This window comes from Triticum aestivum, chromosome 4B (assembly GCF_018294505.1).
Source record: "Triticum aestivum cultivar Chinese Spring chromosome 4B, IWGSC CS RefSeq v2.1, whole genome shotgun sequence".
Classification (NCBI taxonomy): domain Eukaryota; kingdom Viridiplantae; phylum Streptophyta; class Magnoliopsida; order Poales; family Poaceae; genus Triticum; species Triticum aestivum.
In genome coordinates, this window is record NC_057804.1 from 511,236,351 (window position 1) to 511,308,439 (window position 72,089).

The 72,089-nt window shown below is 44.5% G+C and overlaps 2 protein-coding genes across 3 annotated transcripts; both read right to left on the reverse strand.

Moving 5' to 3' along the window:
* Positions 1–39,755: 39,755 nt before the first annotated feature.
* On the reverse strand, positions 39,756–44,222 carry LOC123092978 (probable inactive purple acid phosphatase 1). Its single transcript, XM_044514851.1, has 12 exons — positions 43,857–44,222; positions 43,496–43,587; positions 43,272–43,338; positions 43,060–43,182; positions 42,722–42,814; positions 42,189–42,318; positions 41,900–41,981; positions 41,656–41,788; positions 40,993–41,198; positions 40,763–40,888; positions 40,324–40,633; positions 39,756–40,239 (listed from the first exon to the last, which is right to left on the reverse strand). Exons 1-12 carry the CDS (start codon positions 44,040–44,042, stop codon positions 39,934–39,936), a joined length of 1,854 nt encoding a protein of 617 aa, XP_044370786.1. The 5' UTR covers positions 44,043–44,222; the 3' UTR covers positions 39,756–39,933.
* Positions 44,223–44,475: 253 nt separating this feature from the next.
* Positions 44,476–51,437, reverse strand: LOC123092979 (protein RIK). Of its 2 annotated transcripts, XM_044514852.1 has the most exons (12): positions 51,204–51,437; positions 50,781–50,997; positions 50,583–50,681; positions 50,450–50,484; positions 50,294–50,369; positions 49,236–49,364; positions 48,116–48,199; positions 47,818–47,911; positions 47,627–47,744; positions 46,882–47,341; positions 44,918–45,320; positions 44,476–44,828 (listed from the first exon to the last, which is right to left on the reverse strand). In XM_044514852.1, exons 1-12 carry the CDS (start codon positions 51,260–51,262, stop codon positions 44,773–44,775), a joined length of 1,830 nt encoding a protein of 609 aa, XP_044370787.1. In that variant the 5' UTR covers positions 51,263–51,437; the 3' UTR covers positions 44,476–44,772. The 2 variants fall into 2 exon arrangements, with proteins under 2 accessions (XP_044370787.1, XP_044370788.1); XM_044514853.1 differs by lacking the exon at positions 44,476–44,828 and having other exon boundaries at positions 45,055–46,091.
* Positions 51,438–72,089: the final 20,652 nt, after the last annotated feature.

The window sequence follows — 72,089 nt, forward strand, 5'->3', positions numbered from 1 at the left end:
AAGAAACACCTTCCCTACCAATGTGAGTTTAGTGATAATGGAATCGTATCTTCGTATGCTAAGGGTGTTTATAATTACTATGATGTTCAACAAATTGAAGAATTTGTTGCTTTTAAGGGTGCTTATGAAATTGCTTCTTTGATTGAAAAGTATGATGCTACTCTCTACAAATCTGAAAAATTTGCCATATTTAAATATTGTTATGATAATTATGCTTCTAATGCCTATGTTAAACTATATATTGAGGACTCCTCCGCTGTCCAAGAAGAGACTAATATTTTGCAGGAGTCTATGGAAGAAGAAATTGATGAAACTGTGAGCTCATTGGATGAAAAAGATGATGAGGAGAGCGAAGAACAAAAGGAGGAAGAGCGGATTAGCTACCCGTGCCCACCTTCGAATGAGAGTAACTCTTCAACTCATACATTGTTTAAATTCTCTCCGTGCTTACCGAAGGATGATTGCTATGATGATTGTTATGATCCCGTTGATTCTCTTGAAATATCCCTTTTTGATGATGCTTGCTATGCTTGTGGCCATGATGCCAATATGAATGATGCTTATGGAGATGAACTTGCTATAGTTCCTTATGTTAAACATGAAATTGTTGCTATTGCACCCACGCATGATAGTCCTATTATCTTTTTGAATTCTCCAAACTACACTATATCGGGGAAGTTTGTGCTTATTAAGGATTATATTGATGGGTTGAGTTTTACTACTACACATGATGATTTTTATACATATAATATGCATGTGCTTGCTGCTCCTACTTGCAATTATTATGAGAGAGGAACTACATCTCCACCTCTCTATGTTTCCAATGTGATAAAATTGCAAGAAGCTGCTTATACTATGCATTCGCCTTTACTTGGTGTGCATGAATTGTTCTTTTATGACATGCCGATGCATAGGAAGAGAGTTAGACTTTGTTGTTGCATGATATATGTTCCTTTGTGCTCACTACTAAATCAAAAATCATTGTTAATTAAAATTGGCTTTGATATACCTTGGGATCCGGGTGGATTCATTACTTGAGCACTATATGCCTAGCTTAATGGCTTTAAAGAAAGCGCTGCCAGGCAGACAACCCGGAAGTTTTAGAGAGTCATTTATTTCTGTTGAGTGCTTTTATATAGTCTAAAAACAAAAAAAAGAGGGGAACCCAAAATTTTTCAAAAAGGAAAGTGAAAGTGAGAGAGACAAGCATTGTTGAAGTGGGAGAGCTCCTTGAACTTTGTTCATGCTCACAGAAACTTTGTGAATCTTGATTACAGAAACTTTTCATCAAAAATAATTATCCCCTTGTACAATTCCATTGTATTATAAAAATAATATGCCATTGTTTGCCTTTAGGATGTTTACAATGCTTGTTGGTTTGTGCGGTGTAGGACAGAAACTTTGTCTGTAGTGCGCGATTTTACATTTTTTGCTGGAACATCAAATGGTTCTGATTATTTTTGCAATGTCTTGCTGCACAAATTTTTTATTTTTCCTGATTTTGGTAGAGTTTGTGGGGTGAATGTTCAGATTGCTACAGACTGTTCTGTTTTTGGCAGATTCTGTTTTTGATGCATAGTTTGCTTGTTTTGATGAAACTATCAATTTAGACCAGTGGACTAAGCCATGGAAAAGCTATATTACAGTAGACACAATGCAAAAACAAAATATGAATTGGTTTGCAACAAGTACTTAAAGTAGTGATTTGTTTTATTATACTAACGGATCTTACCGAGTTTTCTGTTGAAGTTTTGTGTGGATGAAGTGTTTGATCGAGAAGGTCTCGATATGAGGAAAAGGAGGAGAGGCAAGAGCTCAAGCTTGGGGATGCCCAAGGCACCCCAAGTAAATATTCAAGGAGACTCAAGCATCTAAGCTTGGGGGGAAGGCATCCCCTCTTTCTTCAACAAGTATCGGTATGTTTTCGGATTCGTTTCGTTCATGCGATATGTGCAAGTCTTGTAGCGTCTTTTGCATTTAGTTTTCACTTTTATTTTATGCACCATGATGGTATGAGATAGTCCTTGGTTGATTTATAAAATGCTCATTGCACTTCACTTATATCTTTTGAGTATGGCTTTATTGAATGCTTCATGTGCTTCACTTATATCATTTGAAGTTTGGATTGCCTGTTTCTCCTCACTTAGAAAACCGCCATTTGTAGAATGCTCTTTTGCTTCACTTATATTTGTTAGAGCGTGGGCATATCTTTTGTAGAAAGAATTAAACTCTCTTGCTTCACTTATATCTATTTAGAGAGATGACAGGAATTGGTCATTCACATGGTTAGTCATAAAATCCTACATAAAACTTATAGATCACTGAATATGATATGTTTGATTCCTTGCAATAGTTTTGCGATATAAAGGTGGTGATATTAGAGTCGTTCTAGTTGCATAATTGTGAAATTTAGAATTACTTGTGTTGAGATTTGCAAGTCCCGCAGCATGCACGTATGGTAACCGTTGTGTGACAAATTTGAAGCATGGGGTGTTTCTTTGATTGTCTTCCTTATGAGTGGCAGTCGGGGATGAGCGATGGTCTTTTCCTACCAATCTATCCCTCTCGGGGCATGCGTAGTAGTACTTTGCTTTGAGGGCAAGTAGACTTTTGCAATAAGTATGTGAGTTCTTTATGACTAATGTGAGTCCATGGATATACGCACACTGACCCTTCCACTTTGCTAGCCTTTATTATGCCGCGCAACCTTCGCCGGTATCATGCAACCATTATTTACCTTCCTCAAAACAGCCACCATACCTACCTATTATGGCATTTCCATAGCCATTCCGAGATATATTGCCATGCAACTTTCCACCGTTCCGTTTATTATGACACGCTTCATCATTGTCATATTGCTCTTTGCATGATCATGTAGTTGACATCGTATTTGTGGCAAGGCCACCTTCATAATTTTTCATACATGTCACTCTTGATTCATTGCATATCCTGGTACACCGCTGGAGGCATTCATATAGAGTCATATCTTTGTTCTAGATATTGAGTTGTAAGTAAATAAAAGTGTGATGATCATCATTATTAGAGCATTGCCCCAGTGAGGAAAGGATGATGGAGATTATGATTCCCCCACAAGTCGGGATGAGACTCCGGACTTTATGAAAAATAAAAGAGGCCAAAGAAGCCCAAATAAAAAAAGAGGCCAAAGAAGCCCACCAAAAAAAAGAGAAAATAAAAAAATGAGAGAAAAAGAGAGATAAGGGGCAATGTTACTATCCTTTTACCACACTTGTGCTTCAGAGTAGCACCGTGTTCTTCATATAGAGAGTCTCTTGAGTTATCACTTTCATATACTAGTGGGAATTTTCATTATAGAACTTGGCTTGTATATTCCGATGATGGGCTTCCTCAAATTCCCGAGGTCTTCACGAGCAAGCAAGTTGGATGCACACCCACTTAGTTTCTTTTGTTGAGCTTTCATATATTTATAGCTCTAGTGCATCTGTTGCATGGCAATCCCTACTCACTCACATTAATATATTAATGGGCATCTCCATAGCCCGTTGATACGCCTAGTTGATGTGAAACTATCTTCTCCCTTCTTTGTCTTCACAACCACCACCATATACCACCATAGTGCTATGTCCATGGCTTGCGCTCATGTATTGCGTAAGAGTTGAAAAAGCTGAAGCGTGTTAAAAAGTATGAACCAATTGCTCGGCTCATCATCGGGGTTGTGCATGATGGGAGCACTTTGTGTGACGAAAATGAAGCATGGCCAAACTGTATGATTTTGTAGGGATAAGCTTTCTTTGGCTATGTTATTTCGATAAGACATATTTGCTTGGTTGGTATGCTTGAAGTATTATCGTTTTTATGTCAAATGATAGACTATTGCTTTGAATCACTCGTGTCTTAATATTCATGCCATGATTATACATATGATCAAGATTATGCTAGGTAGCATTCCACATCAAAATTATCTTTTTTATCATTTACCTACTAGAGGCCGAGCAGGAATTAAGCTTGGGGATGCTGATACGTCTCCACCGTATCTATAATTTTTGATTGTTCCATGCCAATATTATTCAACTTTCGTATACTTTTGGCAACTTTTTGTACTATTTTTGGGACTAACATATTGATCCAGTGCCCAGTGCAGTTCCTGTTTGTTGCATGTTTTATGTTTCGCAGAAACCCAATATCAAACGGAGTCCAAACGGGATAAAACGGACGGAGAATTATTTTGGAATATTTGTGATTTTTGAGAAGTAAAATCAACGTGAGACGGTTCCCGAGGGGGCCATGAGGTAGGTGGGCACCCTAGGGAGGCAGGCGCGCCCTGGACCCTCGTGGGCACCCCGCAAGGCGATTGACGCTCTTATTTTGCCGCAAGAAAGCTAATTTTATGAGAAAAATCTGTGCAAAAGATTCATCCCAATCGGAGTTACGGATCTCCGGATATAAAAGAAACGGTGAAGGGGCAGAATCTGGGAACGCAGAAACAGAGAGAGACAGAGAGACAGATCCAATCTCGTAGGGGCTCTCGCCCCTCCCATGCCATGGGAGCCAAGTACCAGAGGGGAAACCCTTCTCCCATCTAGGGAGAAGGTCAAGGAAGAAGAAGAAGAAGGGGGGCTCTCTCCCCCTTGCTTCCGGTGGCGGCGGAACGCCGCCGAGGGCCATCATCATCACCGCGATCTACACCAACACCTCCGCCATCTTCTCCAACATCTCCATCACCTTCCCCCATCTATATTCAGCGGTCCACTCTCCCGCAACCCGCTATACCCTCTACTTGAACATGGTGCTTTATGCTTCATATTATTATCCAATGATGTGTTGCCATCCTATGATGTCTGAGTAGATTTTCATTGTCCTACCGGTGATTGGTGAATTGCTATGATTGGTTTAATTTGCTTGTGGTTATGTTGCTGTCCTATTGTGCCCTCCCTGTCGCGCAAGCGTGAGGGATTCCCGCTGTAGGGTGTCGCAATACGTTCATGATTCGCTTATAGTGGGTTGCTTGAGTGACAGAAGCATAAACCCGAGTAAGGGGGTTGTGGCGTATGGGATAAAGGGGACTTGATGCTTTAATGCTATGGTTGGGTTTTACCTTAATGATCTTTAGTAGTTGCGGATGCTTTCTAGAGTTCCAATCATAAGTGCATATGATCCAAGAAGAGAAAGTATGTTAGCTTATGCCTCTCCCACATAAAACTTGCTATCGGTCTAGTAAAGTAGTCAATTGCTTAGGGACAATTTCACAACTCCTACCACCACTTTTCCACACTCACTATATTTACTTTATTGCTTCTTTATCTAAACAGCCCCTACTTTTTATTTACGTGCTCTTTATTATCTTGCAAACCTATCCAACAACACCTACAAAGTACTTCTAGTTTCATACTTGTTCTAGGTAAAGCAAACACTAAGCGTGCGTAGAGTCGTATCAGTGGCAGATAGGACTTGAGAGGATATTTGTTCTACCTTTAGCTCCTCGTTGGGTTCGACACTCTTACTTATCGAAAGAGGCTACAATTGATCCCGTATACTTGCGGGTTATAACCCTCCTCCTCGGTGGTCTCGGAGGAATGGTTGCCGGAGGACAGGTTCGCTAAGGAGGCGGGCGGCGGGGGAGGCCCCGTCAACACGGGCCCGAACTCGTCGAAGACTGGCATGGCGGCGACAACCTCCTCCCCATTGACTCAGCGGTACAGCGGGAGCCATTCCTCCGGAGGACCGCTCGGATCTTTTCCAGTCAAGTAAAGAAACACCTTGCTCAGCTCCTCAAAAAGGGCGCCCTGGCGTAGGCGGATCTTGTCGTCGGCGCCCCCAAGCTTCCACAAGGGGCGGGAGCGATCGTGGAGCGGCACTAGGCGTTGCATCAGGAACTCCTTCATGATCATGGCCCCTGTCAGCTTCTCATTCTTCAGCTCGTCATCCATCTTCTTCATCAATGGCTTCAGGGAACGGTCGGTGATCTTATCAAAAAGCAACCCCTTCTCGGAGGAGGGGAGCTCGGTCGGTAGCTCCAGCGGGTCCCGTGAGCACTTGGCGTCCATTAGGACCCACCTCTTCAGGGCATCCTCCACCTTCTTCCCGGTGCGGGAGATCGTGTTGCCGCCTCGAGCCGCAACAAAGCCGACGCACCTTGCGGGTCGGTCACCAGTCATGTGGAGGAAGAAGAAGTGGCGGAGCATGGCGACAGAGCGCATCACCCCCACGAACGCCTCGTAGTAGAAGGTGAAGATGGATAGGAGGAGGATGGAATTGGGATGGATGTGGAGCGCATGAAGGCCATAATGGTGGAGAATGGCGTAGAAGAAGAAGGAGAACGGGGGCACCAGCCCCGAACAGATGTTGTGCGGGAAGAAAGGATAGAAGGTACTGTTCGCGGGTTCCGGCGTGGCGGCGGTGACCCAGAGTACAGTCTTCCCCCACTCGTTGTCCTCGCTCGCCGTCAAGAGGAGTGCGGTCTGGAGCTTCTCCTCGGTGATGGAGGGCGCGGTCAGCACCGACTCGTACCTGGCGGGGCCGACAGTAGGGGTTGGAGCCTTGGTCTTCTCAATAGCCACTGGGCGGAAGATTGGAGGAGAGAATCGGCAGATCCGATGAGTTCTTTCGGTGTTGGGAGAAGGGGATCTGGAGCAAGACAAAGGGAAGGCAATGAAAGCACGACAGCAGATGGCAAACCTTTTGTCAGACGGAAACAGTTGTCGAGGTAGAGTGGGGAAGTGGAGACGCCCACGTCCCATCAATCACCATGTGTCATCAAGGCCGCAGGCGGTTAGGGCCCGCGGTGCTGCGCACTTGCCCTTTGGCTTCACCTGGAAGCCAAGTCCGAGCGTGCCTTGGGCCCAGGGGCTACTATCGGTGTTCTGGATATGGGGGTATCCAAACTTTCCTACCTGCGGCCTACCACGTGGCTCCATCAACGGTCTAGTACGGCCCAGCTTCAGCATCAACGACTCAAGACCCTCGCGAGGGGCCAAGCCTCACGAGGCGGACGACACCAAGACCCCCAAGGGAATCGGCCTCCTCAGGCTGACTCCCGAGGGGCACATAGTTCTATTTAAGGTGCACCTCATGAGGCTCAGCTGACGTGAGCCATGACGACCAAGTCCAGGTGGGCGCCAGGGGGCCGCCAGCAGGCACAGAGCGCCAGTTTCCTTTTCGATGCAAGGGAGGCAAGCCACAGGCGTGGAGTCCCGAGGAATCAACCAAATGTTTCCATTCTGGTGCAACAAGACCAAGACCGCCAGGACGGCAGGACGGAGGTCATCACCGAGCCCACCGCAACGTGGCGACTAGAGGCTTTTCGCAGGCGAAGACCACTTTAGTCAGGATAGGATGTACTACTTGTCCCCTTTCGAATCTGGCCGTTGTGGGATCCCCAACATTTGGGAAGAGGACCAAGGCTACTATAAATAGGACTTAGCCACCATCATAGAGAGGGTCGAATCGAATCCATTCTGACCCAACCACCTCACCAGCTCTCTTGAGCTTAAGAACACCTCACCTCCTGAGGCCAGTTCATCCACTGTACTAGTTCATCCTCAGCCCTTCGAGGCAATCCACCAAAACGCTGGAGTAGGGTATTACACCACAAGGTGGCCTGAACAAGGATGAACTGATGTGTCTCTTTGTCCCTTCGAGCCCGACGCGCTAGGCTTAGGAGGATTGCGAGTAGGCAGGCCGGGTAGGTTGAGATCTCCGCACGCACCCCAGAGTTTGAACCTTTCAATGGTTTGCGGAACCCGTAATCCGACAATGATGTCGCACGGTATAGGGGTGCCACACACCCTATGTGCTTTACCGATGAGGTAATGCAATACCAGTTTCAAGAAGGGTTCAATCCGTAAACATCGAGCAGTACGATGGAACGACGGATCCTGCCATCTGGATCGAAGATTTTCTTCTCCCCGTTCATATGGCTCGTGGAGATGACCTTTACGCCATTAAATATCTTCCTCTAAAGTTGAAAGGACCAACACGGCACTGGTTGAACAACCTCCCAGAGAACTCCATTGGAAGCTGGGAAGATTTAGAAGACGCTTTTCGGGCCAACTTTCAGGGCACTTATGTCCGGCCACCGGATGCTGATGACCTAAGTTACATAATCTAGCAACCTGGCGAATCAGCCCGCAAGCTTTGGAATCGGTTCCTAATTAAAAAGAACCAAATCATGGACTGTCCGGACGCCGAAGCCTTAGCGGCCTTCAATCATGGCATCTGTGATGAATGGCTCGCCTGACACCTCGGGCAGGAAAAGCCGAAGACCATGGCAATTTTAACTACACTCATGACCCATTTTTGTGCGGGTGAAGATAGTTGGTTTGCTCATAGAAGCAATAGCTCCAGTGACACCGGCACTTCTGAGGCCAGGGACGGCAATGGTAGACCACGCCACAATAAAAACAAATGTCGGAGCAATAATGACGACATAGATGATACATCAGTCAATGTCGGATTCAATGGTTCTAAATCCGGTCAGCGGAAGAAACCTTTCAAAGGAAACAGGGACGGTCCATCCAGCTTGGACAAAATCCTTGAGAGGCCCTATCAGATTCATGGCACACCAGATAAGCCTGCTAACCACACCAACAGAAACTGTTGGGTTTTCAAACAGGCCGGTAAGATAAATGATGAACACAAGGGAAAGGGACCTCCAAGTGAGGATGATGATGAGCCCCATCAGCTGAACACCGGGGGCCAAAAGCAGTCCGCCCCCCCCCCCCCCCCCCGAGGTGAAAATAGTGAACATGATCTATGTCACTCACATTCCAAAAAGGGAGCGCAAGCGCACACTAAGGGCCGTATACGCCGTAGAGCCTGTCGCCCCAAAATTCAACCCATGGTCAGTCTGTCCAATCACTTTTGATTGCAAGGATCACCCAACCAGTATCCGTCACGGGGGTTTGGCCGCCCTGGTACTCGATCCAATTATCGACGGATACCATCTCACTAGAGTCCTCATGGATGGTGGCAACAGTCTCAACTGGATTTATCAAGACAATATCCGCAAGACGGGCATTGACCCATCAAGAATCAAGCCTAGTAACACTACCTTTAAAGGTGTGATACCCGGTGGGGAGACCCGTTGTACGGGCTCATTAATACTAGAGGTAGTATTCGGCTCCCCAGACAATTTCCGAAGTGAAGAACTGATCTTCGACATCGTCCCCTTCCACAGTGGTTATCACGCACTTCTCGGACGAACTGCTTTCGCCCGCTTTAATGCAGTCCTGCACTATGCTTATTTGAAGCTTAAAATGCCCGGACCACATGGTGTTATTACAGTCAAGGGAAATATGGAGAGCTCCCTCCGTACTGAAGAGCTCACCGTGGCCCTTGCAGCCGAGACATATGGTGGCCTCATCAAGCCGAATAATTCGTCGGACATCAAAGCCAATGACATCTCTAAACGAGTTCGATCCGCACATCACTACGATAACTCGACGGATCTGAACCTCGATTAGCAGTTCGGCCTCCGCCGACTGCCCCATAAGGTTGCGGTTTACGTACTGTGCATACATAACTACGCACTCAAAATACCTTGGGCAATGCCGAAGGCACACTATGGAAAAATTCCATAGTATGGCTTGAACCTATTTGGACCTCATACATTTTTTCACTGCAGGTTCATTAAGAGCCCTATTTGCTGTATGGTTGCATCAGGGATCCTTTCAAGCTAGCTTTTCCCTTCTTTAAGGACAACAATCAAATACCCCTATCAAAGGATTTGTTACTAAGGAGAAACGGCGCAGACGTGCAGCAGGGCATCACTGGAGTCTTCGAACCATTGCTTTTAGGCCCTATGCTAGACTTTCCCTTATGTAAATTTTTAGGCATGTAACATGACCTTTATATTTATGGCATTGTTTGTCGAAACACGCCTCGACGTACTGATAAGGATATAAAGGAAGCAGATGATCACCACCTTTTGTCGGGTTCTTATATTGTCTTATCATCTGTATTCCCTCCTTGCTTTCGACTGGCGTTCGCGCTTCGGCATGGCCTTCATACCAGGGGTTGTATTCGGCCCCACAAACTCTTAAGTCCGAACACCTATAGGGAACTCTTCGGCGTCCCGGATATTGCACTATATGCATCGGGTCCGAATCATGTCTTTGGTCTATAGTTGGGTTGCCCCGCTCCTGTGGTTACCACCTTACATTCCACAAGTTCTGCTAAGGTAGTAAAGGGAGAACTACTGCGATTGTATTTCTGGTTCGTCCGGTCAATTACCTTAGTAGAGAAAGCCAAAAACTGACTGTCATGATATGCGAGAGCTGGTCAGCGATCCGATGACTTAGTATTATACGACAAATCGTTCGCAATTTATGCCGTGTTATATGAGGGGCTATGATTCGACCATGACGTGTTGCAAAGGCGACATACTCCAGATTGTCATTCACCCAACAGGGGCTAGTACTTAGCCCCACCAATGGACTCCTATGGCTAAGTGAAGATAATAAAGTTGTATAGTCTGACTGCCTAGTTCATCTAGCAGACGCCTCCTCCACGGACCAAGACGTTGGATAAAGAGCGGACACGTGTTTGTGAACACCCCAGAAATATTTTCACGGGGGCAGAAGCCGACGACTGTCAATCTTCAGGAATAAAACGGCCGAACAGGAGGATAAACTGACAAAATCATAAGGCGCAACCATAAATATTTCACATCATGAGTTCATTACATGGTCTTTACAAACCGAACTCCACTACTCAAATATGATATCCTTTCAACATTGGCCCTCTACAATTCAGGCTCCCTCGAGGACCTCGCTGAAGTACCTCTCCGGCCTCCAGTGATCCTTGCCTTCAGGCGGCCCTACGGTGGCAATTTCGATGGCCTTCATCTTCGCCCATTGCACCTTGACACGGGCGAAGGCCATACGGGCACCTTCTATGTAGGCCGACCGCTTTATGGCATCGATCCGAGGATGTGCATTGAGTAGGCGCTTCACGAGGCTGAAGTAGCTGCTGGGCATGGGCTCGACCGGCCATAGCTGGACTATCAGGTCCTTCATGGCCAAGCTGGCCACCCTATGCAACTCGATCAGCTGCTTTAGTTGATCACTAAGGGGCGTCGGATGCTCTAGTGCAAGATACTGCGACCAGAACATCTTCTCCGTCGAGTTCCCCTCTTTGGCTCGAAAGAACACTGCAGTGTCAGAAACACTCCTCGGCAGATCCGCAAACGCACCTGGAGAACTCCAAACTCAGGTCAGCAAGATGTATCTTCTACTTGTAAATTTACTCTGCAGAAGAAAGGCCTTACCAGCTGCTATCTGCCTCGCCTCCTGGATCTCATGGCGAGCGCCTTGGCCCTCAACTCGGGCCTCGTTCACGCTCTGGAAAGCTTTGGCAAGTTCGGAGGCTTGATCCGAAGTTTTCTGCTCCAAGGACTCGCACTTCGTAATTGCATCCTTGAGCTCTTGCTCGACTTTGCCTACCCATGCCTCGTGTTTTTGGTGGGTAGTTTGCTCCGCCTCCAGCTCCTTCGCCGCCTTGTCAGCAACCGCCCTGCTCACCTCCACCTCTTTTCTGGCTTGGGCAAACGCGCTCTTGAGGGACTCGACCTCGGCTGTGCAAACTATTATTACAATCATAAAATTCAATAAGATAAAAAGAATTAGCACACATATCACTTCTGGTATGTAAGTGCCGCATACCTTGCATTTTGTCAAACCGCTTGCTGACGCGGTCGAGCTCCTCATCGGCTAACCGAAGCTTCCGATTGAGCTCGGAAACCTCTGCAGCTTGGGTAGTAGCCGCCAACATGGATGCATGTCTCACACATTAACACAGTATGTTAATAATTTGACTGGGGTCCTTTGTCCAGATTGTTCTAATCCGGACAGAGTCTCAGGGGCTACTATCTATCCATGGGTTCAACCTTTCATATGAAAAACTTGTTAGAGAATTACATCGCATACCTCAAAGCCCGTCAGTAGGCAGTTGAAGGCTTCATTCAGTCCGCTTTTCGCAGACTGAACCTACTCCATAACCGCACCCATTAGGGTGCGGTGCTCCTCCACGATGGAAGCAATTTGCAGTGCTTCCTCCAGAGCATGAGCGGCCTCCGGATTGATGGGGGCCGCCGATGGAGCTGCTGCTCCTCCCTCCTTTGTCGAAGGGGGTTGTTGATCCAAACTCGGAGCCACATTGGTCTCCGGGACGGTGTTCGGCAGGGGCTCGAACTGTTGAGACCCTTCACTCTCGGTGGTCGTAGTGGTCGCCATGCCCCGGTCTACGGCATCCGAGGTATTAACCTCGGGCGCCTTCTGGACGGCCTCGTCCGCCCCTCCTCGGCCTGAAGAGGTCCTTTGGGACGACACCTTGGTGCCCCCCATGGCAGTAGGGGAGGAGGCGCGTGATGGTCCGTCACTCTCCGCCTCTTCACGCCCCAGAGAGTTCCCCATCAAAGACGAGGTGTTTGGGATATTGTGTGGAGGGCTAAAAAGCAGGCAAAGATACAATTTATATAACAGAGGCGGGTAAGCGGAACCTGAACAAGTAAAGTTTTGATACTTACGATTCGGCTAGGGGCTTCACCCTGGAAGCTCTCCTCGGGCTGTGTTCAGACTCCGAGTCCGAACTGACCGAGAGGGTAATCTTCTTCCTCTTCAGCGTTGCCCCCTCCAAGTTCTCGGAGGTCGTCCTCTTCTTCCTCCTCAACTTGCAAGGAGAGTCGCTCTCCACCTCCTCCTCCTCATCGTCTTCCTCATCTTCCTCATGAGAGGAGACGGCCTCGATCCCTTCGGACATAGCATCCGAAGGATCTCTGCGGCAGGGCCCGCCCTTAGGCTCCTTGCCCTTCTTCTCCGGAGCCTGGTAAGGCGCCGAGACCAGCATCTTCGTCAGCTGGGGAGTGACTGGGTCTTAGGGCAACGGAGCCGGACTCTTGATCTGCTCCGCTTTCTTTGTCCAGCCCTGTAAAGAAGTGGGCTGGTAAGATTCATATTGATCGAGAATATAGACCGGACATATCTTCGGAAAGCTAATACTTATCAGAGTGGCCGGATTCTCGGCATCGAGCCCAACGTCTTCAGTCTCCATAGGCCAACTTTTCTAGGCCTTGAAAAGCAGTTTCCATATTCCTTCTTGCATTGTGCCGAAGAAGTGCTTCAAGGTCCACGGCTCCTCCGGATTGAACTCCCACATAGGGGAGGCCCGGCGTTGGCAGGGGAGAGTACGGCGGAAGAGTATGATCTGCACCACATTGGTGAGACCAACATTCTTGCCTAGCACTTTGGTGATTCACGTCTACAGCATCTGCACCTCCATCTGGGACCCCCAGTCGAGGCCCTTAGCGGTCCACGAAGTGAGCCTCATGGGGGTCCAGATCTGAACTCTGGAATCGCCGCCTAGTTAGTGTGGCGTGGCTCGGTGATGTAAAACCACTCTTGCTGCCAGTCCTTGACGGTCTCGATGAAGACCCCCTTGGGCCATGTGGCATTGGGCAGTTTGCTTATCATGGCCCCGCAGCAGTCCGCATGCTGCCTGTCAACCACCTTCGGCTTCACATTAAAGACTTTTAGCCATAGGCCGAAGTGTGGGGGGATGCGGAGTAAATCCTCGCACACGACGATGAATGCCGAGATGTGGAGGAAAGAATTCAGGGCTAGATCATGAAAATCTAGCCTGTAATAGAACATGAGTCCTCAGAGGAAGGGGTGGAGTGGAAAACCTAGCCCTCTAAGGAAACGGGGGAGGAAGACGACCCTTTCGCTGGGCTCCGGAGTGGGAATGATTTGACCCTCGTCAGGGAGCCTGTGCGCAATGTCTGCGGCTAGGTACCCCGCGCTCCGAAGATTTTTCACCTGCTTCTCCATGAAGGAGGAGGCCTCCCACTTGCCCGTGGAACTGGATCCGGCCATGGCTAGAGAAGGTGGTGGCGGTGGGGAAGAAGAAAGCTTTTTTTCAGGCGGAGCTTGGGAGATTGGAAGGCGGAGGCTGGAAGAAGGCGTGGGGAAGAAAGGAGGAATCTGTTGCCCTCTTATAGACAGTAAAAATGCCAACTGTCCCCCCACTTATGCCTTGAAACTCGATTGTTACCAACGTGAGCATGCGCCGTAAACGGTTGGGTTACCCAAATCTTATTGATGAGCAATCCCGTAATAAGTGGGCACGATCTCTCTGTTTTGACAAGACGGGCCAAGGGGGCTTGACCTCGAAACACGGAACATGAAGTGTGAAAATGGTTCAAAACATTGAAGGGTCAAGTCTAACACTTCGCCAGAAAAAGTTGTCGGTAAAGACACTATTCCTATTTTTCTATATCCTGCCTTCGTGGCTAAGGGTTGTGTTAATTGTGGAAAGCCGAATACAGTTCTTTTGTGGAGGAAAGTTGATGTATATTGTTCAAGGAGAGGAATCCGCCTCGCAATGCCGAAGACAATCTGCGCGCTGAACATGTCGTCATTGAAGACTGGTTCAGGGGCTACTGAGGGAGTCCTGGACTAAGGGGTCCTCAGGCGTCCGGTCTATTTGATATGGGCCATACTAATGGGCCATCAAGATACAAGAAAGAGGACCACCTCTCGTGTCCGGTTAGGACTCCCGTATGCGTGAACGGCAAGTTTAGGTGTCCGGATATACTATTTCCTTTCTGTTGAACCGACTTTGTACAACCCTAGGCCCCTCCGGTATCTATATAAACCGAAGGGTTTAGACCGAAGGCAGGATAAGAACATTGATAGGCTAGCCAAGCTAGGGTTTAGCCATTACGATCTCGACGTAGATCAACTCTTGTAACCCCTATACCCATCGAATATAATCAAGCAGGAGTAGGATTTTACCTCCATTAAGAGGGCCCAAACTTGGGTAAACACTGGGTCCCTTTTATTATTTTTACCATCGATCCGCAGACATACAGCTTGGGCCCCCCTACCCACGATCTGCCGATTTTGACACCGACAATAGCCTCGTATTTCTTCTTCGAATCTTTGATTTAGTTAGGCCAATTAGATCGATTTTTCTTGCCATGGGAAGAGGTGCTTTGTGATGGGTTCGATCTTACGGCGTCCTCACCCAGTGATAGAAGGGGTAGCGAGGCATGTATGTATCGTTGCTATTAAGGATAACAAGATGGGGTCTATTCCTACATGAATAGATTTTGTCTACATCATGTCTTCTTATTGCATTACTCTGTTTCTCCATGAACTTAATACACTGCGGTCGATGTGTGGAGTAATAGTAGTAGATGTAGGCAGGAGTCGGTCTATTAATCCTGGATGTGATGCCTATATATGGATCATTGCCTTGGATATCATTATAATTATTTGATCTTCTATCAATTGCCCAACAGTAATTTGTTTACCCACCGTGTGCTATTTTCTCGAGAGAAGCCACTAGTGAAATTTACGGCCCCCGGGTCTATCTTCTATCATATTGCTTTCAGATATATTTTTTATTATATTTGTTTTCAGATCTATTATTCCAAAAACCCAAAAATACTTTATTGCACTTTTTATTTGCATCTTTTATTTCGCGTTTTATTCAGATCTATTTATCCAAACACATACAAACCAATCTATCTTCTTATGGCGGAGGGATTGACAACCACTCTTACGCGTTGGGTTGCGAGGATTTGTTCTGCGTGTGCAGGTACCGTTTACATAGTGTTGCTTGGTTCTCATATTGGATTGATACCTTGGTTTCATAATTGAGGGAAGTACCTACCATAGCAGTACCGCATCATCCCTTCCTCTTTGGGGAAATACCGAAGCAATTTCAAGCCGCATCAAGTAACAGCTCCCAATGACTCAACTGGGTCTCCACGACCAGTTCTTGATGTTAGAACAAAAAGGAAAAATCGTCAACCTATTCCCATGATGCCCAAGATTGGCAAAGGCCTCAAGCGGCCAAAGTTTGATAGTGCCAAATTCTTCGAAGAGAAGAATTTCTTCATTGGCGAGTCACCCTATGACTCGGCCAAATTCATGCGTTTGAGGTTCTGGACAAGAACACGGATGAATTTGTATGCCTCAGTGTTGTTTGACAAGAAAAAGAATTCCAGCATCGCCATATTCCTCATGTGGATATGGAGTCAATACCACGCTTTCGGCCAGTTTTGGATGTTCTTCATGATGCCGGTCTACTGAGTTTCTGCACTGACGTTTACGACTGGAATGAAGAACTCATTCTTCAATTCTATGCAACTGTACACTTCTCTGGCAATGCTGATGGCACTACAACTTGGGCTCTGGACTGGATGAGTGAATACACTCACTTCAAAGCACCAATCGATGAATTGCTTCATGCTCTTCTAGTGGATCCACCCAAAGAAGGAGCAAAGAAAATAAGAACCTAATCTACCCAACCATCTGATGCAAGTGCTGATGAAGCCTATGGCTGAAGAAAATGCTCCAAGGACAACCTTCCTAGTGAAGGATTTACTCTACGTGTGGAAGACTGTTTATCGCATCCTGACAAAGACCCTCAGTCTGATCAACGATCACAATTCCAACATTGAAGAAGTTGTGGGGGTTATCAAGAACTTGTTGTTCCACATCATTCATGGAACTCCCATCAACATTAATGATTTCTGTCTCAGGACTTTTGTAACGCCCCGGATTCGATGCGCCAGGTGTCCGCCAGATATTCGCCATCTTTGCCATGTCTTTTGCTTGCGTGTTGCATTTCGTCATGTCATCATCTGCATTTCATCTGCATGTTTTTCAAAACTTGCATCCGTTCGGTTTCTCCCGGTTCTCTCCGTTGTCCGTTCGGAGTCCAGACCTATCGCGCGCGCCCGTCGCCCCTCTCAGACCTTGTTTTCATGAGCGGGTGTTAAACGTTCTCGGAATGGACCGAGTCTTGCCATGCGGCCTTGGTATAGAACCGGTAGACCGCCTGTCAAGTTTCGTGCCATTTGGAGGTCGTTTGATACTCCAACGGTTAACCGGGTAACCGTAAAAGCCCCTCTCTCTTTGCAGCCCAACACCCCTTCCAAAGTGGCCCAAAACCCATCTAACTCCCCTCTCTCTCGGTCGTTCGATCACGATCGTGTGGGCGAAAACCGCTCCTCATTTGGACTCTCCTAGCTCCCTCTACCTATATATTAGTCCCCCTCCCCCGAAAACGCAGACGAAACCCTAGCCCCGCTCCCCTCGCGCGCTGGACATGTCCAGCCCCGCCGGACATGTCCAGCCTCCACGTCGCCCGAGCCAATCAGAGGCCGCCACCTCAGCCACCACCGTCCCGCGCCCAATCCCGTGCCGCCAAATGGCGCGCCGGCCTCCTCTCTCCTCCTCACGCCTGCCGCGGCCCGCCGAGGCCTGGGTCGGGCCCGCCCAGGCCCGTGCGCCGCGCCCCGAGCCCCAAGCTCCGCCCGGCTCCCTGCCGCACCTTGCCGGCGAACCCCGAGCGCCGCCGCCGCCGGCGACGTGCTCCGCCGCCGCCATCACCTCCGCTCGCCGCCGAAACTCGCCGCCCCGCCGCCTGTTCGCCACCGCCGCCGCGTGCCAGAGGCAACCGGCGCCGCCTCGCCTTTGACCTGCCCCACCACCGTCGCGGATCTCGTATCCGGCCGCCGGTCGCCGCCTCGCACCGGATCTCCGCCGCCAGCTCCGCCCCGTCGCCCCCGCGCCTCCTCGCTGTCGCCCCCAGCCAGATCCGGCCACGGGAGGGCTGGATCCAGCCGTCCCGTGCCTCCCCGGCCTCTTCCTCCTCGTCTCCGGCGACGAACTCCGGCCATCTTCGTTTTCCGTGTGAGCCCGAGGTTAACCCCGGAAAACGCCTAAGTCCCAGATTTTTAACATTATCATGCCCTGTTCATCGCATTGTATCTCTGCATCCGTAGCTCCGTTTTGTGTGTGTAATATGTCAAATTGTTTGCCTCAACGAGTACATCATTTCATTCCATTGCATCATATTCATTTTAGCTCATCTTGAGGCCTGAATCATCGTTGCAAGAGTGCTTCATGATGTTAATCTGCTGAAACTGTTATAACATGCTCTTTTGTCATTTTTGCCATGATTGATGTGTGCATCCTATGAGGTTTATGTCTACATGTGTTTTGAACTATGCCATGTCTTCTTTATAGTGGTGTATGCCATGTATTTTTGTGATCAATGTGGTGACTAGCACAAGCATGCAAACTAGGCATCATGATGTTGCTGTTTTAGTCCCTGTTCTGCTGTTATTTTGATGCCATGTAAACATGATGCTACAGAGAGATCCATGCATATTTTGAGATACTTCAGTAAGGGTGTTTAGAACATATGGTTATTCTCTATCCATTCATGCCCCTGTTTGCAATTATGGAGTAGTCTAGCATGTCATTTTCGTGCCCTACTTTTGCTTCAAAATGTTTCCTGGCAGATTGTTTACATGTTATTCAATTTGGCCAAGGTTGTTGTAGTTGATCCTTACATGCTATGAACTTGTTCTTGCCTTGGTTTGTTTCATAAACATGTCTTCTTAATGATGCTATGCTTATCTTGTCATGCAATGACTTGTGGTGAGTGTTTCAAGCTTGTTAAGTAGTGTACCCGTTGTTGCTGTTTTGCTAGGCTGAATCTGTTATTTCGTGATGCTATATAAACATGTTGCTACTAATCATTCTATGCATAATCTGGAGATGTTCACTAAATATGTTTTGTTCTACATATCATGCTCTATCCATCCATGCCCCTGGTTGCAACTATGTCTTGCTGTAGATTGTTGTAATCTTGCTCCAAAGTTGCTTGATAATGTTGCTGTCAGCCTGTTAACACTAAGTTCAGTTGTTGCCATGTGTTTTCCTAGTGTTCCATGCTCCCTATGGACTTGCTCTTGCCATGCTTAGCTTCACAAACATGTCTTCTTACTGTTGGGTGCCTTGCCATGCCATGTTTTGCTCTGTAGTGAGTTGCACAAGCTCATTGACATGCCTTCATAATTCTGTTCCTGCCATGTTTGAATCTGTAATATAACTTGCTATGTTTACATAGGTACCATCATATTTTCTGATCCCTTTTGGCTCATGGTCAATAAGGGACTTTTGATCTATGCTTTGAGTAGAACCATGCCATTTCTTGTTTTGCTATTATAAGTTCCTGTAACATGTTGTTTGATAGCTCTAAACATTGCAACCTGATGTTATTTTCTGCAAAGTCTGAAATTGTTATTATTTGCAATCTTGCCATGTGTGTTTGAGCATGTTCTAGTGATTTCTGGAGATAGCTCGGTGTTCATGTTTTGTTATGCTTTACCTGTACATCATGCCCATGTCTTTTGTTTTCATGTTGAGATGCTGTAGCTTATTGTTTTGATGCTTGCAATATGCCTAGTTGCTGTTTTGGACAGATTGTTGCTATAACTTGTTCCATGTGTGTGTTGAACCGTTGCTCCGTTTTGAGTGTGCTCTATATGAAACTTGCTTAGAATTGCATGTAGTTTCATATTATCATGTTGCATCCTTGTTTTGAGGTGTTTGCTTGATGTTTGGGTGCATTTTGCATCAATGCCATGCTTAACTTGTTTTGCTCATATCTTCTAGGCCGTAGCTCCGAACTAAATGAACTTTATATGTAACTTGACTAGAATCTCGTGTAGATCATCTTTGTGCATTTTAACTTGCTGTTTAACAACTGGAACATAATGTTTATTCAGATCTGGACCAATTTAGAAATATGCATATGAGGACTTACCGGAATTGTTATATGTTGTTCCCGGCCTCATTTAAACTTGTCTTGATGTGTTGCTCTTGTTTGCATCATCTCTTGCCATGAGTAGCTTCATGTAGCCTTGTCATGCATCATGCTTGGTTGTGCATCATGTCTTGTTTATGTGTGGTGTGTTTACTATGTTGTGTGCTTCTTCTCGATAGTTCCCGTTTCGTTGCGATCGTGAGGATTCGTTCGTCTACGCTTGGTTCGGCTTCATCCGTTCGTCTTCTTCATGGACTCGTTCTTCTTCCTTGCGGGATTTCAGGCAAGATGACCGCTACCCTGGATCTCACTACTATCATTGCTATGCTAGTTGCTTCGTTCTATCGCTTTGCTGCGCTACCTATCACCTGTTTATCAAGCCTCCCATATTGCCATGAACCTCTAATCTTTGACACATTTCCTATGCAAACTGTTGTTTGGCTATGTTACCGCTTTGCTCAGCCCCTCTTATAGCGTTGCTAGTTGCAGGTGAAGTTGAAGATTTCTCCATGGTGGACAGGATTTTGATTGGGATATCACAATATCTCTTATATTATTAATGCATCTATATACTTGGTAAAGGGTGGAAGACTCGGCCTTTTGCCTGGTGTTTTGTTCCACTCTTGTCGCCCTAGTTTCCGTCATACCGGTGTTATGTTCCCGGATTTTGCGTTCCTTATGCGGTCGGGTGATTTATGGGACCCCCTTGATAGTTCGCTTTGAATAAAACTCCTCCAGCAAGGCCCAACCTTGGTTTTACATTTGCCTCACCTAGCCCTTTTTCCCTTGGGAGTCGCGCTCTTGAGGGTCATCTTTATTTTAACCCCCCCCCCCCCGGCTAGTGCTTGTCTAAGTGTTGGTCCAAACCGAGCGATGTCCGGCGCCCCCTGGGCAGCCAGGGTCTATGCCAACCCGACGTCTGGCTCATCCGGTGTGCCCTGAGAATGAGATATGTGCAGCTCCTATCGGGATTTATCGGCACAGCGGGAGGCTTTGCTGGTCTTGTTTTACCATTGTCGAAATGTCTTGTAAACCGGGATTCTGAGTCTGATCGTGTCTTCCTGGGAGAAGGTATATCCTTCGTTGATCGCGAGAGCTTGTCATGGGCTAAGTTGGGACACCCCTGCAGGGTATAATCTTTCGAAAGCCGTGCCTATGGTTATAGGCAGATGGGAATTTGTTAATGTCCGGTTGTAGATAACTTGACACCAGATACGAAATAAAACGCATCAACCATGTGTGTAGCCGTGATGGTCTCTTCTCGGCGGAGTCCGGGAAGTGAACACGGTTTCTGGGTTATGTTTGACGTAAGTAGGAGTTCAGGATCACTTCTTGATCATTGCTAGCTTCACGACCGTTCCGTTTGCTCTGTTCTCGATCTTATTTGCGTATGTTAGCCACCATACATGCTTAGTCGCTGCTGCAGCCTCACCACTTTACCCCTTCCGTTCCCTTTAAGCTTTGCTAGTCTTGATACCCATGGTAATGGGATTGCTGAGTCCTCGTGGCTCACAGATTACTACAACAACAGTTGTAGGTACAGGTTTTGCGATGATCATGATGCGAGAGCGATGTTTGCTTGTTTTGGAGTTCTTCTTCTGCTTCTTCTTTGATCAGGGGATAGGTTCCAGGTCAGCAGCCTGGGCTAGCAGGGTGGATGTCGTTTGAATTTCTGTTTGTGTTTCATCCATAGTCGGATGATGCTCTTTTGTATTGTGATGTTGTATTCGTGTGGCATTGTATGCCTCTTGTATGTATCCCCATCTATTATGTAATGATATCCACCTTGCAAAACCGTTTCAATATGCAGGTCTATCCTTGGTGGGACCTTCGAGTTCCTTTTGGATAGGGTTGCATATTGGGCGTGACAACTTTGGTACTATCGCTCAGTCTCCTTTTGATTTGAAGCCATATGCACCATGGATTATGGGATTCATCAGATCCCGGTCTTCAATCCACTACAAGGATGATCTTCAGAATCACTTGAGTTAATTGCCGAAAGTTGAGATTCTTCAAAGCACTATGTATTCAGTACCTGGCAAAGGCATGGATGTCACTGATGAAGGAATTCCTCCCCTTGATTAACAATTCTGTCAGCCTATTTCCAGCTCCATAGCCGATGAATTTGCAAGGCAAGATACTGCTGCAAAAACTTCAAGGCCATCTTCTTCACCAGAAGCACCACGTGTCATGACTGACCGTGAGTTGCTTATTAGTCTTCATCAGAAAGTTGACAAGAATCATCACTGGTTAAGCATCAGTTTGCTGCCATTCAAGCCAACATGAGTGTGACGCATAACACGGTATGGAAAAACCGCTAATATCTCCATGAGATATTCGATGGATCATGGGTCATACTCTCACATCTCAAAATAGATGAAGAACTTGTAGCTGAAGAATTTCAAATGAACTTTGGCTGGGCTGAACTGCCAAGGAAGAAGTTCAAGAAAACTCAAGTTCCTCCTCTCATGCCGAGTTCAGAGTCTTCATCATGCTCCACTGATGAAAATGCAGATGTTGATGACACTACTGCTGGTCCTTCTGCACCGTGCGACCCCAACAATGTGGGCGCTCCCTTGTCCTCTCCATGATGTTTTTCTTCAGGGGCGCTAGTTCTCAAATTCCACACCTTTTGGTCATTTGATGACAAAGGGGGAGAAGTTTGAGTTAGTCTTCAAGCGGGTCATTATATGGGCTGTTTTTTTTGCTTAAGTTGCAACTCTTCAACTTTATTGGTTTTGCTTTGTGATGAGTTGCAACTTGGTTGTCTGACTCTTTTACTTCATTTGACACATGCTTAGATCTTAAATATATCTGCTCATGCATGCATAATTCCGTCAGACACCAATTCTCATCATGAATTCATATTCTTCAAATATCTTATGATCATGCATGATTGATTTCCAAGATATAGGGGGGAGATCTCCACAAATTCAACCTGCCATGAGCATTTGCAATCGAAAGCAAATTCCTCATATGCACATCTTCAAAGGGAGTTCCTCAATATCTTGTAAGCAATTTCTTCAAACTATATACTTACATTTCAATTATTTTAATCCCGTTGGAACCTAACCAATTTTTCATCAATCACCAAAAGGGGGAGATTGTAAGTGCATCAAGTGCCCCCTTAGTGGTTTTGGAGTATTGAAGACAAATAGGTTGAGGAACTAATGTGTTTGTAAGTATACACATGTAATATATGTTGGGGAACGTAGTAATTTCAAAAAAATTCCTACGCACACGCAAGATCATGGTGATGGCATAGCAACGAGAGGGGAGAGTGTTGTCCACGTACCCTCGTAGACCGTAAGCGGAAGCGTTATGACAACGCGGTTGATGTAGTCGTACGTCTTCACGATCCGACCGATCCAAGTACCGAACGTACGGCACCTCCGAGTTCAGCACACGTTCAGCTCGATGACGATTCCCGGACTCCGATCCAGCAAAGTGTCGGGGATGAGTTCCGTCAGCACGACGGTGTGGTGACGATGATGATGCTCTACCGGCGCAGGGCTTCGCCTAAACTCCATGACGATATGACCGAGGTGGAATATGGTGGAGGGGGGCACCGCACACGGCTAAGGAATGATCCGTAGATCAACTTGTGTTTCTATGGGGTGCCCCCTGCCCCCGTATATAAAGGAGTGGAGGAGGGGGAGGGCCGACCCTCTCTATGGCGCACCCTAGGGGAGTCCTACTCCCACCGGGAGTAGGATTCCCCCTTTCCTAGTAGAACTAGGAGCCCTTCCATGTAGTAGGAGTAGGAGAGAAGGAAAGGGAAGAGAGAAGGGAAGGAAGGAGGGGGTGCGGCCCCTCCCCCTAGTCCAATTCGGACTAGGCTTTGGGGGGGCGCGCAGCCTGCCCTAGGCAGCCCCTCTCTCTTTCCCGTATGGCCCAATAAGGCCCAAAACTTCTCCCCGGCGAATTCCCATAACTCTCCGGTACTCCGATAAATACCCGAATCACTCGGAACCTTTTCGAACTCCGAATATAGTCGTCCAATATATCGATCTTTACGTCTTGACCATTTCGAGACTCCTCGTCATGTCCCCGATCTCATCCGGGACTCCGAACTCCTTCGGTACATCAAAACTCATAAACTCATAATATAACTTTCATTGAAACCTTAAGCGTGCGGACCCTAAAGGTTCGAGGACTATGTAGACATGACCTAGAACTATTCTTGGTCAATAACCAATAGCGGAACCTGGATGCCCATATTGGCTCCTACATATTCTACGAAGATCTTTATCGGTCAAACCGCATAACAACATACTTTGTTCCCTTTGTCATCGGTATGTTACTTGCCCGAGATTCGATCGTCGGTATCCAATACCTAGTTCAATATCATTACCGGCAAGTCTCTTTACTCGTTACATAATGCATCATCCCGCAACTAACTCATTAGTCACATTGCTTGCAAGGCTTATAGTGATGTGCATTATCGAGAGGGCCCAGAGATACCTCTCCGACAATCGGAGTGGCAAAACCTAATCTCGAAATACGCCAACCCAACATGTACCTTTGGAGACACCTGTAGTACTCCTTTATAATCACCCAGTTACGTTGTGATGTTTGGTAGCACCCAAAGTGTTCCTCCGATAAACGGGAGTTGCATAATCTCATAGTTACAGGAACATGTACAAGTCATGAAGAAAGCAATAGCAACATACTAAACGATCAAGTGCTAGGCTAACGGAATGGGTCATGTCAATCACATCATTCTCCTAATGATGTGATCCCATTAATTAAATGACAACACATGTCTATGGTTAGGAAACATAACCATCTTTGATTAATGAGCTAGTCAAGTAGAGGCATACTAGTGACTATATGTTTGTCTATGTATTCACACATGTATTATGTTTCCGGTTAATACAATTCTAGCATGAATAATAAACATTTATCATGATATAAGGAAATAAATAATAACTTTATTATTGCCTCTAGGGCATATTTCCTTCAGTCTCCCACTTGCACGAGAGTCAATAATCTAGTTCACATCGCCATGTGATTTAACATCAATATTCATATCTGTATATGATTAACACCCATAGTTCACATCGTCATGTGACCAACACCCAAAGGGTTTACTAGAGTCAATAATCTAGTTCACATTGCTATGTGATTAACACCCAAAGAGTACGAAGGTATGATCATGTTTTGCTTGTGAGAGAAGTTTAGTCAACGGATCTGTCATCTTCAGAGTCGTATGTATTTTACAAAATATTCTATGTCCACAATGCTCTGCATGGAGCTACTCTAGCTAATTGCTCCCACTTTCAATATGTATCCAGATTGAGACTTAGAGTCATCTGGATCAGTGTAAAAGCTTGCATCGTTGTAACTTTTTACGACGGGCTCTTTTATCACCTCAATAATCGAGAAACATCTCCTTAGTCCTCACTAAGGATATTCTTGACCGTTGTCCAGTGATCTACTCTTAGATCAAAATTGTATTCCTTTGTCAAACTCAGAGCATGGTATACAATAGGCCTGGTTCATAGCATAGCATACTTTATAGAACCTATGACTGAGGCATAGGGAATGACTTTTCATTCTCTTTCTATTTTCTGCCATGGTCGGGTCTTGAGTCTTACTCAAATTCACACCTTTGCATCACAGGCAAGAACTCCTTCTTTGAATGTTCCATTTTGAACTATTTCAAAAATTTATCAAGGTATGTACTCATTGAAAAATCTTATCAAGCGTCTTGATCTATCTATATAGATATTGATGCTCAATGTGTAAGCAGCTTCACCGAGGTCTTGCTTTGAAAAACTCTTATTCAAGTATCCTTTCATGCTATCCAGAATTTCCATATCATTTCCAATTAACAATATGTCATCCACATATAATATTAGAAATGCTACAAAGCTCCCACTCACTTTCTTGTAAATACAGGCTTCTTCAAAAGTCCGTATAAAACCATATGCTTTTTTCAACTCATCAAAGCGTATATTCCAACTCCGAGATGCTTGCACCAGTCCATAGATGGATCGCTGGAGCTTGCACAATTTGTTAGCACCTTTAGGATTGACAAAACCTTCTGGTTGCATCATATACAACTCTTCTTTAATAAATCCATTAAGGAATGCAGTTATGTTTATCCATTTGCCAGATTTCATAAAATGCGGCAATTGCTAACATGATTCAGACAGACTTAAGCATAGATACGAGTGAAAAACTCTCATCATAGTCAACACCTTGAATTTGTCGAAAATCTTTTGCGACAATTCTAGCTTTGTAGATAGTAACACTATCAGCGTCCGTCTTCCTCTTGAAGATCCATTTAATCTCAATGTCTCGCTGATCATTGGGCAAGTCAATCAAAGTCCATACTTTGTTTTCATACATGGATCTCATCTCAGATCTCATGGCCTCAAGCCATTTTGCGGAATCTGGGCTCACCATCGCTTCTTCATAGTTCGTAGGTTCGTCATGGTCTAGTAACATAACTTCCAGAACAGGATTACCATACCACTCTGGTGCGGATCTTACTCTGGAAGACCTACGAGGTTCTATAGTAACTTAATCTGAAGTTTCATGATCATCATCATTAACTTCCTCACTGATTGGTGTAGTAGTCACAGGAACAGATTTCTGTGATGAACTAATTCCAATAAGGGAGCAGGTACAGTTACCTCATCAAGTTCTACTTTCCTCCCACTCACTTCTTTCGAGAGAAACTTCTTCTCTAGAAAGGATCCATTCTTGGCAACGAATGTTTTGCCTTCAGATCTGTGATAGAAGGTGTACCCAACAGTTTCCTTTGGGTATTCTATGAAGACGCACTTCTCCGATTTGGGTTTGAGCTTATCAGGATGAAACTTTTTCATATAAGCATCGTAGCCCTAAACTTTAAAAAATGACAACTTGGGTTTCTTGCTTAACCACAGTTCATATAGTGTCGTCTCAACGGATTTAGATGGTGCCCTTTTAACGTGAATGCAGTTGTCTCTAATGCATAACCCCAAAACGATAATGGTAAATCAATAAGAGACATCATAGATCGCACCATATCCAATAAAGTGTGGTTACGACGTTCGGACACACCATAACGTTGTGGTGTTCCAGGTGGCGTGAGCTGTGAAACTATTCCACATTATTTTAATTGAAGACCAAACTCGTAACTCAAATATTCGTCTCCGCGATCAGATAGCAGAAACTTTATTTTCTTTTTACGATGATTTTTCCACTTCACTCTGAAATTCTTTGAACCTTTCAATTATTTCAGACTTATGTCTCATCAAGTAGATATACCCATATCTGCTCAAATCATCTTGTGAAGGTCAGAAAATAACGATACTTGCCACGAGCATCAACACTCATTGGATCACATACATCGGTATGTATTATTTCCAACAAGTCAGTAGCTCGTTCCATTGTTCCGAAGAACGGAGTTTTAGTCATCTTACCCAAAAGGCACGGTTCGCAAGCATCAAATGATTCATAACCAAGTGATTCCGAAAATCCATCTTTATGGAGTTTCTTCATGCGCTTTACACCGATATGACCCAAACGGCAGTGCCACAAATAAGTTGCACTATCATTATTAACTTTGCATCTTTTGGCATCAATATTATGAATATGTGTATCACTACGATCGAGATCCAACAAACTATTTTCATTGGGTGTATGACCATTGAAGGTTTTATTCATGTAAACAGAACAACAATTATTCTCTGATTTTAAATGAATAACCGTATTGCAATAAACATGATCAAATCATATTCATGCTCAACGCAAACGCCAAATAACATTTATTTAGGTTCTACACAAATCTCGAAAGTGTAGGGAGAGTGTGATGATGATCATATCAATCTTGGAACTATTTCCAACACACATCGTCACTTCACCCTCAACTAGTCTCTGTTTATTCTGTAACTCCTGTTTTGAGTTACTAATATTTAGCAACCGAACAAGTATCAAATACTCAGGGGGCTACTATAAACACTAGTAAGGTACACATCAATAACCTGTATATCAAATATACCCTTGTTCACTTTGCCATCCTTCTTATCCACCAAATATTCAAGGCATTTCCGCTTCTAGTGACCATTTCCTTTGCAGTATAATCACTCAGTTTCAGGCTTTGGTCCAGCTTTGGGCTTCTTCGCGGGAGTGACAATTTGCTTGCCATTCTGCTTGAAGTTCCCTTTCTTTCCCTTCGCCCTTTTCTTGAAACTAGTGGTCTTGTCAATCATCAACACTTGATGCTCTTTTTTTGATTTCTACCTTCGTCGATTTTAGCATCACGAAGAGCTCGGGAATCGTTTTCGTCATCCCTTGCATTATAGTTCATCACAAAGTTCTACTAACTTGGTGGTCGTGACTAGAGAATTCTGTCAATCACTATCTTATCTGGAAGATTAACTCCCACTTGATTCAAGCGATTGTAGTACCCAGACAATCTGAGCACATGCTCGCTAGTTGAGCGATTCTCCTCCATCTTTTAGCTATAGAACTTGTTGGAGACTTCATATCTCTCAACTCGGGTATTTTCTTGAAATATTAACTTCAACTCCTGGAACATCTCATATGGTCCATGACGTTCAAAACGTTTTTGAAGTCCCGATTCTAAGCCATAAAGCATGGTGCACAAAACTATCAAGTAGTCATCATATTGAGCTAGCCAAACGTTCATAACGTCTGCTTCTGCTCCTGCAATAGGTCTGTCACCTAGCGGTGCATTAAGGACATAATTCTTCTGTGCAGCAATGAGGATAAACCTCAGATCACGGATCCAATCCGCATCATTGCTACTAACATCTTTCAACACAATTTTCTCTAGGAACATAAAAAAATAAACATATGAAAGCAACAACGCAAGCTATTGATCTACAACATAATTTGCAAAATACTACCAGGACTAAGTTCATGATAAATTAAAGTTCAATTAATCATATTACTTAAGAACTCCCACTTAGAAGACATCCCTCTAATCCTCTAAGTGATTACGTGATCCATATCAACTACACCATGTCCGATCATCACGTGAGATGGAGTAGTTTCAACGGTGAACATCAATATGTTGATCATATCTACTATATGATTCACGCTCGACCTTTCGGTCTCCGTGTTCCGAGGCCATATCTGTATATGCTAGGCTCGTCAAGTTTAACCTGAATATTCCGCGTGTGCAACTGTTTTGCACCCGTTGTATTTGAACGTAGAGCCTATCACACCCGATCATCACGTGGTGTCTCAGCACGAAGAACTTTCGCAACGGTGCATACTCAGGGAGAACACTTCTTGATAATTAGTGAGAGATCATCTTAAAATGCTACCGTCAATCAAAGCAAGATAAGATGCATAAAGGATAAACATCACATGCAATCAATATAAGTGATATGATATGGCCATCATCATCTTGTGCTTGTGATCTCCATCTTTGAAGCACCGTCGTGATCACCATCGTCACCGGCGCGACACCTTGATCTCCATCGTAGCATCGTTGTCGTTACGCCATCTATTGCTTCTACGACTATCGCTACCGCTTAGTGATAAAGTAAAGCAATTACAGAGCGTTTGCATTTCATACAATAAAGCGACAACCATATGGCTCCTGCCAGTTGCCGATAACTTCGGTTACAAAACATGATCATCTCATACAATAAAATATAGCATCACGACCATATCACATCACAACATGCCCTGCAAAAACAAGTTAGACGTCCTCTACTTTGTTGTTGCAAATTTTACGTGGCTGCTACGGGCTTAGCAAGAACCGTTCTTACCTACGCATCAAAACCACAACGATAGTTCGTCAAGTTAGTGTTGTTTTAACCTTCGCAAGGACCGGGCGTAGCCACACTCGGTTCAACTAAAGTTGGAGAAACAGACACCCGCTAGTCACCTGTGTGCAAAGCACGGCGGTAAAACCAGTCTCGCGTAAGCGTACACGTAATGTCGGTCCGGGCCGCTTCATCCAACAATACCGCCGAACCAAAGTATGACATGCTGGTAAGCAGTATGACTTGTATCGCCCACAACTCACTTGTGTTCTACTCGTGCATATAATATCAATGCATAAAACCTTGGCTCGGATGCCACTGTTGGGGAACGTAGTAATTTCAAAAAAATTCCTACGCACACGCAAGATCATGGTGATGGCATAGCAACGAGAGGGCAGAGTGTTGTCCACGTACCCTCGTAGACCGTAAGCGGAAGCGTTATGACAACGCGGTTGATGTAGTCGTACGTCTTCACGATCCGACCGATCCAAGTACCGAACGTACGGCACCTCCGAGTTCAGCACACGTTCAGCTCGATGACGATCCCCGGACTCCGATCCAGCAAAGTGTCGGGGATGAGTTCCATCAGCACGATAGCGTGGTGATGATGATGATGCTCTACCGGCGCAGGGCTTCGCCTAAACTCCGCGACGATATGACCGAGGTGGAATATGGTGGAGGGGGGCACCGCACACGGCTAAGGAACGATCCTTAGATCAACTTGTGTTTCTTTGGGGTGCCCCCTGCCCCCGTATATAAAGGAGTGGAGGGGGAGGGCCGGCCCTCTCTATGGCGCGCCCTAGGGGATTCCTACTCCCACCGGGAGTAGGATTCCCCCTTTCCTAGTAGAACTAGGAGCCCTTCCATGTAGTAGGAGTAGGAGAGAAGGAAAGGGAAGAGAGAAGGGAAGGAAGGAGGGGGTGCGGCCCCTCCCCCTAGTCCAATTCGGACTAGGCTTTGGGGGGGCGCGGCCTGCCCAAGGCAGCCCCTCTCTCTTTCCCGTATGGCCCAATAAGGCCCAAAACTTCTCCCCGGCGAATTTCCGTAACTCTCCGGTACTTCGATAAATACCCGAATCACTCGGAACCTTTCCGAACTCCGAATATAGTCGTCCAATATATCGATCTTTACGTCTCGACCATTTCAAGACTCCTCGTCATGTCCCCGATCTCATCCGAGACTCCGAACTCCTTCGGTACATCAAAACTCATAAACTCATAATATAACTGTCATCGAAACCTTAAGCGTGCGGACCCTACGGGTTCAAGAACTATGTAGACATGACCTAGAACTATTCTTGGTCAATAACCAATAGCGGAACCTGGATGCCCATATTGGCTCCTACATATTCTACGAAGATCTTTATCGGTCAAACCGCATAACAACATACTTTGTTCCCTTTGTCATCGGTATGTTACTTGCCCGAGATTCGATCGTCGGTATCCAATACCTAGTTCAATCTCGTTACCGGCAAGTCTCTTTACTCGTTACATAATGCATCATCCCGCAACTAACTCATTAGTCACATTGCTTGCAAGGCTTATAGTGATGTGCATTATCGAGAGGGCCCAGAGATACCTCTCCGACAATCGGAGTGACAAAACCTAATCTCGAAATACGCCAACCCAACATGTACCTTTGGAGACACCTGTAGTACTCCTTTATAATCACCCAGTTACGTTGTGACATTTGGTAGCACCCAAAGTGTTCCTCTGGTAAACGGGAGTTGCATAATCTCATAGTTACAGGAACATGTATAAGTCATGAAGAAAGCAATAGCAACATACTAAACGATCAAGTGCTAGGCTAACGGAATGGGTCATGCCAATCACATCATTCTCCTAATGATGTGATCCCATTAATCAAATGACAACACATGTCTATGGTTAGGAAACATAACCATCTTTGATTAATGAGCTAGTCAAGTAGAGGCATACTAGTGACTATATGTTTGTCTATGTATTCACACATGTATTATGTTTCCGGTTAATATAATTCTAGCATGAATAATAAACATTTATCATGATATAAGGAAATAAATAATAACTTTATTATTGCCTCTAGGGCATATTTCCTTCGATATAGTCCCTGAAGATTTTGGTTTAACACATGGAAGACGACCTCTAAAAATGGATTTCTTCAAGTGAAGAATTTCGTGATAAAATTGGTACAGCCTTTGAAGAAATTGATGCGAAGACATTGAAGCTTGAAGAATTTGGTTTTCATAGTTTCTTTCTTCTTATTTGAGTCATAGGAAAAACAATAATGTTAAAGGGGGTCTAGGAGAAACATATTTCACATTTCCAAAGTGATGCTCGAACCTATTCAACCCCATACAGAAAAGCCGCTTTGAGTGAAGCCGTTGGAAATCTCCAGTACAGCTGACGCATTTGCTAGCGACAATGACAAAGTACATCTGGTCGCTGACGAATTTGTTCACGCTGAGGAGTTAGGAGTTCTCTAGTGTGATCTGCCTAAACAAGAGGAAATTGAGTGCCCCAACAAATTTGGGAGTTCAAATTCCGGCCGTTGCTACACCGCGTGCCAGCTGTTGAGTGGATCCTTATCTTGAAAATGATCGAATTAGAGAAGGGCATTTATGGCATTTCATGCCGGGTGCCCCTAGCTATAAATAGCCCCCCCTCCCCCCATAACCACTAGTCGGTTGGCTGCTCTGAGAGAACTTGACACTTGTCATAAGAGAGCAACCCGTCCTCTGATAACTTTGAGAGAATCCTAAGTGAGGAAAAACCCAGAGCCAAGCATCACTAAAGAGATTGATATGTTTGATTTGACGCCTGTTAATTTTGAAGACTATCATTCTTCTAGACGGTTAGACGTCAAGTTCTAAGTACACCAAGAGTCATTGTGGTCTGCCGGTGAACTAGTCTGTGAAGGTTTTCGAAGTCTACGTTGAAGACTTACCACGAGTGATTGGGTGAGGTCTATAGGCCTCAGCTCAAGAGGAATACAGTGAGGACTATGTGTCCTCTGAGTTGTGGCTCAGCCGCCTCAACCAGACGTACAATTGATACGGCAATTGGAACTGGTCTACCAAATTCCATTATCTTCACTGGGCCAACCTGGTTTCAAATTCCTCACCCTCTCTTACATTATTCCACTACTAAAGAATTTGTGATCTATCCTCTAACGAATTTGAAGTGAAGAATTTTGTCACGCTATCTTTCATTTCCTCGGTTCATATTCTTCATGCTTGTATGATTGTATGATTGCATGTTTTCACTCTTACGTATCCTGATTGCATGTACTATGATTCTATGATGACTTAGTTTACCTTGCTTTTCTATTTCTTCACTTTGATCTTCGTTAAACTCTTCAAAGTTTGATGATTTTCTAATAATCTCCCATTCACCCCCCCCCCCCTTGGGGGATAACCTGCGCTTTCAGTTGTTCAACCAGTGTCTGGCCGGTCCTTTGAGCTTTAGTGGTAAGTACTTGATGGCATGGAGGTCGTCTCTCGGGCCATGTGAATGTGGAGAAGAAAGTCTTCGATCCACATGGTTGGGTTTGTTGTCCCGTCATATTATTCAATGTTCATGAGTTTAAACCCTTCAAGGAACTGATGTTGCATCACTTCATTTGTTAAACACGTTGGGTGTGTGGCCCCCCTGACCCGGGCCACATCATGCCGGAGATCAGCTGTCATCCGAACACGATGCTGCTCCTGGGTTCTGTCGTTTCTATCATGCCAGGCTTGGTATCCGCCCCGTCCAGTGAGGGTGTGCCCTCCAGATCCGCAGATGGATCTTGTCTGGCCTGCTTTGGTGGTTAAGTCGTGTCAAAGGTCATATGGGTCTTCTGGCTGCGTTGGCTCCTTGCCTCTTCTGCGAGGGGGAGCGGGTAGATGCTCGGCTTCTCCAACCTTCATGTCCCATCCTCTAGGGGGCGGTCTGGCTGGTTGGCCTGAGTACGTCTTGGGGATGTGGGCTCAAGGGCCTCGTCGTCGAATTCTGGGAGCATACGTCGTCGTGGGTAGCTTATGTTTTGGTCCTGGCATCCAATGTCATAGCCCTCTTCGGCAACTAGGACTTTAATCTATCACTGAGGGTATCCTGCTCAGCTTTCAACTGCTTCCGCTTCTTCTTCAGCCTTCGGGCAGTGGCTATAAGTCGTCGCTTGAACCGTTCTTGATCCAGCGGGTCTTCGGGGACGATGAAATCCTCGACTTCAAGGCTGACCGCCTCTTCGTATAGGGGAAGGTAGTTGTTGTCCCCGGAGTCATGGAGGTCCTCGGGCTTATACTGGTCCTAGTGTCCCTCTGAGCCATTGAGGTGTTGCTCGGGGGCAACGGGGCCGGCAAGGTCTTCCATGTTGTCCAGGGTGTCATTTTCTTCGGTACCCATGTTGCTTTCCCTACCCTTACGCCCCTTGGATTATCTGCGCTGACGTCGATGTTTGGGCGGCTCCTCGTCGGGCTTATCGCCATTCTTTCTGGGGGTGTTGTCGTCGTTCTTCCCAATGGTGTCATCGCCCTTATCGTTGGGGTGTCCAGCATGTAGACGTTGTATGTGGAAGTGGTAGTCCATTTTCCGGTGTTGGGAGTCGTTGGGGAGTTTGCCCTATAGGCCATGGCGTCGATGTCCTCTTCCATGTCCTCGGCCTTCTCAGAGGCGTAGTCCAGCATATCGGTTAAATCCTCGATAGTGGCTACCAAGTGGGTGGTGGATGGGACGTAAAATTCCATGTGGCCCGCATCTGGTCTGACCTGATCATGGGCCGAAGATAGTCTGTCTATGATGCTTATTGACTGGATCTAATCTAGTGTCTTGTTTAACAGCGAGAGGTCGGCCAGATTCGTCTTGTGGCGCCTTTCGGAGTTAGCCTCCGATGTGACCGCATAGAGGGCATTATCAGGCAGGGCTGACTCCTAGTTTCCAAATTCAGGGGTCGGATTCGAGCTCAAGTTTGGATCCAAAGTGAAGATCGCCCCGGAGGCGGGGTGAGGAAGAGGGTCCGAAGTTGAAGCTTCGGGATTTGCAGGTTCCTTAGGTGAAGCTGAGAACCCAGCAAAGATAAGATCGCCCCGGGCGTCAGTGACGTACTCTAGGCCGTCGAACCTGATTCCCTATTCAGGGGCGAAACTGTCGATTTGGTCCAGATGCCAGTCGAATTTGTGTGCAGAACGACGCTGCCGAACGTGAAAAGTTGGTCGGGGATGAAGATGTCCCCGGTGCGGATGCCATCGCCGATGACTAGGCGAGCCATTGATCCTTCGGCGATCCCATAGCGGAACTCTCATTGAAAGCACCAATGTCGATGTCAAAACCAGCGGATCTCGAGTAGGGGGTCCGAGTTGTGGATCTTGGATCAATGGGGAACAGGAAACATATGGACAATATTTACCTGGGTTCGGGCCCTCCCTAAGAGGTAAAACCCTACATCCTGATTGATTATATTGATGGGTGTATGATGATTATAGAGTCGATCTACTACGAGATCAGATGAACTAAACCCTAGATGAGTAGAAGGATGGTTCTTCTAGCCTCTACGGAATAAACCCTCTGGTTTATAAAGACACCAGGGGTACCTAGGGTTACACATGGTCGGTTATCATCATAGAACAAACATGTCGATTCTTCCATCTTGACTTGGAGGACACATCAAGGCTTCGAGGTTTCCTTTCCGAATACGGAGTCGCCTTATAGCTCGGCCTTCCAGCAATAGTCACAGAACGACCCACATGTCCGGCCCGTAAGAGGTTGCCAGGCAGCCCGAGGACCCCCTAGTCCAGGACTCTCTCACCTAGGCTGGGCCGGCGCCGGCGTTCATCGATCTCACTGGTCCCGGGGAGGAGGACGTTGACACGTAGGGCAGCACGCTGATGACGCATATTTTTTTTAGTTTTATTAATATTTAAGTGAACTTTGGCCGGAAGCTTGAGCTGTCAATTCAAACTTATTTTTCGCCTGCGTATGTACGAAGTTTTTTTATAGCCGCTCGTAGATTTGGGTCTACCATCCGTTGAGTGTACCTGTCGATCTAAATGAAAAAGCAGACACGAATGTCCGCTTGACCGACTCAAGCGGTCAAAAGACGAACAAAGCACGCGTCCGTCTGAGTCGGCGCGTTGAAGTGGCTCTAAGTACACATATATTTTTAGAAACCACGTAAGTACACTTGATCAGTGTGTGATAGCATAGGAGAAAGGCTGAAATCTGTCGTGAAAACGGAATTGCACAGCCAGATCTCGGCAGGAAAGCACACGGTCGCGAGAACCAACCATGCGAAGGCCAGCGCACCAGATCGCCCCAGCTTGCACCCCCCGCGTACACCCCTCCGCCAATCTATTCACACCCGGACGAGAACGACTGAGCGAGCAGCACCGTAGCCACGCGCATGGCGGCCCCACGTACTCGGCAGGATCGCCAAAAGGCCACCGCCTTCGGCCCACCACCGGGTACTCCTCCCTCCCTCCAAGTTGCCGGACGCGCCAGGTGTGCCGCCGGCGCCGACCGCGCCACGTTTCCCCAACAGTTAAAGGCGCCTACAGGGTGGCCCAACGGCAAGTGGCGAGGCAAGTTGCCCCACTTGACGCCGGCAAGTGGCGAGGCAAGTTGCCCCACTTGACGCCGCCGCCGACGACGTGTCGATCCGTCACGGGTCGCATCGCCACGACGTCAGCCCGCGGGTGCGGTGGGGCAGGAGGATCCCGGTGGGGCTGGGCGGCGACGCGTCCATGTCTCGCACGCAGGAGCGATGGCTGGCTGGCAAAGGGAAGGGGAGTCGTCGGACGAACGGGGCTTTTGTGGGCGGCCCGGCGAGGCGCGAGCTCCGGCCTGATTGGATCGACGGTCACAGTCGTGGAAATAAAGCCTGAAAAGCTTCTCGTCTCGCCGGATCCACCTCAGCCGATGGCGACACTGGCTAATCAGGCGATCTAGGATGGCATCCACTCCAGTTAACATAAAAAGTTGATCCAGGATGGTGATGGCTAGCTACCCGGAAATGGGAAGAATGGCGATTGCCAAGGAAAACGAGTGAAGTCGCTAGTTATCAGTATGATGGCTGGTCCTAGTTTAGTAGTAGTAGTAGTATACGAGCCCACATAATTAATCTGCACTCCAGGTCCCACGTCCTCTGCCTTTCTCCGCCAAAAGCTTGTGGAGACTTTTCCTTCTCTATACCTTAATAATGGCGGAAGGGTTACTACCCGCAAAAAAGAAAAAATGGTGGAAGGGTTACTATTTTATATGCACTGTTACATTACATGTTACAAACATCATTACTTTTATTTGTGATTGGGCGGTACTGTTGGCGACGTGCACATGCACTCGCGTGAAGTTTTTGTTCGCCCAACAATCACAGTGGCATACTGCTATAGTGCTAATGGCTGACGTTGACAGTACATACAGCGTTGACAGTGCCACATATTACGTGTCGCTGTTTGTGCTTTGGCGCGGACATTATGGCATCGCCGTAATTACCTTGTTTCAACACATCTAATCTTTCAAAATTTTAGAGGTTATCTACAGAGCCACCAGTTTAATTTGTACCTGGTCTACCGCCCTTAGTGTCAAAGGCAAAGAATCCCAGAGAGTAAGAGATGGGCACACGTTTTTTCTTACTCCGTGTTTGTTTTCTATTCAGAGAGTAACTTTTCGTGGATGAGTGCGGCTAATCTGCACCCGAGCTCATATGCTCCCGCATGAACAGTAAAATCGAAAAAAAAATTAAAAAATTCCAATTTTTTTAAGAGAAACATTGACAAAAGTTTTAAGTGCCTGCAAAAATTCGTCATGAAATCACATTCCTAGAAGGCGTGGCAAAAAAACAAAAATAGTACTCTGAAAAAGCTACTTTCAAACACATTTTGAAGCACTGAATTTGTTTTTTTTTTGCCACGCCTTACAGGAATGTGATTTCATGATGAATTTTTGCAGGCACTTAGAACTTTTGTCAATGTTTCTCCCAAAAAAAATTGGAATTTTTTGAATTTTTTTCGATTTCTTTTCGGTCTTACTGTTCATGCGGGAGCATATGAGCTCGGGGTGCAGAATGAACTTTTCGTGGATACATCGCATATACGCACCCCCCGAGCGCTAGCGCACACTATATGGGTTTTTTTGTGAGAAAGCTTCGGTTCTATTCATCTTCAATTATGACAGTACAACAAACATCAGAAATAATAAAAATTGCATCCAGATTCGTATATCACCTAGCAACGACTACAAACACTGAAGCGAGCCGAAGGCATGCCGTCGTCATCGCCCCTCCCTCGTCGGAGTCGGGCACAACTTGTTGTAGTAGACAGTCGGAAAATCGTCGTGCTAAGACCCCATAGGACCAGCGCACCAGAACAACAACCGTCGCCGATGAAGAATAATGTAGATCGAAAGGATTCAACCTGAAGGCACACGAACATAGACGAACAACAACCAGATCCGAGCAAATCCACCGAGGATAGATTCGCCGGAGACACACCTCCACACGCCTACCAACGATGCTAGACGCACCATCAAAACGGGGGCTAGGCGGGGAGACCTTTATTCCATCTTCGGGAGCCGCCGCCGTCTCGTCTTTCTGAGCAGGACACAAACCCTAATAAAATTCAAAGAAAGAACTAACAACAAAGCCCTCCCGCCGGCCCTTGCCAAGATCCACCGCGCCCCCATGGCCCTAAGGCTACTGGAGACGAGGCGGACCTGCGGCGGCGCTGGCGAGAGGCACAAACGCTAGATTTGTTTTGGAGGAGTATTTTATAGAGATGCAAAAATAATAACACTATATGGGTTGACCCATTGCAGGGTTTTTTTTTGTGTTCTTTCCTATCAGTTTTGGGAAGGTTCTACAACATTCCATGGACCCTATTACTGTGTGTTTTTCTTTGTTGGTTTTATAGTCTTTTATTTTTGTTTATTTTTTCTTATTACATTTTTATATTCTTGAACATTTTAAAAAATCTGAGAACATTTTACAAATCCACGAACATCTATTGTAATTTAGGAACTTTCTTTCAACTAGTCAATGTGTACGTGCAATGCACGTTAATTTGGAAGTATATTAAATGCACGCGGATATTAAGTAAGATATTATTTGCGTGTTATTATGTGATTAGCACTATTTTTAGAATGAAATTAACTGCACGCTAAACGTGTTGAGCGCTCGACATTGAAGTAGTCTAGGTCGTTGGATTGACATGATTTGATGGTCGAGATTAATTGGATCTGCCCCTTTGGGTCTTTTTATATTCGTATAGATATAGGAATATGTTTCAAATTTTCGAAGATGTATTAAAATTCGGAAATATTTTTTTAATTCGTCAATACTAAATCTGGGCACACTTTTCAGCTCGGGGGCATTTAAAAAAATCTTGAATATTTTTGAAAACTTGCAAAAAAATTAAATCCATGAACATTTTTTGTTGTTATTGAATAACTTTAATGAATTGTTTTAAATAAGGGACCATTTTAAAATATGGGAACACTTCAAAACATTCATGAACATTTTTTGAATATGTAATTTTAATTCACGAACGCTTTTATTTTTGTAAACATTTTGTTGAAGATTCACACCTTTTTCAAAAAGTTTGGATGTATTTTTAATAAAAAATCCACTGAAATAAAATAAAATTATTCGGAAAAATTGCCACACAATATAGCTCGCAGGTAGTCTGGCTATCTCGCAATGGGCCGGCCCACTTAGTGCTTCAATGGCTAAACGTGCGTAGGGCGAGAGGAATTGATGAGACGACCAGGAAATATTGGGAGCATTGTCTCCACAAAAAAAAAGGAAATGTTGGGAGCTACTTTGTGGAGAGATCCCGGCTTCCAAATGCCAAAATCATTGTACTATTGTAGTAGCAGTGGTAGTGGGGAGTGCTTGATTTAAGAACTATGTGGTACGTTTGGTCACTTTTCTATGTAGATGCTTTTGGATGAACTATGTTGCTTTTTGGTTTACATTTGCATCAAAATCTTGACATTTGGAATGTAGTTGAAATGTAGGCATTTCAAACATCAAGATCTGACCAAATATGATGTTAAAATGAAATTGAATGAGGATTATACATGCCAAAGGATGAGAGAAATAGCAAAAAAAAATGATTTGAGTTAAATTTCATGGATGGGCTAGAAAACACACTCCCAAGATACCAATGCCCGGGAATTTTCGCCAACTAAGTTTTGGGACGAGTTTTTGACAGCCAAGCTTTGGGGATCGATTAGGGATGCCCTGACGAGTTTCTTCTTTCTGCCCTTCTATTGCCATCGACATCCGAAACACCTCTGCATGTGCTTCTCGGTCATCGATGAACACTGCATGTCTATCCAAGTTTGGAGAGAGCAAAATCGCATCCAATGCTTGTAGTTGTTGCTAGGTGATACATGTACTGTCATGATGTTTGATGAATATAAATTGAAAGTTTTTATTTTTTAAAAAAAAGAGATGCTCTAATGACGAGTTTTTCCGTCTGCTGTCCTGCTATTGCCATCGAAATTCAAAACACCTCCGCATGGGTTTCTCGGCCATCGATGAACAACACTGCATATCTATCCAAGTATCATCACGAGACCAAAATTGCGTCCATCGATCCAACAACCAACACAACCGAGCGGCAGCATACAGAGCGGTGCTAAGACGCCATGGTGGTGCTGGCGCAGTTGTCGACGCCGCAGGCGAGGACGTCGCGGTAGTCGCGCGAGACGGTGAAGCTGTCGCGCACGCTGCCGTCCCTGCTCCGCTTGTACTCCATGAGCAGCGTCGTGTGGTTGAAGGCCGTCAGCTTGGCGAACCCGTAGTCCAGGTCCTGCGCGTGGCTCCACCGCGCCCGCTCCGCCGTGTACTCCGCCAGGCTCGCCCCGCCGCCGCCCACCACCACGTGCGTCGTCGCCGTGAACGCGCCGCTGTACCGGTCCGACCCCTTCGCCACGCACACGTTCTGCATTCTCGCAAGGCCCAGCCGTGAGCTAGCGTGAGGACACCACGGCCACAACCATGGACACAGAGGAGGCTAGCTGCGTACCTCGTATACTGGGCACGTTCGCTCGTAGCCGTGGACGTGGCCGTACATGGCGATGTCGACCCTGTACTTCTGCCAGAGGAGCTGGAGGCTCTCCCTGCCCATGGGCTCCTCCGTCGTCCCTTCGGCGCCGTAGAAGGTGGCCGACGAGTACCCCAGGACGCGGTGGGCGAGGAAGATGAGCCACGGCTGCTTCTGCCGGTCCACGGACGACAAGCAGTGCTCGATGAACTTGTACTGCTCGGTGCCTGGCCGCCAGTCCAGCTCCGTGTTGGCTATGCAGAACCGGAACATCCCGTAGTCCGTCGAGTACCTATACAGAAGATCGAAGGATCGGTGATCATGAGTACCGACTCTATGAGGAGCTTCAAATGTGATTGGAGACATGTTCAGGTTTCATGTCATATCCTGAACAAATTCAGGGAAGGAAATGCCAGCCTACCAGAACTGCTCACGGTTCTCTGCTGGCACATAGAACATGTTCTGAGCTGGCACGCCGCATTCGCCGCCCGAGTCCAGAGTCCCATAAAAGGAGCCTGATCCAGGCCAGTCTCTTTCGTGGTTACCGCTGCAAAGACAAATCATCAATATTATCAGAGAAGAACGGAGCCTACTTTGCTCCATCTTGTTTTCAGCCCATTTTCTATTGTCAGTCTCACTCAGTTGGAGTACCTTGCCACCATGTAAGGTACAGTAGAGGCAATGGGTTCAACTTGTGCAGTGAACTGATCCCACTGTGACAGATAACCACTGGCGTAGCAGATGTCTCCGATATGCATCACCATATCGATATTCTTCAAGTCCTTAACTAGCTGGTAAGTAGTGTTGATCGAACCACGCTCAAAGTCATTGTATTCATTTGAGCCATCAATCTCGGCCTGAGCGAAAAGTTCAATTGTCAGTTTTGAGGCCAGGCAGAACAAATAAGCTCATCAATTTCTTCCTAACTATTTCTCTTGTATTTACGAAAAGTAGACCACAATTAATGTTCTTATTTTACTTTTTAGTACTTGTTACTTTAACTCAACATGGTAAAACTTATGATATGAAGAAAACAGGTTTTTGCTAAGCCTAACTTTAAGTACAGCATGGATTTGACAAAAAGGACTGATATTCTTAACAACAATAAAATGCACATTCTTTTATTATATATTCATAGTTCAACTTGAATGCAGATAAGATGGACCACAAATCAACATATGCTAAAATGGCTTCTGTCATGCCAACACTTCCATAGGCTAATCAGTAATCTAATAATTCTACCCCATGCTCTTACAGCTTTATTTTACTTTAAAATTCGCAGAAATCATACTGGTGAAGTGTCATAGAACTCGCCTTGCCCAAATCTCCAAATATGACAACACGTTGCAAAGAATCCTCCCCAGGATAGGGAGGCGCTTTGAAGCTGTTCTGATGACCCCAAACAATTTGACCATTGAATAGCCAATGGCCAATCCTGTACGTGTACCTGAAATTTGCACTCATCTGTAAATCTCCCAGGTGCTTGCATTTGTACAATTGAATAGCTAATAATAGGAGCACATGTGCAAATAGGCCAAGCTTATGAACACTTATTTACTTAAGATTAGGCCATAGGTCCTTGAGGAAACTTGTATGTATGAAACCAGGATCACGCCATCCAACTGTCCTAGCAGGCGGGCCTGTTGTAAAATCATAATAAAACACTATGTCATATGCCTGATGGGGTTAATCAGAAGTTATGTCAACTGTGTTTCATTCAGAACTATGCCATGCTATAAACAATAAGAACTGTTCGGCAATTATAATCTTCTTTCAATACAATCTTTTGTTTTGTTTCAGACCTTATGAAGATGTTAGTTCCTGTATATATGGTAGGAATTACTGACCACACATAGTGTCGCGACTGAACGTAAGGGTGCCTGCAGGAGAAAGGATTTGGATTTGACCCTGTATGCCCCATTCAACAAACGGTGTAGCCTCCTTGGTACTGTATCCACTTGTCCATGTCACTGTCATCTAGCATCAAGTCATTTAACATCAATCAAGATCCTGAAAATATGGTACGGTATAATTCACAGAAGTGCTAGGCACATATTTCTTCAAGAAACTTCAACGACAAAGAACAATTCTGAACATAAAACCTACAACTACTACCCTAAATGAGAACTATCTGAAAGACATTAAATTCCTGTTTCTCTCGCCATGAAATTCCAGCTCCTTTCTGTTGGCTAGCCGATAGCTTTTATTACAGAAATGGCCAAAGGAATAAGCTAGATTTCTCATCTATTTGCATTTGGTGTTCTTTTCTCCTCTTTTTTTTTTTTTGCGAGAGGTGTTCTTTTCTCCTCCATAGGTCACAATATACAATGTTCAGTTTATACCAATTCATTAATGAAAGATTTAAGGAAATGGTACTTACTTCATCCCAGGACTTTCCTTGTGCCAGGCGTGGGTACACAGGAGCCTTCGGGTTTGCGAAAGTTATGCTATTTGAACGTGCAATAAGCTTCGGCTGTTATATTTAATATACAAAAGATGCAAACAGCCATGTTAGAACAAACAGTATTTAACAGTCATGGTCTCAGAAAAAAAAACAGCATTGACTATCAATCTACCATGCACAAAATCAGAGTGATCACTCTTCAACTCTTTCCCCCAGAAACAATGAACGGTGTTCAGTTTCAACTTCCAACACCCTGTAGTTCAGTCTAGAGATCTGAGCTCCTATATGAACAAACAAGAAGCAACTGTACATACATTTGAGAGGCCTCCAGAAAACAATGCGAATGATATATCACTCCTCTGATTAATTATCTGAAGCCTCAAGGACCCCTTTCCAGTCTTTGCATAGTCGGCCGTCGTGTAGTTTGCATATTGGAACTGCCAAAAATGATACCTCATTATTCAGCATATGTTAAAAATGATCCGAGGTCACACACGGAGGAAGAATCACGGAGAATGACACCAACCTTAATAGGAGCCGTGCACAAAAGGGGGGCCTCGACCCATTGGTTCTCCGACGGGCAAATGGAGTCACTGATAAATCCAACAAAGGAATCTGTGAGTGAGCAAGTGCCCAATCCATCTAACTTTTCTGCTCTCTTAATGAAGCCCTTAAATTCAGCAACGAGAAGCAGAGAAGAATAAACTGTCATACCAGGGGAAATCACACTAGTCAAGATGTGCATCTTACCTGAAATTAGCAGGGGAAAAGACCCCAATCCAGTCATCCTTTGACGGCTTGGGGTTGTTAAATCCGATGGTCACCCATTCTTGGTCCTGCCCCTGTAACAAATGCGGTGCAGCCGATTAATCTTATCTGACAGTGCATCGACTGCTTCAGTCAAACGCGGCCCTTTCGTTCTCTTCTCGGTCATGCTGTCAATTCGAGTTTCACTGGATATCTATCTATCTATCAGCAGCTACAATGGTACTGGTACTGATGCTGATTGACCAAATTTAATTCTGGATAGGACCAAAATGCTCAAGCTCTGCACCTCGTGCGCATGGTGCTCGCGGGGCGGGAAGAACGAACGATGGTGGGGAAAGCTCACCTGCAGGCCGAGGAGGAGCGGCGAGACGTCGACGGAGGCGCCCGGATGGATCGCCAAGGTGGCCCGGTGGATGCCGATCTTCGACAGCGGCTGCTCGCCGCCGGCAGCGGCCAACACGGCGGCGCTGAAGGCGACCAGCAGATGCACCAGAGCCGCCACCATCGTCGTTCCCGGCGGCGACTTCATCCCTGGAGCTCACAAACCACAGCAGCACAATATATATACTGATACTAATAGGCGAAGCGAGTCAATAGTTTTATGTAGTAGCAGAATATCAGCAGATGGCCCGAGGAACGAGTGACGTCTAAGCTAAGCCATAGACAAGAAAGTTCAGACGTTCACAAAAGGAAGAGAGGTCAAGGTGAGATAGTTTAGGTGCCGTGCCATGTGTTCAGGGTCGCGTAAAACTTTCTTTATCCGTCTTGGAACTGAACTGTTTCGTGTCGTGTCGAACTCGTATTCCAAACGGCAAACAGAGGCTTAGGTCGGACCTGCAATTCAGCTCATGGGCAGCCCGTAGCCCTTGCAGGTTGCCACACCTTATATTGATTATACACAGTTTATAATACTACAAGGTACTAGAACAATGCTAACAGCACATAAACACATAGTATCAACATATTGAGAGAATACTCAAGGAACCATGCTCATTGCTACTGTACTGCTTCAGATGGGAAAATCACGTGTATCCAGATCAGGGGTATCTGTTGACCTGATAACATTGATACAAAATGACAAGCTCAACGACTTGTTGCGTTGAGAAAATGCATCAGGACAGGTAAACTAAGGCTGTCTACCGGCATTTCCAATTCACAGCACTAGTGTTACCAACAGTACAGTTACATTACACGATCATTCTCGCACCGACCAAAACGGTTTCTGCACTCAACTGGGAGATGTATTCCCTCCAGGCACGCTAGTCGTCGTCGTCATCATCATCATCCCCATAGTCCATAAGCTTCAGCAGAGTGTCTGAAAGTGGATGCAGAGATAATATTAAGCTTGCAGAAGTTAGATTAGCTCTATACAGAAAAGGTTATATCATGGTGCTCCTCTATTACCGGAAACAGATGTACTGCTTGGCTTTTCCTCTTTAGGCTCCTTCGGAGGCGGTGCAGCAGAACTCGCGTCCAATGATCTCGGAGGCGCCAGCAGCTCCTTTAGAGCTGAATGCCTGTTCTCATTTCTTAACACTTGATTTGAAGGGAACTTAGGTGGTGGCGGAGGCATGCTCCTGGGCGGTGGGGGTGGCATGCTATTGAGATATGGCAGTGACATGTTCTTGGGTGGTGGTGGTGGCGGCGGCATGCTAGTGTATACAGATGGATGAGATGGATGTGGATCTTGTGGAAGTATCCTACTTGATCCAGGCTGAACTTTCATTGTAGCTGCAACCGATGAACTGTTCATTTTACCTAGATCATCTAAACCTGTCTTAACAAATTTGGACCCCTGTTGTGAGTTCTGGAAACATGAAACAAAAACACTTTCCCATCAAATTCCTTTGCATTGAATTAAATTAAAGCATATTAATGGTAAAATGCAAAAGAAGGAAGAAATCGGCAACTACTGTCCATAAACAGCACCACCAGTGCATAAATACATGAATTATATCGAATTACAGTACAAGTAAACATAACATATGGAAAACCATTAATCATGCCGACTTAGCAAGTTGGGGACGGCAATGTTTGTACAACTAAGAAATAAAGAAATATTCCCTATAAGTGTCTAATATAGCCATTTTGTTCTAAACAAAATAGTAAAATAATTTTGCACATTTATAAAGCGGGGCGAAAGCCTTTTTTGGTATAGGTGAGTGTGACTAAGCGAGCAAGTTTTCTAAATGCAGAACTGTAGGCATTTTCTCAGAGGAATAAAGTGGGGCTTAACCAGATTAATACCAATACCTATTAAGAAAACTATATCAGCCGAGAATGCCATATGTATGCTAGCGATGTTAATAGTCATTTGTTGAAGCGTATGGTAGCAATGTTAATTGCCATTTAATGAAGTCTACATGCTGGCAGCAACAGGTTGAAAACAATGGTACTTTGCATTAGCAACAAGAAAATAGAAGCAATCATCCAATTCACAAGCAGAATAACCCTGCATATCTTATCAGCAAAACACCATCACGATTGCAAACTCCAACTTGGAATAAACCCTGTAGGAAAAAAGAACACATAGATCTATTACCACCCTGCGAGCTTCAGACATGGTCAGAGAAAATACCTGGAATGAAATTATATGTTAGAAGCAGATAAGACAGTCCAAAAATATGAATATGTGAATCTGGCAGTCATCAACTTACAAGTTACAATAGTTTTTAGCTATATGAAATGTAAAGTTCCCCTACATTGCAGGAACTGAAATTGCTTAATGAAAACGCAAATTTCACAAATCTATTTGTGCGGTCCTTTTCTAGTTTAAAACAAGCCAAATATAACAAGAAGTGGTATTGTTATTTTCAAAGTTTTCAAACTATTCAAGTGTGGTCAGCGTTATCAGATACAATATCCTATGGCAAACTGCAGAACATGCTATTTTGCACCAGAAACTCCTTAATAATCAAAAGTGTGTCTCTAGTTTAAACTCTGTAGGCGCTACAATGTTAACATCACTTTCTTAATATAACATGCTGAAATCACATTTAAAATTAGGATGATGCAAACATTTGCTAAAGATTTCATAAAATCAAGATATACAACAAACAAAACTCATACAGGTTCTCCACTAGCAATATTTGCCTTGAATTCGTGTAGATAAGACATCAGACAGTGATCTTATCAAAGATGGCACAAGGTAAGCTGGAAAAGGTGAGCCACTGAGAACAGTTCAGCTAGGGGTGGTAATGTGGGGATAGACATGGAGAGGAAGGGGCAAGCAGTGGGGTTGAATGATGGATGGGGAATTTTTCTGAGGGGTAGACTGAAGGCTGCAAGAGATAGGCTTGGAAGAATGTAGCTGTAATCAAATATCAAGTCCAAGATGTAGCAGTTGAATCAGTTCAAATAATCCGCACCTGAAGGTCTGCTGTTGGCAGTTCCTGGAATTTCCTCCTCTGTGAGCGTTTATCTGCCTCCAACTTTGCACTGGTGTTCACACTTGTTGCCATGCTTGCTGATGTGGATGCCACTGGAATAACCTGCGTTGTCGAAGATGAAGCATGCTTGAGTGTTAATGCCACCTGCTGCAATGGAGTTGCCTGGGGATAGATGTCTCCATAGCCATTGTAAAAAGCCCCACGATTTGCTGCTTGACTAGGATAGATCAGGTTACTGGGTGGGAGAATCCCAGAATAAGTTGGCGCCCCAGATTGAAGTGTCACTGAAGGGGCGGCTATGGGAGAAGTAACTCCAGTAGGGGCAAAGGAATGTGATGCTCCAGTTGACACACATATGTCAGATGTTCCCGAGGTGTGCACACCAGTCAACAGTTGCTGAGGAGGTGGAACAGCACCATATACTTTTGAAGAAGAAATTCTGTCATACAAAAAACATAGTGAGAATATATGCTAAGACATTTCTCATTTCTTGCTTCGCTGATGTGGTAAGCTAGATACTGTGTTAACTGGTACAAGTACATTAATAGTCATATTCTTACAGTATTCCAAAGGATAAACTGACAGAATCACAAGTGAGTTAATCATTAATCATAGCATATAAGTACAGTAAAGTATTGCATTATGCTAGTCAGCAAATCGATCCCACTGGTTTGGTAGAAATAGAAACTATTAAGGGGATTAAACCTGATCAAAATATACAGACCTGGAAGCACCAAGTTCCGCTGCTATTGTATCTAGAAGGTTTTCTGCTAAAACCTTTGCAGCTTCTAGGCTCTTCAAATGCACACCTGATAGGTGCATGTGCAGAGGTTGCTGTGATGCTGCAATAGACATTACGAGATAAATACAGGCTTGCAAGATACAAATTTCCAGAAGCTACTACAAATCACCAACCTTCAGCGTGACAGTTGCCAAGATTCCCTGAATCTTTTCCTCTTAGTACAACAGTGACCCCTGTTTCATTCATAATGTGATTTATGTACTGATCCTGCATAAACAAATCAGAAGCACCAGCAGAACAAGAACAGTTTTTCCCATCCAGATTGGGATGTCAGAGAAAGCATTCACAATTAGTTCTTTTTTCGACAAAGAGGAAAATAAAATAAGACTATTGACAAAAAAAACAGGAGGGGTATCAAGAATAACATGATTAAATTTAACCAGTGTCGCTTATTGTTTTCCAAGAACATACATTTGGTCCACGGATGCGAGCTGCAACATTCAATGATGGATCTGCGTCAAAACCCAAAAAGATTGAGGCGCTAAAAGGAACAGCCTGTGAAATAAGAAGGAAGGTGTTAATCTAGTAAGGAAAATTTCATTACATGGTAATACCATAACTATTTTACAGCTGATTCCCGCCTCCAAAAAAGAAGGAAAGACTGGAACTGTGCCATGAAAAGGTCCTAAATTTAGGACAGTGCTATGGGGAAGGTTCTGGTTTAAAATGTTAATTGTAAAGGTTAGGGATCTGATCCTAACCTAAGCCTTTAATATATCAATTTTTCCGGGTTCTTCAGAATCATGGATGGGATAAATGTATGAAGTCATCCATGAAACTGACAAAGCGTCAAATCCATCCACATATTTCACAGGAAAAGTTAAACAAATGTCATTGTGAATTAATTCAAAATGTTTTGTGCTTCTAGTTGCTCCTTTCTCGAATGTTCTGACACATTTCCCTTTATACAATCAATATACATTGGCTTGGAAGTCATAAAGTGTAATAATGGAAAATTACTTAATGAGATTTCCATCCTCCCTCTGTGAATGTGACCTAAACAGCAGTGCCACGATTTCGATGAAGGATCAACGCTTTTCTTTATTTTAAGGCTACCATTATTATCGCATATACATTCACAGCTTAATCAATTTTTTCTCGGTATTTTTTCATTTCACGATGCATCCTTTCCAGCAAAAGGAGCCAATGAAAGACCACAGAGCGATATTTCCCCAAACGATGCAATCTTTGTAAGTATTTAGCTGCATAACTTCTTAAGCTGTGTTTTCCTAATCAGAACATCTATTATCGGTACATACCCGAAAAATCAACACTGGAAATGATTACAGACTTACATGTACTCAGCAAACATTGTAACAAGCATCATCCATATATCTGAGTATTTAATGTTATACCAACACTTGCATTCTATCAATACAAATCGACATAAATGCAGGCAAAGGATGAATTCAGAAAATAATTAGACTGAGTACTATCAAATGCTGTGAATAACGCATGATGTACTGTTCTATTAGGTGTATTCCGTCCACTAAATTATCAAGTTAAGCAAACTAAGATATGAAGGAGAGACCTGTCTGCTGCTCTGGATAGAAGGGAAATTGGCTGATGTGGCTTCTGGCATTTGGCCATGTTTCAAGATGTCCTCGATCATTGACGCTGCAAGATCAACTGCTTTAATGCGCTCAGCGGTATCTTTTAGCTAAAGCAGGAAAAAGGTTAGTTTGTCATTATCTAACTATAACTAGAAAGTGGTTAAAAAATGCTGCTATGTGTAAGCCATTGTAATTGTTTAGTTCTATAGTAAAGAAAAATATGGAAGGGGAGCCTTGGCGCAGTGGTAAAGCTGCTGCCTTGTGACCAAGAGGTCACGGGTTCAAGTCCTGGAAACAGCCTCTTACAAAATTGTAGGGAAAGGCTGCGTACTATAGACCCAAAGTGGTCGGACCCTTCCCCGGACCCTGCGCAAGCGGGAGCTACATGCACCGGGCTGCCCTTATAGTAAAGAAAAATATGATAATAGCACTGAAATAATGAATAGAGGAAGTCATTACACAGATAGAGTGCACTGTGCCAACACAGGCATGTTGCATCCCACATCATCACAAGTTACAAAACTAGTATATTATCTTCAAATATTACCATTGGCACTACTACTGCTTCATGACAATTAGCACGAAAAGAGATATAATATGAGCGCCCTAACTAAGCAGAATTCAGACACTTATGAACTTAAGTCCTGACCCTTGCAAAGCAGTTACAGTTGAACAAATAACAGGAAATCTGAACTTGACAATTTCGAATTTTGAAATGATGGTAACCCATCAACATGTCTGTGATAGTGTTACTGAGTCCAATTTGACACAAAACGGAAAAACGACAAGGACATAACAGAACGTGGCGAATAAACCTTGCAACAAGATTGAACAGATATTATATAGCCCCTCGAAACAGTGATTAATAGTATTGTATTGGACTGTAAAGGTTGCAACATGATAATTTCTTCAGCTTCCAGAGCACTTTCCCACAGAAAGGTATGACTACGAAGCAGTTGAAGTTTACTCCAGCAATAACAGAAAATCAAAGAAGTGAAGTGGAACTTTAAGATATCATCGTGTGGGCATTATTTACCTGAGATCCTGCAGAGATATGTAGATAGAGTGGCTTCTCACCATCAGGCTGTCCATTAGGAGGATGGTATTTTCCCCTGGGCGGGTCAAATAAATATCAGAAAGGTATCGTCCCAAGTCAATAATGAGTGAACACCAATTGTGCATGTCAGGATACCTTGTAATGATGACAGTGCATGTGCATTGTTGAATCTGTTAGTATCAAGCAAGCGGTTATTACCTTTATTGTCAAGAAACCGATTTTCACAGAAGAACATCACGGCACGATTGTTTGGTTGTTACTGATTTACCTCGTCCTGTGTTTGCCGCTTCGTGAGCTTATATCGCACAGATGGATCAGCGTCATTTATAACAACTTCTCGTGCTATAAGCTCATCCGGTAGTTTTACCTGAGGCAACAAGAAACACGAGATACTAAATATGTGTGCCCAGATAATACATAGACTAGATTGCTCATAGGGGGGGGGGGGGGGGCATGGAAGACAGACCTGACTTAATTTCTGAATCGCAGCAGCAGCACTCTGAAGCACAGATGGCGCGAGCTGCGGTGGCAAAACATATGGGGCCGCAGGATATGCAGTAGTGCCAGGGTATTGAACGCCGGACAGAGCTCCGACGTTCAACACGGGCAAACCCGCCGCCGCAGCAGCAGCAGCAGCCGCGGCGACCAAGTCCTCTGCGGGCTGATCCCACTTCCTCTTCTTCCTGACAAGCAACCACACACGTTTCAGTCCAGCCCTCACATGGCGCAACTATGACCTCCAATGGAGAAATACGGGCGGCGCGATTTTTTTTATCAATATTTTTGCGGCCAACGGTGGAAGGAGGGGAACAGCGCTAGGCGCCGGACGGATCTCCAGGGTTCGGGAGCTTCGGGAATCGGAGAAGGAGCGGGGACAAGAGGCTCATACCTCTGCTTGGTCGCGGTTGTGGGCTCGTCGGAGGCCCTGGAAATGCGTTCCTCCGTCATGGACGCTCGGCCGCCGGCGGGTGGCCTCGAGGTTGGACGGACCGGACGAGACGGGCGCAAGGACGGCGGCGGTCGTGGGGTGGATGCGTGCGGCCGACGAGAAGACTGGATAGGGGTGCCGGATAGGGGAAACCCGACTTGGGCTGGGTAGGGCCGTACAGTAGTGGGCCCTATGGTTGGATTTGTGCCCACGGGGAGTAGACAGCAAATCTGGTTTGTACTGCTCTGGATTTGTCAACGAATTTGGATTTTAAGTTTTCTTCGAAAAGATTCACTTGGTCTTTAGTTCATCTTCGTCTCATTCTTTTTCCATACACTAGTTAATTGTTGTAGTGGGTTCCATATATTCTATTGATTCAATATATCAATCGTGTTTACCTTATACTTTTAGATCCTTGTGTAGCACTATCAATATTTTTAACCATTCTTCCTCCTCCACCCACTATATCTGCCCTTCCCATCCCCATCCCAGTATCACTCCACACGTCAATGGAACAACCATTTTGCAATCCCCTTCCACCTCCATCCACCAACACACTTTCATTTTCAAACACGTAACCATGTTGTTTAAATATACTCCCTCCGTTCGGAATTATTTGTCTCGGAAATGGATGTATCTAGAACTAAAATACGTCTAGATACATCCATTTCCGCGGCAAGTAATTCCGAACGGAGGGAGTATTTGACATCAACGTCGACTCATCTCTCTCTCTCTCTCTCTCTCTCTCTCTCTCTCTCTCTCTCTCTCTTTCTCTCTCTCTCTCTCTCTCAATTATCGGTTTCCTTTACTCACATTGGACTGCTTAATGTAAGCATTCATGTTTTCAAGCATAATAACAAAAACAAGAGAACAAATAATTATATGCAATGATAACATACTTCAAGACATATTTAAGAGGCACTATCAAAATCATTTAATCTACATTATGTTCGGGGATCAAAAATTTAAGAATCAAATGGCTGGAATAATATAAAAACAATAATAACATATAGCATACAAGAAAGTTAGTACAGTTATCCATGCGTGTGTTAGAGTTGTCGTAACAATAATATGAGCACCTTTGACTAACCAAAATCGCAAATATTCATTGGGTTGGGTCCCAACTAGGAGGATGTTTTGGAATTTAAGATCATGAGCAATTGAGTTTTGCAATTTAAGATCATGGACAATGGTGTTTTGTATTTGCTAACAATACATCAAATTTCACTAATATAATGTAACTGACAACCAACAAACTTATGAAACGACTGCCAAGTTAGGATTTCATGCCCATGTCCTTCAAGCTAGCAAGGTAGTCTAGGGTCATCATGTTGCTGGTGCCAGTGACTAGCACAAGGGTGATGCATAAAAGCACCCAGGTCCTCTCGATGGTCACGGTGTTGTCATTCCTCGCCTTCTCACCTTCTCAAGTACATATATAGTTTCTTTATTGGAGCCCTTCTCCCATCTCAATAAATGTCACTCGGCTCAAGGGTTCGTTCCTCTTCAGGAGCTCTGTTGTCCTCGTCTCGGATGGGACATTAAAAACAAATTGCATCATGTGAAGTAAATATGCCCTAGAGGCAATAATAAAGTTGTTATTGTATATTTCCTTACTCATAATAAATGTTTATTATTCATACTATAATTGTATTAACCAAAAACTTGATACATGTGTGAATACATAGACAAAACATCATGTCCCTAGTATGCCTCTACTAGACTAGCTCGTTGATCAAAGATGGTTAAGTTTCCTAGCCATAGACATGAGTTGTTATTTGATAAACGGGATCACATCATTAGTGGAATGATGTGATGGACAAGCCCCATTCGTTAGCTTAGCATAATGATCGTTCAGTTTTATTGCTACAGCTTTCTTCATGTGAAATATATATTCCTCCGACTATGAGATTATGCAACTTCTGGACACCGGAGGAATGCCTTATGTGCTATCAAACGTCACAACGTAACTAGGTGATTATAAAGATGCTCTACAGGTATCTCCGAAGGTGTTTGTTGGGTTGGCATAGATCGAGATTAGGATTTGTCACTCCGAGTATCGGAGAGGTGTCTTTGGGCCCTCTCGGTAATGCACATCATATGAAGCCTTGCAAGCAATGTGACTAATGAGTTAGTTACGGGATGATGCACTACAGAACGAGTAAAGAGACTTGCCGGTAACGAGATTGAACTAGGTATGAGGATACCGATGATCAAATCTCGGGCAAGTAACATACCGATGACAAAGGGAATAATGTTTGTTGACATTGCGGTTCGACCAATAAAGATCTTCCTAGAATATGTGGGAACCAATATGAGCATCCAGGTTCCGCTATTGGTTATTGACCGAGAGGTGTCTCTGTCATGTCTACATAGTTCTCGAACCTGTAGCGTCCGCACGCTTAACATTCGATGCCGATATGTATTATATGGGTTATGTATTTTGGTGAACGAAGGTTGTTCGGAGTGCTGGATGAGATCACGGACATGACGAGGAGTCTCGAAATGGTCAAGAGGTAAAGATTGATATATTGGAAGGTTATATTCGGACACCGGAATGGTTCCAGAGAGGTTCGAATATTTTTCGGAGTACCGAGGGGTTACCGGAACACCCCGGGGAAGTATTGGGCCTTATTGGGCCATAGTGGAGAGGAGGAAGCAGGCCATGGGAGGTGGCGCCCCCCCCAAGGAGTCTGAATTGGACAAGGGGGAGGGGCGCGACCCCCCTTTCCTTCTCCCTCTCCCTCTCTTTCCCTCTTCCCCCTTCGTTGGAAAGGATGGGGGGCGACTAGGATTGGGAATCCCAGTTGGACTCCCCCACTTGGCGCACCCTCCTAGGGCTAGCAGCCTCCCCCTCCTCCTTTATATACGGGGCAGGGGGCACCCCAAAGCACAACAGTTGTCTCTTAGCCGTGTGCGCGGCCCCCCTCCACGTTTACTCCTCCAGTCATATTGCCCTAGTGCCTAGGCGAAGCCCTGCACGGATCACTTCACCAACACCGTCACCGTGCCTTCGTGCTGACGGAACTCATTGACTCCTTTGTGCCTCTACTGGATCAAGAGTTCAAGGGACGTCATCGAGCTGAACGTGTGCATAACTCGGAGGTGTTGTACATTCGGTACTTGATCGGTTGATTCGAGAAGACGTTTGACTACATCAATCGCGTTAAGTTAAAGCTTCCGCTTTCGATCTACGAGGGTACGTGGACACACTCTCCCCCTCTTGTTGCTATGAATCTTCTAGATAGATCTTGCGTGAGCGTAGGAATTTTTTTGAAATTGCATGCTACGTTTCCCAACAATGGTATCAGAGCCAGGTCTGTGCGTAGATGATATGCACGAGTAGAACACAAAGAGTTGTGGGCGGTGATTTTCATACTGCTTACCACCAATGTCTTATTTAGATTTAGCGGTATTGTTGGATGAAGGGGCCCGGACCAACCTTACATGACTGCGTTCATGAGACCGGTTCCACCGACAGACATGCAACTAGTTTTGCATAAAGGTGGCTGGCGGGTGTCTGTTTCTCCAACTTTAGTTGAATCGAATTTGACTACGGTCGGTCCTTGTGAAGGTTAAAATAGCAAACTTGATAAATCATCGTTGTGGTTTTTGTGCCGTAGGTATGTACGGTTCATGCTAGAAGCCTGTAGCAGCCACGTAAAACTTGCAACAAACAAAGTAGAGACGTCTAACTTGTTTTGGCAGGGCATGTTGTGATGTGACATGGTCAAGGCATGATGTGATATAAATTGTTGTATGAGATGATCATGTTTTGTAACAAGTTATCGGCAACTGGCAGGAGCCATATGGTTGTCGCTTTATTGTATGAAATACAAGCGCTATGTAATTGCTTTACTTTATCACTAAGCGGTAGCGATAGTCGTAGAAGCAATGGTTGGCGAGACGACCACGACGCTACGATGGAGATCAATGTGTCAAGCGGGTGACGATGGAGATGACGTTGCTTCGATGATGGAGATCAAAATCACAAGATGATGATGGCCATATCATGTCACATATTTTGATTGCATGTGATGTTTATCTTTTATGCATCTTATTTTGCTTAGTACGATGGTAGCATTATAAGATGATCCCTTACAAAATTTCAAGCTATAAGTGTTCTCCCCGAGTATGCACCGTTGCAAAAGTTCTTCGTGTTGAGATACCACGTGATGATCGGGTGTGATAGGCTTTACGTTCAAATACAACAGGTGCAAGCCAGTTTTGCACATGCAGAATACTCGGGTTAAACTTGACGAGCCTAGCATATACAGATATGGCCTCGAAACACTGGTGGCCGAAAGGTCGAACGTGAATCATATAGTAGATATGATCAACATAGTGATGTTCACCATTGAAGACTACTCCATCTCACGCGATGATCGGACATGGTTTAGTTGATTTGGATCACGTATCATTTAGATGACTAGAGGGATGTCTATCTAAGTGGGAGTTCTTAAGTAATATGATTAATTGAACTTAATTTATCATGAACTTAGTCTTGATAGTTTTTTGCATATCTATGTTGTAGATCAATGGCTCGTGCTACCGTTCCTTTGAATTATAATGCGTTCCTAGAGAAAGCTAAGTTGAAAGATGATGGTAGCAACTACACGGACTGGGTCTGTAATTTGAGGATTATCCTCATTGCTTCACGCAAGAATTATGTCCTTCATGCACCGCTAGGTGTACCACCTGCCCCAGCAACTACAGACATTGTGAATGCCTGGCAGTCGCGTGTTGATGACTACTCGATAGTTCAGTGTGCCATGCTTTACGGCTTAGAATCGGGACTTCAAAGACGTTTTGAACGTCACAGACCATATGAGATGTTGCAGGAGTTGAAGTTGATATTTCAAGCAAATGCCCGAGTTGAGAGATATGAAGTCTCCAACAAGTTATATAGCTGCAAAATGAAGGAGAACGGTTATGTTAGTGATCACATACTCAAAATGTCTGGGTACCAGACTCAGCTGGGAGTTAATCTTACAGATTATTGTGTCATTGATAGAGTTCTTCAATCACTACCACCAAGCTACAAAGGCTTCGTGATGAACTACAATATGCAAGGGATGGAAAAGACTATTCCTGAGCTCTTCGCGATGCTAAAGGTCGCAGAGGTAGAAATCAAGAAGGAGTATCAAGTGTTGATGGTTAACAAGACCACTAGTTTCAAGAAAAAGGGCAAGGGTAAAAAGAAAGGGAACTTCAAGAAGAATGACAAGCAAGTTGTCACTCCCGGAAGAAACCTAAAAATGGAGCCAAGCCTGAAACTGAGTGCTTCTACTGCAAAGGGACTGGTCACTGAAAGGGAACTGCCCCAAGTATTTGGCGGATAAGAAGGATGGCAAAGTGAGCAAAGGTGTCGTGTACCTTACTAATTTGTAACGCCCCGGATTCGATGCGCCAGGTGTCTGCCAGTTATTCGTCGTCATTGTCATGTCTTTTGCTTGTGTGTTGCATTTTGCCATGTCATCATCTGCATTTCATCTGCATGTTTTTCAAAACTTGCATCCGTTCAGGTTCCCCTGGTTCTCTCTGTTACCCGTTCGGAGTCCAGACACACTCGCACGCGCCCGTGGCACCTCCGAAATATTATTTTATTAGTGGTCGAAAAATGTTCTCGGAATGGGTTGAAACTTGGTGTGCGGTCTTATTATAGTGTAGACAGGCCGCCTGCCAAATTTCGTCGCATTCGGAGTTCGTTTGACTGCCCAACCGTTAAATATATAACCGCGATATAGCCGGTATATTCGCCGGACGTTTCGGTCTCCGAAACTGCTGTCGGGCCTCTCTCTCTCTTCTCTACTTCAGCCCCTGGCCTTTCTAGCACAGCCCACTAACCCCTCCTAGGCCCAGCCTACCCCCCTCGCGTCCGGAACTGTCCGATCGAGATCGGAGGGCTCCAAAACACCCCCACACACTCAAACCCTACCCCCCTGCCTATTTAAACACCACCCGTATGCTATTTTTGGCCTCCACCAACCTCCTCCCTCAATTTCCGCGCAGCCAGCCACCTCCCACCTCGGATCCGGCGCCGCCGCCCCTGTCCGCCACTTGGCGCCGCCGCCACCACATCACCCCAGCCAATGAGGCGCCGCCACGTCGCCCCAGCGCCCGCGCCAGCCAACCCCCACGCGCCACCTGTTCCCCTGCCTTCCCGCGCCGCCAGGCCCGTGCCAGGCCCGCTCGGGCCCTGATTTGGGCCCCGAGGGCAGCAGCCAACCCGCGCGCCCCGCGCTTGATCCCGTCCCCGTCGCCCGACTCCTCTGCCGCCGGCGCGTCGGATCCTCGCCGGCTCCGTCGCGGACCTCACCGCCGCACCCCTCCGGCATCCCACGCCTCCCAGACGAGCCCCGCCGCCGCGCGTCCTCCCTTCCTCTCTCTTCTTCCCTGCCTCACTCTCTCTCTCTTCCCCGTAGGTTCTCCTCGCCGCCCGAGCCCCGAGCTCGCGCCTCCCGTCGCTCCCGAAGCGCCGCCGACATCGAGAATGGATGGATCCGTCCGGGATCCGCCGAATCCGCCCCATCCCAGACCTTTCCGGCCTTCCCTCGCCCCGCCACCGGCTCTCATCGCCTTCCGCGCCGCCGGTCTCGTCCTTGCGTCGGGAGGACGACGCAGGCGCCGCCGGCCTCGTGGCCCGGCCTCCCCTCGTGGGCCCCGCAAGCAAGGCCCGACCCAGCTTCTCCTCGCCCGGCCTGCCTCCCTCCTTCCTGGGCCAAAGCCCACTAGGTGACCCCTGACCGGCCCTATCCCTCGCCCTCCGTGATATTTAGTTAAATCGCGCCCGTCTGTTTTTTTTTCCAGAAAATCTGCTGTCCCAAAAACTTTACATTCTGGTGCCCTGTTCAACATGCCATATCTCCTCATCCGTAGATCCGTTTTGCATGCATGTTATATCAAAATGTTCACTGTGAGATGCTCTTCATTTTGTTCCATTGTGCCATGTTCGTTTGAGTCCATCTTGATGCCCTAATCATCGTTGCAAGAGTGCTATATGATGTTAACTGATGTCTGGTAACAGAACTTGCTGATTTGTCATTTTCGTTGCATTTTGTGTGTGCATCCTATGAGCTTGATGTCTACATGTGTTTTGAGCTACATCATGCCATCTTTGCAGGGGTGCAATCCATGTATTTTTGTGAGTCTTGTACTGAGTGCATCGAGCTCGTGAAGTAGGGTACTTGTTGTTGCTGTTTTGCTAGTCTGAATCTGTTACATCATGATGCTATGTAAACCTACTGCTAAAAGTCATTCTATGCACAATCTGGAGATGTTCACTAAGGATGTTTTGTTATACATGTCATGCTCTGTCCATCCATGCCCCTGGTTGCATTTATGGCTCGCTGCTATCAGCATGTCAACATTAAGTTCAGTTTTGCCATGTGATTTGCTAGTGCTCCATGCACCCTATGAACTTGCTATTGCCATTCTTAGCTTCATAAATGTGTATTCTTACTGTTGGTCACCTTGCCATGCCATGTGTTGCTCTGTGGTGAGTTGTACAAGCTCACCAACATGCCTACTTATTGTTGTTCCTGCCATGTATGAATCTGTCATATCATTTGCCATGTTTGCATGGATGATACCATCTTTTCTGTTGATCTTTGGAATTAGTTCAGTAAGGGAGATTTGTTCTTTGTCTTTAGTAGTAGCATTCCATGCCTTTGTTTGCCATGTTAAGTTCCTGTAGCATGTTGTTTGATAGCTCTAAACATTGCAACCTGATGTTATTTCTGCTAAGCCTGTAAACTGTTATTATTTGCAATCTTGCCATGTGTTTTTGAGCATGTTCTAGTGATTTCTGGAGATAGCTCAGTGTTCATGCTTTGTCATGATTTACCTGTACATCATGTCCATGCCTTTTGTTCTTATGTTGAGATGATGTAGCATATTGTTTTGATGCTTGCTAGATGCCTAGTTGCTGTTTTGGACATCATGCCCTTTAACCTTGTTTGATGTGTATGTGTTGAACCGTTGCTCCGTTTTAAGTGTGCTCTATACGAAACTTGCGTAGAATTGCATGTAATTTCATCTTATCATGTTGCATACATGTTTTGGAGTGTGTGCTTGATGTTTGAACACCTTTTGCATCAATGCCATGTTTAACTTATTTTGCTCATATCTTCTAGGCCGTAGCTCCGAACTAAATGAACTTTATATGTAACTTGACTAGAATTTCGTGTAGATCCTTTTGGTGCTCTTTAACTTGCTGTTTAACAACTTGAACATAAGGTTATTCAGATCTGGACCAATTTCGAAATTTGCATATGAGGACTTACCGGATTTGTTATATGTTGTTTCCGGCCTCATTTAAACTTGCTTCGATGTGTTGTTCTTGTTTGCATTACTTCTTGCCATGAGTAGCCTCATCTAGCCTTTGTCATGCATCATGCTTGGTTGTGCATCATGTCATGTTTATGTGTGGTGTGTTTACTATGTTGTGTGCTTCTTCTCGATAGTTCCTGTTTCATTGCGATCGTGAGGATTCGTTCGTCTACGCTTGGTTCGCCTTCGTGGCTTCATCTTCTTCATGGAATCGTTCTTCTTCCTAGCAGGATTTCAGGCAAGATGACCGTCACATTGGATCTCACTACTATCATTGCTATGCTAGTTGCTTCGTTCTATCGCTATGCTGCGCTACATATCACTTGTTCTTCAAGCCTCCCAATTTGCCATGTCAGCCTCTAACCTTTTTCACCCTTCCTAGCAAACCGTTGTTCGACTATGTTACCGCTTTGATCAGCCCCTCTTATAGCGTTGTTAGTTGCAGGTGAAGTTGAAGATTGCTCCATGATGGACAGGATTATGTTGGGATATCATAATATCTCTTATTTAATTAATGCATCTATATACTTGGTAAAGGGTGGAAGACTCGGCCTTATGCCTGGTGTTTTGTTCCAGTCTTGCCGCCCTAGTTTCCATCATATCGGTATTATGTTCCCGGATTTTGCGTCCCTAACGCGGTTGGGTGATTTATGGGACCCCCTCGACAGTTCGCTTTGAATAAAACTCCTCCAGCAAGGCCCAACCTTGGTTTTACCATTTGCCTCAGCACCACCTACATTTCCCTTGGGAGTAATTAACCCGAGGGTCATCTTTATTTTAGTCCCCCCGGGCCAATGCTTGTCTAAGTGTTTTGGTCCGAACCGAGCCACCTGTAGGGCCACATCAGGGAAACTCGAAGTCTGGTTTTACTCGTAGCCTGTCTCATCCTGTGTTGCCCTGAGAACGAGATATGTGCAGCTCCTATCGGGATTATCGGCGCATCGGGCAGCTTTGCTGGTCTTGTTTTACCATTGTCGAAATGTCTTGTAAACCGGGATTCCAAGGCTGATCGGGTCTTCCTGGGAGAAGGAATATCCTTCGTTGATCGCGAGAGCTTATCATGGGATAAGTTGGGACACCCGTGTAGGGTATGAACTTTCAAAAACCATGCCCGCGGTTATGTGGCAGATGGGAATTTGTTAATGTCCGGTTGTAGATAACTTGACACCAGATCCGAATTAAAACACATCAACCGTGTGTGTAGCCGTGATGGTCTCTTTTCGACGGAGTCCGGGAAGTGAACACGGTTTTTGGGTTATGTTTGACGTAAGTAGGAGTTCAGGATCACTTCTTGATCATTGCTAGCTTCACGACCGTTCCTTTGCTTCTCTTCTCGCTCTTATTTGTGCATGTTAGCCACCATATCATGCTTAGTCGCTGCTGCAACCTCACCACTTTACCCCTTCCTTTCCCATTAAGCTTTGCTAGTCTTGATACCCATGGTAATGGGATTGCTGAGTCCTCGTGGCTCATAGATTACTACAACAACAGCTGCAGGTACAGGTTTTGCGATGATCATGACACGAGAGCGATGTTTGCTTGTCTTGGAGTTCTTCTTCTGTTTGTTCCTCGATCAGGGGATAGGTTCCAGGTCGGCAGCCTAGGCTAGCAGGGTGGATGTCATTTGAGTTTCTGTTTGTGTTTCATCCGTAGTCGGATGATGCTCTTATGTAAGATGATGTTGTATTCGTGTGGCTTTGTATGCCTTTTGTATGTATCCCCATCTATTATGTAATGTTGATGTAATGATATCCACCTTGCAAAAGCGTTTCAATATGCAATTCTATCCTTGGTGGGACCTTCGAGTCTCTTTAGGATAGTATCGCATATTGGGCGTGACATAATTCTTGTAGTAGTGCCTGGGTATTTGATACCGGTTCGGTTGCTCATATTTGTAACTCGAAGCAGGGACTACGGATTAAACGGAGATTGGCTAAGGACGAGGTGACGATGCGCGTCGGAAATGGTTTCAAGGTCGATGTGATCGCCGTCGGCACGCTACCTCTACATCTACCTTCGAGATTAGTTTTAGACCTGAATAATTGTTATTTGGTGCCAACATTGAGCATGAACATTATATCTGGATCTTGTTTAGTGCGAGACGGTTATTCATTTAAATCAGAGAATAATGGTTGTTCTATTTATATGAGTAATATCTTTTATGGTCATGCACCCTTGAAGACTTGATCATGATGATACACATATTCATAACATTGATGTCAAAAGATGCAAAGTTGATAATGATAGTGCAACTTATTTGTGGCACTGTCGTTTGGCTCATATCGGTGTAAAGTGCATGAAGAAACTCCATAAAGATGGACTTTTGGAATCACTTGATTATGAATCATTTGATACTCGCAAACCGTGCTTTATGGGCAAGATGACTAAAACTCTATTCTCCGAAACAATGGGAACGACCTAGTGACTTATTGGAAATAATACATACTGATGTATGCGGTCCAATGAGTATTGATGCTCGTGGCGGGTATCATTATTTTCTGACCTTCACAGATGATTTGAGCAGATATGGGTATATCTACTTAATGAAACACAAGTATGAAACATTTGAAAAGTTCAGAGAATTTCAGAGTGAATTAGAGAATCATCATAACAAGAAAATAAAGTTTCTAAAATCTGATCATGGAGGAGAATATTTGAGTTACGAGTTTGGCCTTCATTTAAAACAATATGGAATAGTTTCACAGCTCACGCCGCCTGGAACACCACAACGTAATAGTGTGTCCGAATGTCGTAACCGCACTTCATTAGATATGGTGCAATCTATGATGTATCTTGATACGTATCCAACGTATCTATAATTTATGAAATATTCATGCCATGTTTACAATAATTTTATATGGTTTTGGTATGATTTGCATGGAACTAACCCGGACTGACGCTGTTTTCAGCAGAACTACCGTGGTGTTGTTTTTTGTATGCAGAAATGAAAGTTCTCCAAATGAGCTGAAACTTGTTGACAATTTTTTTTGGAACAAAAGAGACCCCCGAAGCTTCATGGGAGGGCCAGAACAGCCACGAGGAGGGCACAACCCACTGGGGCGCGCCTGGGCCCTTGCCCGTGCCCCGGTGTATCGTGCTCACCTCGAGGCCCATCTGGACGTCACCGACGCCAAAAATTCCTATAAATATAGAAACCATCAGAAATACCCCTAGATCGGAAGTTCCACCGCTGCAAGCCTCTGTAGCCATCGAAAACCAATCGGGAGCCTGTTCCGGCACCCTTCCGGAGGGGGAAATCATCACCTGTGGCCATGTTCATCATCCCGGCGGCCACCACGATGAGGAGGGAGTAGTCAACACTCAGGGTTGAGGGTTTGTACCGGTAGCTATGTGTTTAATCTCTCTCTCGCACAATCTTGAGATTTCACGATCTTGATGTATCATGGGCTTTGTTAACATAGATGGATCATATGATGTTTCTCCCCTCTCTACATTTGTCGTGATGAATTGAGTCTTTACCCTCTGAAGTTTTGTCTTGTTGGATTGAATGTTTAGATCTGAGAACACATGATATATGTCTTGCATATGAATACCCGTGGTGACAATGGGGTATTATTTTGATTTCACTTGATATATGTTATGGCACTCAACTTGCGGATTCCTGAGGTGACTTTGGGGTAATCTATGCATAGGGGTTGATGCATGTTTTTATTATCTTTTCTCCGATAGAAACTTTGGGGTCTCCTTGTAGTTCTTTGTGTGGATTGAGTATTATGAATCTGAAATTGTTTGATACATATCCTATAATTAACTCACGGGTACTCGCGGTGACATTAGGGTATCTAGGTGACGTTAGAGTTGGTTGATATGCATCATATGGTGGTATTTTAGTATGAACTCTTGATTAGATCGATCGAAAATAATAGCTTGTTGTTAGTACGAACTCTAGGATAGATTGATCGGAAAGAATAGCTTTGCGGTGGTTTCATACCCTACAAACAATTTCTATCTTTTGTTCTCCGCTAATAGGAACTCAGGAGTGATTCTTTATTACACTTTGAGGGATAATCATATGATCCAACTATGTTAGCTTTGTTGAGAGATTGCACTAGTGAAAGTATGCACCCTAGGCCTCATTTTCCATCATTGCAATATCATTTGTGCTCTGTTTACTATTTACTACTTTGCTGTTTTTATTGTTTGCATTACAAAAACTCATATCTACTATCCATACTACACTTTTATCACCATCTCTTCGCCGAACTAGTGCACCTATACAATTTTCCATTGTATTGGGTGTGTTGGGGACACAAGAGATTTCTTGTATTTGATTGCAGGGTTGCTTGAGAGAGACTATGTTCATCCCACGTCTCCCATGGATTGATAAACCTTAGGTCATCCACTTGATAGAAAATTGTTGTTGTCCTACAGAACTCTGCGCTTTGAGGCCCAACACATGTCTACAAGAATAAAGTTGCATAGTAGACATCACGCTCTTTTCTGGCGCCGTTGCCGGGGAGGTTAGGTAAGTGGCACTCACACCCCGTCAATGAAGCTCTTTTCTGGCGCCATTGTTGGGGAGGTGAGTGCTTGAAGGTATATCTTTAGATCTTGCAATTGAATCTTTTAGTTTCTTGTTTTATCACTAGTTTGGTTTATAAAAAGAAAACTACAAAAAAGTGGAATTGAGGTTGCATCATATTATTCATCTTTATAGTGTCTTTCATGAAAATGATGGAAAGGAAAATTGTGCTCAATTGTTAGAAGAATAATGATATAAAATGTTTGGCATAGAATCCATGAATGATGAGCATGATTGTAATGTTGCTAGTATGAATTCTTTGAATATCCATGATGCTAGTGATATGCCAAGCCATAAGCTTGGGGATGCTATGTTTGATGACGATGATATTTTTAGTCCCCCAAGCTTTGATGAGAAAATTTATTATGATGATAGCATGCCTCCTATTTATGATGATTATATTGATAAAAGTGGATTTGGAGAGGTCATGACTTTATTTAATGTTGAATCCACTATTTCGGAAGAGGTTTCAATTGATTATGATGAGAACAAAGTTGCTATCTATGATGATTATGGTGATGACATGTATGCTACAAAGAGTAATGATAACCATGAAACTTGTCATCATGATTTTAATTTTCAATCCCGTGATAGTTATTTTCTTGAGTTTGCTCCCACAACTATTCATGAGAATAAATTTGCTTATGTGGAGAGTAGTAAAAGTTCTATGCTTATGTATCATGAAAAGAATGCTTTATGTGATAGCTATATTGTTGAATTCATTCATGATGCTACTGAAAATTATTATGAGAGAGGAACATATGCTTCTACATATCTCAATAATATCAAGTTTCCTCTCTTTATTTTGAAAGTTTTTAAGTTGCACTTGTTTTACTTTCCTATGCTAGTTGATTCTTGTTCCCATAAGTTATTTGCTCACAAAATACATATGCATTGGAAGTGGGTTAGTGAAAGAACATGCGGTGCCCCCATGTTTGGTTTTGGTAATTGATGACAATCTCTATGGACTAATGGTTGTCTTGAGTTATATTTGAAGGATTTGTCCATAGGCTTTTCTTGAAGTCCATGTGTTGGTTTCAAGGAGTTTATGAGTTGATCAAGGTGCTATTAAGGAATTATCCAAAGATTGGTCATGTGAGTGTTGAGCTTATTGCAAGCATGTCTTGAAGAAGAAGATTGTGTGATCATTCATGTTTACCTTCAAGACATCATCCAAATGAAGAGAGTTGGAAAGATTCAAGGTTGATCAAGACTAAGTCAAGAGTGAATCAAGTTGATCAAGACTATGTCAAGAGTGAATCAAGTTGATCAACTCACAAAGCGTAGAAGATGTACCGAGGGGGATCAAGTGATCCCATGGTATGGTAAGCATTGTCCGTTGCACTTTGTGTACTAACCCATGGTCTATGTGAGAGTTCTATGTGGGGTTAGGTATGTGTCCATGGGCTTGCGTCAAGAGGAAGATATCATACAACCCATGGAAAGGATGACATCAAGTGGTGATCGTCATCAAGATTGCCGTGTGCAAGTTCAAGTGGAGCATCACGAAGAGATCAAGTGCTTGAATCTTGCCATCCATTATGGTGTCAATAGACTTGTGAAGATGTGCCGAAGAGTGGCTCACCCATAATGGACTATGGGGGGGGGGGCAATCATCTAGTCTTCATCGAGCTAACGCAATCAAGAAAGGTGGTCCAACTTGACAGAGTCAAGATCGTCATCATCTAGCTCAAGTGGACCATGTGCAAGGCAAAGGTTTGCCCTTGATATGTTTTCTATTTTATCGATCTCGTGGTGGTAGTTGGGAGACCGGGTTATATGATCGTTTTCCGTACTATCAAGGGGGGCTCTCAAGTTGGTAGCTTGATCGTATCGTTAGTAGAGATCTCAAACCATTGCATCCTTGCATCATGTTTCTTGGTTCTTGTTTGTTCTCTTTGTGATTCTTAGAGCTTATGGTCATCTTGATGACAAGCTTGAGTTCATCAAAAACGGAGTTCGCATGCGTCTTCTATGATGTTTTCGATGTTGGAGGTTTTACCGATCTTATCCGAGGAAGGGTTCTCACCATTTTCTTATGGGACTTTTCTATTTTGCTTCTTATTGATATTTCTTTCAAGATTGTGTTAGCCCTTGTCTCTAGCTTTCCAACAAACTTGGTTTCATCGAATTCGGAGTCTGTTTGCAAAAATTGTGGCGGTTTTGGTGTTCTGGAAAGGCTGCAACGGTACTACTGCGAATTGGAGCAGATGTAATTTTTTACTACCGCTCCAGAGCGGTACTAGCGCGACTCCTACAGCGGTAGTGCCGCTCTGGACCAAAATACTCGTCCCAAGTCCAGCGGAGGTAGGCACGGAAGTATTTTTTTTGTACCGCTCGCAAGCAATAGTACCGCTACCATTTGCGGTAGTACCGTGAGGTTGAGCGGTAGTACCGTGAGGACGAGCGGTAGAACCGCTCCGGCGGTTCTACTGGCCTTTTGCCTCCTCGCTGTTGTTTTTCAAAGGGGTACTACCGCCCTAGCGGTAGTACGGTAGTACCGCTCTGTGCAGGCTGTGAGCATAACGGTTGGATTTTCCCCCACCTATAAAAGGGGGTCTTCTTCCCCATTGAACGTTATCCTTTGAGCTCGTGTTCTTCCCCCATTGTTGACCTTCTCCGATCTTGCTATATCTCAATCCCTCCATGGATTCTTGCTAGTTTTTTGGGGAAAAGAGAGAGGAGATCTAGATCCACATTTCCACCAATCACTTTCTTCCTCTATGTGAGGGGAACCCCTTAGATCTATATCTTGGAGTTCTTGGTGTTCTCCTTCTTGTTCTTCCTCTCATTTTCCTCCCTAGCATTAGTTGCTTTGGTGGGATTTGAGAGAGAAGGACTTGGGCACTTTGTGTGCCATTGCCATTGCATTTGGTGCATCGGTTTGAGTTCTCCACGTGATACGTGGAAGTTACAAGTTGAGAAGCTTATTACTCTTGGGTGCTTGGTACCCTTGAGCTTGTTACTCTTGGGTGTTTGGACACCCTAGAGCTTGTTCCTCTTGGGTGCCTTGGCGCCCTAGACGGTTGGTGGTGTTCGGAGCTCAATCATTGTGGTGTAAAGCTCCGGGCAAGCGTCGGGGTCTCCAATTATGTTGTGGAGATCACCCCGAGCAATTTGACGGGTACTGGTGACAACCCCCAAGGGTTGCCAAAGTGTACGAGTTTGGTGACCGCCCCCAAGGGTTGCCATTTGTACGGGTTCGGTGACCGCCCTCAAGGGTCCCTTAGTGGAATCACAGCATCTTGCATTGTGCGAGGGCGTGAGGAGATTACGGTGGCCCTAGTGGCTTCTTGGGGAGCATTGTGCCTCCACACCGCTCCAAACAGAGATTAGCATCCGCAAGGGTGTGAACTTCGGGATACAATGTCGTCTCCGCGTGCCTCGGTTATCTCTTACCCGACCCCTTTACTTATGCACTTTACTTTGTGATAGCCATGTTGTTTCTTGTCATATATCTTGCTATCACCTTGTAGTCTATCTTGCTTAGCATAAGTTGTTGGTGCACATAGGTGAGCCTAGTTGTTGTAGGTTTTGTGCTTGACAAATTAACCGCTAGGTTTATTCCGCATTTGTTCAAGCCTAAACTGTAATTATTTTAAAGCGCATATTCACCCCCCCCCCCTAGGCAACATCCATGATCTTTCATTTAGACTTAAATTTGCTTGACATGTGATTCATGATGCTCTTGTTATGTTTCAATTCTTATCTTTTATGTGAGCACCATTGAACTCATCATGCCTAGCTAAAAAGGCATTAAAGAAAAGCACTTGTTGGGAGACAACCCAACACTTTTATCTACTGTTTTTGTGTGTTCACATGATTATTCTACTGTATTAATCATGTTTTATTGCTTTTGTTTCAATAAAGTTCCAAGTAAAGCCTTTGGGATCATGTTGGGTGATAGTTGATTTGATCTTGCTGAAAAACAGAAACTTTTGCGCCCACGAAAATAGCTCTCATTTTTAACAGAAGAGTGTTTTGAGTTTATTCTTTTTGAAGAAGAGTAATATACAAATTTCTCACATGGTCCTAATTTTTTCATAATTTTTGGAGTAGCAGAAGTATGGTTTGAGCACAGATTACTACAGACTGTTCTGTTTTTGACATATTCTGTTTTCAATGCAGAGTTTGCCTGTTTCCTAGTTTCTATGGCTTATATTGCTCAATATGAATTGTGGAAATGATACGATATAGTAGGCATTGTGTGGAAACAATTATTAATCTTGTCTTTGATAGTTCAAAAAGTGAAATGATTTGCTCTTTATCATACTAACCTATCTCACAAAGTTTCGTTAAGTTTTGTGTGATTGAAGTTTTCAAGTTTTGGGTGAGATGTCGATATGAGGAGAATAAGGAGTGACAAGACCCTAATATTGGGGATGCCCAAGGCACCCACAAGGTAATATTCAAGGAATATCCAAGCAACTAAGCTTGGGGATGCCCCGGAAAGCATCCCCTCTTTCGTCTCCAAAATTATCGATAACCTCACTTGGAGCTATATTTTCATTCGTCACATGATATGAGTTTTGCTTGGAGCATCAATTTATTTTGCTAGTATTTTCTTGCTGTTATTTAGAATAATTTTTTGCATCTTTCATTTCAATAAAAGTGGCAATGATAGCCTTTGCCATGCTTATTTTGCAAGTATACTTGTTGCTGTTTGAAAACAGAAAGTTTACCGCTATTGCAAAAATTCCCTAGAAAAGTCAGAATGTGATAAAATGTTGAAACTTTTTGCAAAATAAGCTCTGATAAATTTTCTACAGGGTGGTAGAATTTCATAATCTTTGGAGTTTAATAAGTATTGATACCTTTGCATTCTTTACAGACTGTACTGTTTTGGCAGTTTGCTGTTATGTTTGCATTGTTTGCATATGTTTGCTTGTTTAATGATTCTATTTAAGGATAGGAGTATTGAATATGCAGAGGCATTTAGTATGCAATGTTGAATAATAATTTTTGTGGTTTGCTACAGTAGAGAATGATAAAGGTTTTTGCATTGGTTTATACTAACTTATCTCATGAGTTCTTGTTGAGTTTTGTGTGGATGAAGTTTTTGAGATTTAGGGAAACCATGATATGAGAAGAATTAAGGAGACACAAAAGCTCAAGCTTGGGGATGACCAAGGCATCCCAAATGCATATTTCAATAATTCTCAAGCATCTAAGCTTGGGGATGCCCCGGTAGACATCCCACCTTTCTTCTTCAACAATTATCGGTTAGTATCGGTTGAGCCTAAGTTTTTGCTTCTTCAAATGATGTGTGTTATTCTTAGAATGTCATTTTATTTTGTTTTAGCTTGCTGTTTTAATAAATTACTTAGATATGAAAGTTTTTAAATAAGAGAGAGTCCTCAAATAGCTACCCATTTACATAACTACTCACTTGATCTTCACTTATATCTTTTTTGGATTAGTTTGTCATTGACTCTCGTGCTTCACTTATATCCTATGAGTAAATTGTTGAATGAATTGAATATCATGAAGTTGAAATTATAAAATCATATCATTCCTAGTGGTAGCTTCACATTGGGTTTAGAAAGTGAAATATTTTGAGGCTTGACAATCACAATATTGGTCATACACGTAATTCATGAATGATTAGTAGAAGGAAGAGAACTTTCACATGCAAATACACTATCTTGGAAATCTTTTGTGATTGTGAACCCCCATCAAAATATTATATGCCAAAATTGTTGACGTTGGACAAGGAAGACAATGTAATGATTTATGTTTGTTCATATTCACATAGAAGTTATATTGTCATAGATCCTTCAATATGTGTTGCTTGCCCCCATCTTTGCTAGCCAAAAATTCCGCACCAAGTAGAGATACTACTTGTGCATCCAAAAACCCTTAAACCCAAATCTTGTTTTGAGAGTCCACCATACCTACCTATGGATTAAGCAAGATCCTTCAATTAAGTTGTCATCGGTGTAATAAGGCAATAAAAATTGCTTCTAAAAGTGTTAGATCATTTAGTGTACGAGAAAATTGAGTGTTGTACGAACTTGTGATGGCGAAGAATAAAAGCGATAGACTGCATAATAAAGGTTGCTATCACAAGGGGCAATATAACGTGATGTTCTTTTGCACTAAGGGGTTGAGCATACAAACAAATAAGCGCATGTAAACCTTTGCTTCCCTCTGCGAAGGGCCTATCTTTTACTTTTCAGTATTTACTTTTATACAAAGAGTCAAAGTTTTTCTCTCTATTCCTTTTTATTTTTCTCTTTTGGCAAGCATCATGTGGTGAGGAAAGATCTAGGCACATATATCCAGTTGGATATGGATAGCATGAGTTATTATTGTTGACATCACCCTTGAGGTGAATACGATGGGAGGCAAAATTATAAGCCCCTATCTTTCTATGTGTCCAGTTCAAACGTTTTGCTCATGTGTACGTAGTGAGTGTTGGCAATCATAGAAGACTATATGATGGTTGAGTATGTGGAGCTCTTACTTAGACTCTGTTGAATAAGTTGAATTGCAATTGCTTGGTGATTGAGAACATAGTTTGCTGAGTTTCAAGAGAATTCATCGTTTGAACCTGAACATGTGAATTGGTTGCTACTTTAACATGAGAAGTTTCATAAGAAAGAATTGCTATTATGATGCTAGGAAAAGTGATTAAAATTTTCATTGATCAAACTTGTGCACTTTGCTAGCATTCACACTTCATAAATTATTTCTTTTATCATTTACCTACTCGAGGACGAGTAGGAATTAAGCTTGGGGATGCTGATACGTCTCCAATGTATCTATAATTTATGAAGTATTAATGCCATGTTTACAATAATTTTATATGGTTTTGGTATGATTTGCATGGAACAAACCTGGACTGAAGCTGTTTTCAATAGAACTACCATGGTGTTGTTTTTTGTGCAGAAATGAAAGTTCTCCAAATGAGCTGAAACTTTTTGACGAATTTTTGGAACAAAAGAGACCCCCAAAGCTTCGTGGGAGGGCCAGAAGAGCCACGAGGAGGGCACAACCCAACGGGGTGCGCCTAGGCCCTTACCCGTGCCCCGGTGTATCGTGCTCACCTCAAGGCCCATCTGGACATGAGACCAACGCCAAAAATTCCTATAAATAGAGAAACCATCAGAAATAACCCTAGATCGGAAGTTCCACCACTGCAAGCCTCTGTAGCCACCGAAAACCAATCAGGAGCCCGTTCTAGCACCCTGCTGGAGGGGGAAATTATCACCAGTGGCCATCTTCATCATCTCGGTGGCCACCACGATGAGGAGGGAGTAGTCCACCCTCAGGACTGAGGGTTTGTACCGATAGCTATGTGTTTAATCTCTCTCTCGCGTGATCTTGAGATGTCACGACCTTGATGTATCATGGGCTTTGTTAACATATATGGATCATATGATGTTTCTCCCCTCTCTACACTTGTTGTGATGAATTGAGTCTTTACCCTTTGAAGTTTTGTCTTGTCGGATTGAATGTTCAGATCTGAGAACACATGATATATGTCTTTCATATGAATACCCATGGTGACAATGGGGTATTATTTTGATTCACTTGATATATGTTATGGCACTCAACTTGCAGATTCCTGAGGTGACTTTGGGGTAATCTATGCATAGGGGTTGATGCATGTTTTTATTATCTTTTCTCCGATAGAAACTTTGGGGTCTCCCTGTAGTTCTTTGTGTGGATTGAGTATTATGAATCTGAAATTGTTTGATACATATCGTATAATTAACTCACGAGTACTCGCGGTGATATTGGGGTATCTAGGTGACATTAGAGTTGGTTGATATGCATCATATGGTGTTATTTTTGTACGAACTCTTGTTTAGATCGATCGAAAATAATAGCTTGCTATTATTTTAGTAAGAACTCTAGGATAGATTGATCGGGAAAAATAGCTTTGAGGTGGTTTCGTACCCTACAAACAATTTCTATCTTTTGTTCTCCGCTAATAGGAACTCATGAGTGATTCTTTATTGCACTTT

What these genes read in the sequence shown, in the direction of transcription:
- LOC123092978 (XM_044514851.1), bottom strand. Translation starts at nt 44,042, where the DNA reads ATGAAGTCGCCGCCGGGAACGACGATGGTGGCGGCTCTGGTGCATCTG. An exon ending in TTTCTGGAGGCCTCTCAAAT is followed by an intron (nt 42,815 to 43,059) that starts GTATGTACAGTT and finishes TAAATATAACAG; the next exon opens with CCGAAGCTTATTGCACGTTC. An exon ending in GTACCTTACATGGTGGCAAG is followed by an intron (nt 40,889 to 40,992) that starts GTACTCCAACTG and finishes TTGTCTTTGCAG; the next exon opens with CGGTAACCACGAAAGAGACT.
- LOC123092979 (XM_044514852.1), bottom strand. Translation starts at nt 51,262, where the DNA reads ATGACGGAGGAACGCATTTCCAGGGCCTCCGACGAGCCCACAACCGCG. An exon ending in GCGGAACTTGGTGCTTCCAG is followed by an intron (nt 47,342 to 47,626) that starts GTCTGTATATTT and finishes TTTGTATGACAG; the next exon opens with AATTTCTTCTTCAAAAGTAT. An exon ending in TGCCAACAGCAGACCTTCAG is followed by an intron (nt 45,321 to 46,881) that starts GTGCGGATTATT and finishes TCATGTTTCCAG; the next exon opens with AACTCACAACAGGGGTCCAA.